At 36.4% G+C, this 72,089-nt stretch overlaps 5 protein-coding genes across 17 annotated transcripts in view; 2 read left to right on the forward strand and 3 right to left on the reverse strand.

Moving 5' to 3' along the window:
- Positions 1 to 2,923: 2,923 nt before the first annotated feature.
- LOC306864718 (armadillo repeat-containing protein 1-like) lies at positions 2,924 to 13,693 on the reverse strand. Its single transcript, XM_079408910.1, has 8 exons — positions 13,462 to 13,693; positions 12,543 to 12,751; positions 11,077 to 11,168; positions 7,672 to 7,861; positions 7,449 to 7,565; positions 7,002 to 7,076; positions 4,279 to 5,547; positions 2,924 to 4,232 (listed from the first exon to the last, which is right to left on the reverse strand). Exons 2-7 carry the CDS (start codon positions 12,702 to 12,704, stop codon positions 5,356 to 5,358), a joined length of 828 nt encoding a protein of 275 aa, XP_079265036.1. The 5' UTR covers positions 12,705 to 12,751; positions 13,462 to 13,693; the 3' UTR covers positions 2,924 to 4,232; positions 4,279 to 5,355.
- Positions 13,694 to 14,665: 972 nt separating this feature from the next.
- On the forward strand, positions 14,666 to 19,142 carry LOC306864716 (mitochondrial fission regulator 1-like). Its single transcript, XM_079408908.1, has 9 exons — positions 14,666 to 14,756; positions 15,216 to 15,307; positions 15,396 to 15,497; positions 15,969 to 16,006; positions 16,371 to 16,495; positions 16,568 to 16,795; positions 17,436 to 17,706; positions 17,784 to 17,952; positions 18,031 to 19,142. Exons 2-9 carry the CDS (start codon positions 15,272 to 15,274, stop codon positions 18,076 to 18,078), a joined length of 1,017 nt encoding a protein of 338 aa, XP_079265034.1. The 5' UTR covers positions 14,666 to 14,756; positions 15,216 to 15,271; the 3' UTR covers positions 18,079 to 19,142.
- Positions 19,014 to 48,918, reverse strand: LOC306864712 (high affinity 3',5'-cyclic-AMP phosphodiesterase 7A-like). 13 transcript variants are annotated; one of them, XM_079408890.1, is made up of 14 exons: positions 47,843 to 48,906; positions 29,433 to 29,493; positions 27,717 to 27,761; positions 26,580 to 26,669; positions 25,291 to 25,442; positions 25,092 to 25,155; positions 24,773 to 24,868; positions 24,276 to 24,376; positions 24,040 to 24,171; positions 23,818 to 23,909; positions 23,083 to 23,227; positions 22,693 to 22,789; positions 22,517 to 22,597; positions 19,014 to 20,928 (listed from the first exon to the last, which is right to left on the reverse strand). In XM_079408890.1, the coding sequence occupies exons 1-14, from the start codon at positions 47,978 to 47,980 to the stop codon at positions 20,705 to 20,707; spliced, it is 1,518 nt and encodes a 505-aa protein (XP_079265016.1). In that variant the 5' UTR covers positions 47,981 to 48,906; the 3' UTR covers positions 19,014 to 20,704. The 13 variants fall into 13 exon arrangements, with proteins under 13 accessions (XP_079265016.1, XP_079265021.1, XP_079265022.1 ...); XM_079408895.1 differs by having other exon boundaries at positions 26,580 to 26,666; positions 47,843 to 48,901; XM_079408896.1 differs by lacking the exon at positions 27,717 to 27,761 and adding an exon at positions 27,209 to 27,241 and having other exon boundaries at positions 47,843 to 48,090.
- Positions 48,919 to 52,821: 3,903 nt separating this feature from the next.
- On the forward strand, positions 52,822 to 59,668 carry LOC306864720 (dnaJ homolog subfamily C member 5-like; the record flags this gene model as incomplete). The annotated part of the gene is made up of 5 exons (XM_079408912.1): positions 52,822 to 52,951; positions 53,809 to 53,931; positions 56,681 to 56,894; positions 57,841 to 58,015; positions 59,583 to 59,668. The coding sequence occupies exons 2-5, from the start codon at positions 53,825 to 53,827 to the stop codon at positions 59,666 to 59,668; spliced, it is 582 nt and encodes a 193-aa protein (XP_079265038.1). The 5' UTR covers positions 52,822 to 52,951; positions 53,809 to 53,824.
- Positions 59,669 to 71,589: 11,921 nt separating this feature from the next.
- LOC306864721 (corticoliberin) overlaps positions 71,590 to 72,089 on the reverse strand; it is a 1,322-nt gene continuing 822 nt past the window's right edge. Inside the window, exon 2 of the mRNA XM_079408913.1 lies at positions 71,590 to 72,089. This exon is cut by the window's right edge and continues 418 nt beyond it. Coding sequence (XP_079265039.1) covers positions 71,997 to 72,089 — 93 coding nt within the window. The 3' untranslated portion in view covers positions 71,590 to 71,996.

Consider the following 72,089-nt stretch of genomic DNA (forward strand, 5'->3'; position numbering starts at 1 on the left):
TCGAAAGCGGAAGGCATGGGTTGAGGTCACCGCCACCGGAAGAAAAACAGCAGCAACTTCGCTTAAAGAAAAGTTAGGCTTTTATTTTTTAACATAAGTGTTTTTCACAGGCTTTTGGCTGCTATATTTTTTATTAACCACCACTGTTGCCATGACCGACAAGCAGTGTCAGCCCAGATCCGGCCCACATCTGGCCCGCATGGATTTCACACGGGCCAGATGTGGCCCGGATCTGGGCCAAAACTATGTTGCTGTCACGTTCGCAGTGAAAAAGTGAAAAATATCTCAGAGGAAACTGACCACACACCGACAGACAAGACAGAGCAGGTTACTGCTGATATGAAACAAGATCTCAAGACTCTCAGCTTTTAAATTGAGTCATTTTTTAAAGAAATTCAAACAATAAATACCTTTTTGTGGCTCTTCAATGTGTCGTGACAGCTAGATCACTGTATTGCCTCAGTTCAAACACTTGAACCGATGGTCTTTTCATATTTAAGTTACTTAATGCACGAAATGAACATGAATAAACATCAGAAAGTGTTTAATTTCAACCGCGGAACACACCATTTTAAGTCCGCCGAAGTTAATGTGCTCTTCTGTCTGATTTGTGATTAAGGCTAGAAGGGATACAGCTGCGGCTACTGGGCATACGCATTTACATATTTTCCGAGCAGACAATATACCGTGAAACCTATGAAAATTGTTTTAAAAAGTACATAGCGCCATAGTTTCATCACTTTAGAGTGTCGCAGTGACCGTCTTTTTGCAGTAAAGGACCCGTCACCGTTTAATAGACGACATGAAGCGACGCTTAACCTCCATTGAAAACAGTTGAGAGCACATGTGCATATAAAGCTCCCATTCGGGGGATTTTGTCCACAGAATGATAAGAGCACACGTTTTAACATTTTATTTTATTATTTCACACTCAGTATTTAACTTAAGCGCTACAGCGCCAGACATGACAGATTCTCTGGTATGCAAAACAAGTACTTTTAAATACCTTAGCTTATTGCCCGTGGCAGCCAACAACAGCAATCTTTTTCACCCCGTTTTAACATGTATTTCTATGAAGACTGGCTGTAGCTGTCGGGCAAGAGGGCAGATAGCAGCGGCGGCACATAATATATGTTCTGATTGGTCAGATCGCCTGTCAATCAAGCTCTTTACAAACAGTCAATTCTAGCAAGTTTTCATGACAAAACGTGGTTTAGGGACCGAATCAGTCTTTGGGTGACAGTTGTTGTCATCTTGTGTAGTGTGTAACCCCTGGCTGCGGATCATTTACATAGAGTCCTGTAGTGTGAACACCACAACAACTAAAAGACAGACAATAAAGTCGTGTAGTGTGAACAGCACAGCGATCAGCGATCACAGTAAAGTCATGTAGTCTGAACTTGGCTTTTTCACTAGAACACCAGTAAAATAAAATTACATTTTTTAATTACCTGAAAAAACACTTCTTAGCAAATTCTCTCTTTTTTGACCCCATTTAAATCCTTTAGGGTTGTTGGTTCCAAAGTATGACAGACAATTTATCACAAATCCTGCACATTCCTTGGGGTTTTTCGCCTTCTCACTGCTGTTCATAAGGTATGGGAAGAAGTCGACATGTAAAGCGGTTGGCAGAATGGGTCTTAAATCAGTCTTAGTCTTATTGAGTCTCAATAAACACTTGCACAGGGCCCTCACAAAGCTGTCATCAAACACTTAAGCACATGTCAAGGCAAAACATGCACTTTGTCCTTAAATGTGATCGTTTAGTTATAGGCAGCAGTACTTCGCTTCAATGAAAATGCATGTAAAGCACAGCCAACCAGCGCCCCCTAGTGTCAGGACTGACACAGTTACTATAATAAAAGCGTCAGACATTTCACCAGAGGCTTGAAGAGGTCTCCCTCGACAGCTCTGGCTTTTGAAAGCCAAAACCTATAGAGTCACATAATACTAACACAATTACCCCCGGCTAAACCTGCCATACGAGCACAGTATGGTCACAATATGCACGTCTTCCAGGCCTGTGGCCCAGTTGAAGTATCTGACCCACTTCACATTGTGATAGTGGCATTACGGTCTTTCAGACAGAGAGATGAAGGTGTGTATGTTGGATAAGATGTGCTCGGATGATTGATGAGGTTTCCTGCGGCTTTCTCTCTGCATGGCCTTCACAAGAGGAGCAAGCAGAATGACTTTGTCCTGATGTCTCAGGGAGCATGGACTACCCTACTAATGCTGCTACACTAATATTAAGGAATCTAGACTGGTAAAGTGTTGATTTACCAATTTAAGCTTGGTGATCTAATGCCATCGCCGGTATAGATCATAGTTGGCCATGCATGTCTCTGCTGTCTAAGCAGGACTGGAGGAAGTGGGCGTCCCTTACGGCTGTTTACACCCATCATTGAACATAACAGACTCTCTTTTTCTTCTTCTACTGCTGCAGGCCTCAGCATTTCATCTGTCATGGTCATGCTGGTAGTGCCCCCCAGATTGGAGGTTGGACCCTGGTTTTAAATAAGCAAAAACTGCATTTACAGCAATGCAATTACAATGGATGTCTATGGTGCAACTGTCCCAGGACAAACATTAAAATATTCATGTACATTATGCATATTAGAATCATTTCTGAAGGATCATGTGACACTGAAGACTGGAGTAATGATGCTGAAAATTCTGCTTTGCCATCAGAAGAATAAAAATATATTCAAATAGAAAATTATTTATTTTAAATTTTAATACTATTTCAGAATATTACTGTATCAAATAAATGCAGCCTTGGCAAGCATAAAAGAAAACCATTAAAATCTCAAATACCCCAAATTTATGAGCGTAATGCAACTGATATTGATAACTGTATTTAATAATTTACATTAATAGAACTCAGTTGACAGTTAATGAGGTACCATGCATAAAATAGGTCAAATGAAGTCTTATTTTACTCAACATTAGATTAAAATTCACAAAGCTGTCAGTATAATTTGGTACAGACAAGTTATGGAGATAAACACCACTGATAATCAGTCAAATGGACATATTAGAATCTTGAAATGGCTAAATAGCAGCCGATTAATAAGCTTGGTCAACATATATCAGTCCGTCACGTCATTTTTGTTTGGAAAAAAAATGAATACAAATACTATGTTAAATAAAAGCTCCACTTTGCTGGAATGCCTTGCTGCATAACTGTAAATAAAATCATTTTTTTCAAACTGAGGGATGAGCCAGAATTATTTGCTGTGGCAGATTTCAACATGTTTGAAATCCTTAAAGCCAAAGTAGAACCCATTTATTCGTAGTAAGAAGCTTTCACATGTTAACTGACATAATCATCAGATTCGTGGGCAACCTTGAGCATTCAGCTGAAAAATCATAAAAAATAAGAAGAATGTTACAGTAACAAATTGCTGCCACCGAGGCTAATAAAACACAATTTCCAGTAAAAACAAAACACAAGCCAAATTTATTTTATCTATTTAATAATCCTTGTCATCACTGTGAACAGCCAAGAATCGTGTGTCCTAAAACTCTTTGTATGTAACAGCGTATATGCACTGTACATGAGAAGCTACTAAAATCTACCATCTGCCATGGGCTCTGGTTCTGTGTTCTTGGAATAACAGTGAACAGCAGCTTAAAAAGCTTCAAGGAAAGATGGTATACAGTACGAGATGAGGGAAATAAAAATACAGAAAATGCAAACCTTGATTCAATTTGGATTTTGTTCATAAATATAACACTGATGGCCTCCATCTAATCTTAAACCCAACTAAAAGCATGCCACTGTGTGATACCATTCTATACAGTAATGCTGTCTTTGTAACAAATTCTCATCGTGACATGATGCGACTAAAAGAAAAAACAGTCTTAAAGCATTGCTGATTATGAGGAAAAATATAAAAGGGTGCAAACACTGATACTGAAGTTTTCCAGCATAACAAGGAGAAAAATAAAAGGACAGGGACATATACTGGTTTAACTCATTCTGATATCGATGTGTGCAGGTCTCCTTTCGAGAACGCACATACATGAGACCATCAGTTGCGGGAGAACGTACACACATCCCTGAGCGGACTGAACGTCCTGAATGCGATATGTGAGGTCAGTCGATTATCTAAACTGTTAAAAGACACCGTCGGTCAGGGAAAACTCAGAAAAAGAGGCAAGGGGTGATGGTCATGCAGAGGTGACGGGCACACAAGCGGTCAGAACTGACCAGATCATGCTTTTGACTAGCAAGTGAACCCCACATTAAAAATGACCATGTTTATGAAAGGCCCTGAACAAAACATTCAGATTTATGGTATTTAGGAACACACACACACACACAAGTCATTTTATAAATAGTCAGCATGGCATAAAGGAAATGGCATTGATGTTTAAAAAAGGTAAAAAAAAAAAAAAAAAAAAAAAAAAAAAAATTATAATCATCAATTCCTAAAGGGTCAGAGTTATTTTACAACATATTTTGCTAGTGCAAAGAAGGTTTTCTGGTGTTTGGCACATGCTGTAACAAAAGGTTAGCATTACAGCTATAGTAACAGCTATTTCCTTGTGGCTTGTCTTTATTGGATGTGTTAACTGTTAATTATTATTACCACACACCAAAAAGTGCTGATGTTTTAATTGTGTTTTATGTGAAATCAGCTCTGTGAGGAAGAGTGAACCATTGCTACACATTTCAAACCTAAGAATCACGTCTTCAGAAGGCTTTAGAAGTTCAGATGAAGCAAATAAAAAGGATTTAAAAACGAGAAAATTAATCAACAAGCTACATAGCAAAGGCACACACAGAAGGAACGGGTTAAAAAAAAAAAAAAAAAAAGGCATTAAAAATACGGCATGCTTTGAAAAGTGCTGATGAATAAAGTGGTATTAGGATAATCAAATAATTGAAAAACAAAACAAGTTGTTTAAAATGTACAAGAAAGCTGAGATGAAGGGTTAGAACACATCAGAAAGCACCCAAATTTGTAGAAATTTAGAAAACCTTAATGTACGACCCACCTGACGAAACCCCCAAGGTGTTGTTTAGTCTCAACAGAAACAAACCTGCAAGGAGATTCTGTGGCGAATCGTTTGAAAACCTTCCCCCGACCAAACAAAAAAGGTGAATAAGAGAGAGCAGGTACACACGAAATGCTTTCTGTGAACTTCTCCCAGTTGCTCTCAGGTTTTAGTGTCTCGTGTGGTGCGTATGCAGCGCTAATGTAGGTTTCAGGAGCAGGTACCATTTACAGCCGCCTGTTGTGGCCTTTTTTAAAGTTGGAACCAGGTTATAAGTTTCTTGCGGATGCGCTCGGCAGTCTGGTACATGGCGTTGTAAAGGTGTGGGGCATGCGGGGAGTCGTGGGGTCACCAGTAAAATGAGCGGGACAGGAAGTTAGCGGCCGTGCTCAGCCAGCTCACGCCATCCTGCATGGAGCCCAGTCGCGTCACAGCCTTGTGCTGCTCCTGAGATGGGCTCTCGTCCTCAGGCAGATAATCCGGCAAATTTATGTTCTGCTCGACCACCACATCTGAGTCCTCTTGGAATGGGATTACAATCTGGATGGGACGGAAAGAGCGCAATGGGAATGACCCATTTTGTTATCATTTTTACGCTTGCAAGCAGAATTCAATTATCTATATGTTATATATATTATTTAAAATAAAAACTATATAAATTTGCAGCCAAAACAACAACCTAACCATCTTTATGACACAACATGAAGGAACTATTACGGCTGAGCAATATATCAGATACATATAAATTACTTACTTATACTTACACACTTATTTATACTTGATATGCTGAATGATTTTTTTTAGGTAAAATAAGACATTCAAAAAGAGAAAAATATATTCTGCCCCAACTTCCCGTCTCAAAAAGGGGTTGCATCCACAGAAACAGAAAAAAAGTGATTAAATTGGGTCTTTAACCATTGTTAAAATGAGAGTCAGTTCTTTGAACTTTATCTAATTGGTATATAATTGGTTCATAAAAAGGATTTAATTACTTATTTTGCATCATGACTCGAAAATGGTTAAGGAAGCCCTCATGTGGCATTTAAGAATTATAATTTATTATTATTATTATTATTATATTATTAGAGTATGATTTACAAAACTTGTTTTTCATTTCAAAATTTTATGTGTACTTCAATGTGTTACTTGCCTCTCTTTGTAATTGTGAAATTTACTAGCAATTTCAGGGTGAAAATTGTTTCTACACTAATTTTTTAAAAACTATTATAAAGCAAATGCATGTCAAGGATCATCAAAATTTATAAAACATAATATTTTTACTTGTATTAGTCCAGCCCTACTAACTAAATTGCTGTTTTTCTTAAAACAGAACTCTTCATTTGTGACTGTTCAATGCAAAAAAAAAAAACAGTGGATAAGACCATTACTCAATCAATTGTGCCACCTGCTGGTTGAAGAAGAAAGTGCATAGTAAAGCGGCATCCAAGACCTCCGGGATGACGCCCACCGGAGGTTATGACTGTGCACCTGCAGGTAGACATTGCCCTTCCAGTTCAACCAGAGAGGACACATCTTTCTTTAATTACCACACAGTGCCTATTTGCACTGCATGCAAGAGTGTGTGTATATGTGTGTGTCTCCAGGGTCCTCTGACACAAGGTGTTAGGGCAGAGGGACATCCCGAGTGATCATGTGATGAGGGGAAAATGAGTAAGTCTTCTGATGGGGCGGGTGTAGCAGGGTTCAACATGTGGAACTGCATTGCTCAGCTTTGAGGAAAGACGCAGACATGACATCACTGGCAACAAAATTAAACGCAGCACCTGATTTGAAAGAATAGCTCACCTGCCCGAAAACGGTCATTTGATACTCATAAGATTTTACATTGAATGCAAAAAAAGATACATTTCCCAGCCAAAAAAAGGAAAGCGGTCTAGCTTCAAATAGTGACATGAAGAGGAGTAAAAGACCATTTTCATGCTAGGTTCAACTGTCCGTTTATTGTGTGCATTCTGGTCATTTGATTTACTAACCTCCGATCCATCTTCCCCCTTCACTACATGCTGTGCCTTCATGACTTTGGTTGAAGCTATAGCAGTTCCCAAGGCCTGAAGAATGAAGAAATAGTATAAGGATGCTGAAATAGACTCTCTAATATCTCTGATCTATTAGGTGTGATTCATTTCTAAAGAATCACTTCCTTCAAACTGATATGATACTTTAATAGTACTATAAATACTGCTTGTGTCCCTTTTGATCAACTGAATGCATCCTTGCTGAAAAAAGTATTATTTCAAAAAAGTCTATTACTTTAATAAAGTTTTTTTTAATTAAAAGTACAAAAAGCAAGACACTTTAAAAAATTTTTTATTAAAAATAACTATATATACACTATACATTCAATCAATGCAACATTAGCTAATGTTAACTCTGTTAAGTCTGTAGATGGTCATATGGATTGTGCTAGACTGTAAACTCACCTCAGCCTTCAAGTCTGAACGGATCCTCACCACACATCTCTTCACAGCCATCTGGAAAGTAAAGCTGATGACACCTTTGATCTTTAGCAGGGCTTCTTCACAAAGACTCCTCCGAGCCTGACATACACAGAGACAGAGTGTGAAATTGTGCAGAACCAAACATCTGAATCTCCATACGCTCTCATTAAATAGGTTCCATTACAAGCTGTTTGACTGCATTTACCGAATCATCAAGCCCGTCGATCTGAAGCACCACCGTTTTGGCCCGTTTGTTCGTGGCGCCCAGGAAAAACTGGGCTTTTCTTCTGCAAGAGGCGCCCGCTTCTGCCTGTTCGGCCTCCGTGCTGCTGGAGTTCTGCAGGATCTCGTAGATCTCAGACGCTAGCAGCTTGGTCTCGCCTGGCGACGTGCCCCTAGTGAAACACATCACAGATCAATGTAGGATTCACAACAGATGAACAATAACAGAAATAATTGAGCAAATATGCTCGTTTAGTCTGGTTAAAAGATTGTATATTGTACATTTAAGTACTTGTCGGTGCTGATATTTGAAAAGGTCATCACTCCAGCAGACAAGAGGTGACAACATAGATCTGCGCAGGGGGGAAAATCTGCTGGCATGAGAGCTGGAGAAAAGTCAGTGTGATGGAGCTTGAACCAACTAACCTTTAGCATGTACAATATTGTGATTCATCAAGTGTCATGCATTCCATACGGTCTAATATCACAAGCAACCATAAATGCATATTGAACTTAACTAAATTAAGTTTACAAATTAAGAGATTAATGCATCATAGTAAGAAGAGACAAAATATACTGATACTGTATTTTAACAATACTGTTTTGAAGACAAAATAAACTAAAATAAGATAAACTAAACTATAACTTTCTGGGGACGTTGCCCATTAGGAAGGAAGGAAGGAAGAACGGGAGGGAGGGAGGAAAGGAAGGAAGAACGGGAGGGAGGGAGGAAAGGAAGGAAGAACGGGAGGGAGGGAGGAAAGGAAAGAAGAACGGCAGGGAGGGAGGGAGGAAAGGAAAGAAGCACGGGAGGGAGGAAGAGAGGGAAAGAAAGAAAAATGTGTGAATAATTTTTTTTTTAAAACTATCATCTTCCTTCATATATATATATATATATATATATATATAAAATTTATATATATATATTTATTTACTTATCATATTAATCGCCTTATTGTGCTGCAAATTTTCTTAAAGACATCCATAAAAACCAGCCAGGAAATTGTTTAGTCTTCAGAATACATTATTTTCTCATGTACATTTCCCGATAACAGGCAGCTGTAGATGATGGGCCCTTGCTAAATATATGATCACATGCAAAAATTATGCACACAGGTTACCCACCAGCACATATCAACCCACTTTCCCCTTCTACTGCGGAAAAAATAAATTAAAATAACTAATCAAAAGTTAGTAAAAATGTATAATCAGTTATTTGGTCACTAACTATAGTGAAGTGACCTGCTCGTTTAACAGGGTTAAAAAAGACAGCAGTTCATTGACATCAGCATTTGAGGTCAGGCGTGACATTAGGATCTTGATATGCCCTACAGGCGCTAATGGGGGAGATGCAATGCTGCCATCACTCATGCAGAGTTACAGGAACGGACATCTGCTCGCTGGCATATCCGAGCTGCCAGACCTCCGAGCTTCCCATGTACACCTGAGGGAATGCTGATCTATCGGCATCTATATCCTCCATCAAAAGGAAGATGTATATCAACCTATGCAGTAAATAGCTAGTGTTAAAGACACAATGTGAGAAAACACTGACAATTCATCAAAACACAAATTCGAGCATTAGCAATGCGGTCTCATCAGGGGTGATGAAGGATTCCTTCACTTCCTCTAGCCATAACATTTTACAGACTGGGGCGATACACGACCTCTACCCAAAGTCGTCGTGCTGGAAATAGTGACGGGCAGCTTGTGGAACTGCAGGGCACTCCTTGATGGCGTCTGTGCTAACTGAAGTGACTGGTGAATCGAAGGGGGCAGGCAGGGAGTCGCCCTGAGAGAAGAATACGCAGCTCTCTGCCAACCATTGGCACTTCTGTCGGTGAGGCTCCATGTAAACAGAAGGCACTCGCTGTCTAAAAGCCTGCAGACTTTCGCACTCGAAATAAGCCTGAACTGCAGCGAATATACACACATACGTGGATCCTTGATTGCTGCGCCTCTATACTTAGCCATGGGGGTGTCAAAAGCGTGCAGTTGTATGAATATTTAAAGAATCAGTTGGCATCTATAGTGCTGTTTGACATATGAGGTAAAAGAAACCCTGAGTTTCATGTTTTCTAAAAGCACAAAAAGAGGGCTCAACGATTTTAGTTTTTTCCTGCAGTAAATCAGATGTGTTGGCACTATTTGCTCCATCACAAAAAAAATTGTCATAAAGAGTTAAATAACAATAAAAATGATTAGAATTATTATTGGTTTATTATATAATAACACTATTGTTTTATTAATATTGTTATATAACACTGTTGTTATTAAAATTATTATTATTATTATAGTATATTACATTTATTAACAAATAATTTGACAGGTTTTTAATGAAACAGCACTAATGTAGCTATATGACATCTATAAATGTATAAACAATTTTGCTAGAAAATGGTAGTTTCTACAAAATCTACATTAGAAAGCTAAAAAAACAACATATTTAGTGATATTTACAATATCATTCAAAAGTTTGTGGTCAGTAATTAAAAAAAAATAATTAATTAAAAAAATAAAACTATTTTTCTCACCATGTTTGCATTTTCATTGACCACAAATACTGTAAAAACACTAATATTGTATAAAAAAAAATATATATATATTTTTTAAAGATTCTTTTGCATATTACTACTTTTTTATTATTATTTAATCCTGTGATGGAAAGCTGAATTTTAATATTGTCACTAATATGCTGATTTGGTATACAAGAAACTATCATTATTATTGTTATTAATGTTGAAAACTGTTACTTTTGTGGAATATTTGATGAATAGAATGTTGAAACAAATCTTTTGTAACATTATAAATGTCTTTACTGTCACTTTTAAACATTTTAAAGGACTTTTGAATTAATTTCTTAAAAAAAGAAAGAAAAAGAAAATCGATCATATTGATTGAACAATATTGAATTGAATTTCTTTGTCATTGTATATGCGTACAACCTTCTTTGTACCAGAATTTCACATGCAACTTTCCCACCAAATGCAAATAGTTAATTAATAAAATAAATTACTTTAGTTTGCCAAAAAATTAAGAGAAATAAGATAATTCTGAAAAATTCTCCATGTCTGTAGTGGTATGATATTCTCTCTGGCGTCTTAGACTGACCTCTGCTGGACATTAACCCATGACGATCGTGCACTACATCAGGTTGCTTGACAGTTCACATTACGCTTCAACAGCAAGCTTGAATCATCACTCCCATTTAGCTTCAAAACAGACAAATCTGCTTATGACAGGACGACCTTTCTCTTGTGCGCTTAAAATCTGCCCACCACACACATTCACTTCAACTAAAGCAGCAGGATGAGGTTTTCTGCAGGAAAGTGCAAAGCGAGCTCGTGTTGCCTTCATGTATTGTGGCAGCGTGACGGGAGCGACTTACTTCTGCATGACGTTCTGCAGGCTCAGCATCATTCCCAGCTCGTCCTTCATCTTCTCCCTGTTGGCGCGGCATTCTGCCAGGTAGCGTACCGCCTGGAAGGACACAAAGCCATTAAGGGTCACGCAGGGCCATTACAGAGGCAAACCGCCAGGCACCGCTGTGATAACAAATCCGTTAACAGAACACCAAGAACTACTTGGGTCAGAGTTACTGTGTGTGAAAAAGTGTTATTCCAACATTGTCCAAATATCTCCACAGGTGTGATGTCCTTCTGAAAGAGGTTAAACATAAAACACAAAACTCTGAGGGCACATTAACATTTTGGGGCTCAAAATCTAACTTTAAACTGGGATTAGAGTTTTAGGATTTAAAAACATAGACATTATTATAGGTTGTGCACTATTTCTCACCAATAAAATAAGGACATTTGTGACATAAGCTCCTTTACACAGAATGTCAGATGTTCTTGCTTCCACCGAAGAACAAGATGCTCTGGAACATTCTCAAATCATACGTCTCAGTCCATTTTACAGAGGAAGAGAAACCACTTTCTGGACATTCCTGAAGTTAGGCTAAGCATTGTAACGATACTGGACAGCAGGTGGCAGTCATACGATGTGTCTATGGACAGCTGGGTGGGCAATGAATGATCTGATTGGTTGATACAAATGCCTCAATATCCAACAAACTATTTTACAAATAAAAATAAAACAACAATACTTAAATATTAATAACAACAATAACAATCAGTTACAAATTACAATTTGTAGATACAAACACAGCAGGAGGCAGTAATGTGTCATGTCAATGGACACCTGGGTGGGCTTTGCATAATCTGATTGTTTAATATGAATGCCTTGGTATCAAACTACGAGAATAAATCTTATTTTCTTATGATCATTTATTATTATCACTATTGTATTATTTTAATATATTATCATTGAAATCTAATCTATTTGAGTGATAAATAAATAAAAAATAATAATTATTATTATTTATTACAAATATAGCAGCTGGGTAGGCTTTGAGTGATCTGGTTGGTTTGTACTCGAATACTTTGATATAAAACTATTTGGAAATTTAAAAAATGTCTGGGGGTATAATGCTGTCTATTATGCTTTATGTTGGGATATCTGAATTGAAGTTAAAGCTAAAATCGCTTACAGTAAACTATAAGTAAACCACTTATAAGATTTCCCAGAAAAATGATCAAATTAATTGTAGCTATCAAAAGATTACTGTTTGTTTGAGAATATCAACATACACCAAAAATATGCATGATTATTACAGCATAAATGTTCTTACTGGAAACCTATCATCATCTTCTATTTTTGAGTTCATAAAGGTTCCTAATTTGAACCCTTAACTACCACTATGCTAACATGGTAATAAACATCTTGCAGGTCACTACAGAAAAACCGTCTGCACAAGTCTTGACTGCAGATGTCTCACAAAGAGAATCTCACCAATAGCGCAGAGTAGACTACTTGTGGATTGGGATGGTCGAAGAAGAGAATGAGGCCTGACAAGCATCCTTGATCTTCAACAATAGCTCGCCTGTTGAGGGGGTCAGCAGCTAAGTCCCTCAGCTGATTCACCACAGCCAAGGCATCAGGCTCCCCGCTCATGGTGCTCCCACACCAAGGGCCATGCACATGAAATACACAGATCTTAGCTGAGGGGGAATACAGATAGGAACTGGATTACTTCTGATATCATGGACAGAAAACACACTAAGGTTTATCATAAAAACAACAAAAACTGGTTTAAGCTTAATTACATTAATCTGATATATATACATTAAGTTTTTTTTGTAAATATATTAAACCATAAAAAACAAACAAATCTGAGGTTTATTAACAGACGTCACTCAGTTAATATTCATTGCTGTCGCGCGTGCGTCGTTTCGCATTGATTTACAGATTATCTCTATACACGTGACTTATTATTGGCTTTCATAGTGAACAGAATGACCCATGATGGTCATGTCTGATTCACATAGCACAACATAGCATTACGAGGCCTTTAAATGGGGCCTGTGCTAACCGGCTAGCATTAACACGGCATCAGAAGGCAATGGCAATCTGAATTTTCATATGAATCATAAAACGGCATGTAAAGGCAAATATTTGGAGCTTATTTCTCATTCATATTTAGTCTACAGACATCAATACGTGTGGATCTGAATGTCTTTCTATGAACAAAACAATGCCAGCACACAAAAAGAGAAAGGCAGAATCTATTTCTATAAGGACGCATATAAATATACACCTGTATGAAGCCGAATAATAAATGTGTAATCAGAGTTTTTGATTCTTATCTGCGTGGTATCTGTCTTGTTAACCTTGTGTGTGTTGTGGCACTGTTGTCCACGCATAACCTTACAGCAAACACGCCCAGGACGACTCCTCGCTTCCGATGGTCCTGTCCAGTCAAAGACTCAAACCCGCCGACAGATGAACTGCTGATGGATACACAACTGGATGTAGCTCGTGTAATAACGACGACAGTGAATATGGTTAAAAGTCTCTATGACAGCTGTTCTGGTCAGGAATATTTGGCCATAATCTGCGGAGTTTTTAGCACCCTTTACAACACTTCCTGGATTTAGACAGACTGATTGGAAGATGTGGACTATGACGCCATGCGTTCTTGACCAATCAGAAAGAGTTTTACTAAGCGACAACAATAATTTCTCATAACAGACGTAATATATAAATATTAAAGCCTTATTATTTAAATCTGAACAAAAATGTATTTGTTTATTTGGCTATTGTTATTGTTTTTTATTGTATTGCGAAAATACATACAAAGCATCAGCCAAGGAAGCAAGTAAAAATGCTATTAATATATTTTATTTGTTGGGTGAGGTCCCTACTAAAATACATGACAATACATGTATTGTCGATACATCAAAAAGCAATACGTGACAAAAAAAAAAAATACATGGCAAAACAAATGTAATTGATACAGGCAGAAAAGAAACATAAAAACAACTGTATTTCCTCTAATGTGGACTAACAGATAAAACTAGTCTAGTTCAGGAGAAACGTGAATTACAGTTTCTCATAAAACAATAGACGCACAACAATAATAATAATACTAGTAATAATAGTAATAATTATAAAGTACAGGTTTGATACGATTTTATTTAGATAAATATTTTAGAAGGTTTCCAAATAACCGATGTTATTTTTTCTCTTTTGCTTTAAGAGCAATAATTAAGTAGGAGTATTCAGTATTGTTCAGCATTGTCCTTTATAAAACCTATATAAACAGATGTTTTTTTTTTTTAATTTCTGAATATGAAACTAAACTAAACAAAATTAATTTAATAACATAAAATTGTCTTCTTTTTAAACGGGTCACCACTCGCTTCCGAAATCCATACTAATTCAGAAAATCCATTCCATGGATGCATTCCTGCCTTCCTCGTGTATGTGAGTCATAACTCACTTATGACTGGACAGTTGTGTTGTCAATCAACTACTCTAAACCAGTGGTTGACTCCCTACTCATAGAACCCACCCATTGTTAGAATATTCTCAAACCCCATTGGCCAATATTGTTAAGTCCCGCTCATCTTCCCGCCCTGTGGAAAAACACAGGTAACCGCTGGATAGCATTCTCGTAGCACAGCCAGGATCATACTAGAAGTCGACTACACTGCATTTTACACGGTAAAACATCGATATTTTCTTGTTTTATCCTATTAGAAATCGCGACGACTTTTGTGAACTACTAACAGCGCGTTTAATACAGCACTGAAACAATAACGCTTGGGTTTTAGCGCCTTTGTGATAAAGTTTGTAGACAGTTCACTAGCCCTCTGTTCGCGGTATCTATTGGTGACAAACATTCAGGTGGCTTACGAAGAAACGATTAGAAAATGTCTAGTACCTCAGTGTTTTCTGGTAAATGTCAAGGTGAACATCACGTTGCCATGTAGTAACTGTTTAGAAAAGAAGGAGGAGACACGTTTGTACAAGATGCTCTTCTGATATGCGAGGACTGACAGTTTACAGATATCATAACGTTTTTCATGTGGAAAACCAGGATACTCTAATGTAATGTTAAAAGTATATATGAGTGTAAAAGCAATTCTAACAAGTTTTTATTTTTTTGGTTTTGATCTGAAGATGACCAAGCCCAGATCCTTGATGATGATGAGACAGATCTTAAGTGAAGTTACAAGATGAGTGGAAATCATAGGCGGATAGAAATGGACCTGGCAAGTTCATACACTGAATTATATGTACGGTTCTTGCTATTTACACATCCTGTGATTAGAAGAATGATTATATTTATATCTCTATTAGGCTGTAGGATCATCATCAAAGCCTTATGGGTCCTCCAGGAGTATTGTCAGAAGAATTGCCACAAATCTTCCCTTAGCACCCTGCCCTCGTGTCCATTTTCAGGTAATATGTCAGTCTTTGTTCATTCAAATGCGTCAAAAACCTGAAACAGTATCTCAAACATTTTGTAATTATTTCAGCAGACAATTCAAATTATCTTTACAATTGAATTTGAGTGCTTGTTGTGCTTTTAAATATTTTAAGTCTTTTTCTATTTTCAGGTAGTCTCCATTCATTTTCATTCCATTATTATTGTAGTGTTTTCCACTTTTATTGCATTTTTAACATTCTCCATCCCTGGCCTGCCATTATTCAGTTCTCCCTTATCATCATATTTCTGTCCTGTTCTGGTTTGATTCCATCAGTGTGCTGACAATAAACAATCATGAATCACGAGGACAGGTTTCAGCTCACAATATCTAATCTAGGCCTTTCCTACTGTCTAACCTTTAAAACAAAAGTACGATGACATTAAATTCACCTTGAAACTTTTATTACTGTCTCTCTTTCTCTCTTCTCTGCCCTTCCTTCCAGCTGTCCTGTATGTCAGGAATGCAGCATGTATACTTTAGGTCAGTTCTTTGGTTCATTGTTGAAAAATCTAGACCAAGAGACCAAAAAAAAAAGTTTTGCTTAAGTGCTTATTTTTTAATAAAATACTGGCATTATTATTGATCTCCTCTTGATAAAGGAGCTGAATGCCGTTGTAATTGTTTTATTAATCACTAGGCGATGTTTAAACTGGTTTCCCTGGTGCTGTTTTCTTTGCCGTGGCTGTGAAAACATTTGGTGCTTGCTCTGCTGTTGTAGTTCTGACATTGTTTGAGAGCTTGAGTGTCTGTGAGGGTTTGTTTTCGTTGTTGTGAGACTTGTAAAGTGCCCTGAGCAGGTGTTGTAATTATTAACTGTCCTTTAAACTGTCTTTGGGTCATGTAGCTTCATCCGTTCGCTGCAGGAGCGAGTTTCCTCAACAATTCAAATGGGCCAAATGGACTTGTGGCCACACTCGCTGATGTGGGCTGGATGGACAGAGAAGAGAGCGATGGCACTGACAGAAATAGGTAAAAATATTACTAAATTGATTTAGAAAACAGAAATTTGAGTATCGTAATTTTCACATGTGTGTTGTGCAGGTTTAAGGCGGATTCTGGGTTGTTTTTTCCGCACCCAGCAGTGCAGACCCCTGAGACGTCGGCGGTCGTTACCCAGCTTGCACCAGGCCGAACCTGCGCCACAGAGTCAGACAATCATCAACGATGAAGCCATTCAGAAAATCAGTGCTCTGGAGACTGAGCTGGCCAAACTTAGAGTGCAAATTGCACAGATTGTTCAGGCACAGGAGCAAAGTGCTCAATCCACAGGTTAGTTGTAGTGCTACTTTAGTATTATGCGTATTTACCATTTTAGTATTTTGGAGTAGCTTTTGTTTTGATATTTGTAGTTTATATTTTATTTTCTAGTTTTCAAAATTCGGAAATCAAGGCTGAAAGTATGATATTAAATGTTGCATGCATTGCAAATACTCAGTATTTTTGTTTCGTTTTCCAAAATGAAAATCTCAACTTCCTTGAATCAAGATGCATTTACTTGAGATGCAAAATGAAGAGAAAGTCTTGTTTTCTGAGAAATTTAATTAAAAAAAGACTTTTTCTATTTTAATGAATGGAAAAAATTGTTTTAATATTTTTAGGACCATTTAACAGCAAAAATGAATGAATCCCACACACTTTTAGTACATGCAAACGTATCAAAAAATTTAATTATTCGCAATATTGATTGATTAATTGTTGATTAATTAGTTCTATTTAACAACAGCACTGGTTAGTTGTTCTTTATGCCACAAATATATGCCACAGTGATGTTAGCATTAGGCATGTGCAACACTTTTGCTTGCAAAGTGTTGGCGTTCTTGCAAAAGACATAAAATCTCACTCTGCTAGTAAATACTTTGGTATTGGTCATTTTTACCCATTTAAAGTTGCAATTTTTGCGTTGTTTCAGCTCTAGTGCCAGGTGGTCCCCCTGTACCCCAAGCTCCACCAATGGCTCTAGTTCCACCTCCGCCGCCTCCGCCGCCTCCACCACCACCTCCTCCGTGTCCCGCCCCTGGCATGCAGAGAAGCTATTCTGCCATTGACCTCATTCGAGAGCGGCGTGGGAAAAAGGCAGAGCAGAAGACAGAACTGGATTCGGCACCTAAAAAGCCAGAGCTTCCCAACATGCTAGATGTACTGAAAGACATGGGGAAAGTGAAGCTGCGCTCAGTTAAGAGGTAAATGTTATAGTAATGACATACAAACCTCATCACAAACACTTACCAGTAATATTCGATCATCCTTTCGTTCCCAGTCTTCAAGAGGACACGAAACCAAAACCCGTTGAGCCCACAGATGCTGCAGCTTTAATCGCAGAGGCCCTGAAACGCAAGTTCGCTCACCGTTACCGGAGCGACAGCGAATGTGATGGCAACTTCAACTTGCCAGCTCCTGAGAATGAGACCCACGTAGAAACACCACTGGTAAGAGAAATCACTCGAAAAAATGATCTCTGACTTGTGTTTTAGTGCCATCATCATTATGTGCCATTTCTTTTGCAGTTTGGACAGCATATGTTAAAGTCAACTGGAAGGAGGAAACTGTGCTAGGATGGAGCTACTCATCTGAGCAGGTTAATGTAGTTAACCTGATGACACTTAATTTTCAATAACCGGCTAACTTTTCTTGTTAGCCCTCAAAATATTAAGTGCTCTTTTAGGTGAGCATGGAAATGCCAAACACTATGCAGTCAATCTGGTTTTCCAGTTGAATGTCTATGTAATTTGCACTTTGAACAGTTCATCTCTATCAGTACATCTTGTACCACAGCCAGTTCCATCATTAATGCCAGTTACCTGAGAAATTTGTTCTTTTTGTTGGGTTTTATGTATGATTTTATATGTGCATTTATTTGGATCTGTTGAAAGTCAACAGTGCAAATATTCAACCTTGTTGGATTCCTCTCATTCGAAGGGATAATGTTGAACAAAAACACCAAAGTGTATGGATTGTTCTTTATCAGTGGTTTTATGTGTATTTTTAAGACCTGTTTGCACAGAAGTTGTGTCTGCTTCAGAGATACAATTCATAGTTGCTAGTAAGTTTAGTAATTTCAGGTTTTTCCGTCATGTGACCACTAGCAATTATGAAACACTTTTGTGATCATCATAAATGGGGCTTAGATGGTGCCATCAGTAGTATTTGCTCACCAATTTAAAAACCTTTTTAGGTTCTAATTTATGATTTTGGAACATTTTCATGATATTGGTCTGGAAGTCATTTAGTTATTTAACCAGTTTAATAAATCACTTGAATAATGTTGTTTTTTGACATCAAGCTTATATCTAGTCCAGTGCTGACTTCAGACTATCAGCTGAATTCTTTGACAGTGTTTGTACCTTTAAAAGGTTTGTATTTTTTGCACATGTAACTGAAATGTCTGCTGAGCATTTGCATTATATTACAGTACAGGATTTCTCATTTCAAAGATTTCTAACTGGATTTAATGGCCAGCACATAGGAAGTGAACCTCAGAATTGAAGGGAATCTCCTAGCGGAGATGTATTTCTGGTTTTATTATGGATTATATTTGATCTAATTCGGTTGATTTTATTACACAATACACAACCATTCTGAGTGGACTTTAATTACTTGAATAAACCCAAAACTGTCAATCTGTCTCTTTTCATTTCTGTAATGAGGTTTCTACGTGGTTGCATTTGGACATATAGAACAGCATGAGCTCATGCCATCCGGTAGAGAAACATTTTGTGAAGTTTTATTCATCAAAAATGCAACTGCAACATGTATGTATCAAAAGGTTATACGGCAAAGCCTTTACAAAATGGCTTGACACATAGGTCGTCTCCCCAAAATGGCTGTTACAACAAACTGTAAACAGTTTTTTTTTCTTAAATCAACAGTCTTACAGCACTTACAACAAATATACAAATCACCTAAAATAAAGCACCTCTTCTCTTTACAAATATCAAGAGAAGCACAAAAAACAACTGTCCGTTCTGTACAGAATTCAAAACAATACACAATGGAATGGTCAATGTTAAATCAAATCAATAAACCAAATCTCCTCATATATATATATATAAAAAAAAAAAGGCAAAGGGTCAGCCAGTGCACTAAATGGACAATGTGATGAGTTTAAAATGAAAACGAAAGCTGGTTTGGTCACTTAGCTTTGTGCATAGTTTTAAGGCATTGTGTAGCAGTCTTCCGAAGAGACGAGTGGCTTTGAGACATTCTGAGAAGGACTTATCTTTCTTTACAAAATACAGAGGAGAGAGAGAAAGAGAGGCACCTTTACTTACACCTACAAAAGGCACCTTTACTTCCTTGTTTCTCCAAAATAAGCAGGTTGGTGAAACCCTGAGCAAAATCCCGTGACAAGATCCTTCTTCCATGGTTGAAAGGGTTCATCTCTGCCACCTTTCACGGAGTGATGTTCCTTCAACACATTGTCTGAAATACAGGGGAGAGAAAGATGCAATGGAGCACAAATGGCATTCGTATGGCATCTGATGCGTCACACCGACAGGGTTGCAGTCCGACAGATCTTGTTGATCATCAGCAGTAGGTTTCGAAAAAAAAAAAAAAGTTTACAAGTGGTTCTTCACATCTGTGCTTAAAAGGCAATAATCACAGAACTAACATGATTCAGTTAGAAACAACATGTGTAAACAGTCTTCAGAGGCAGCAAAAGGACTGGGCTCTTCACATTTGTATTTTTGTACACAAGGAGGAAGATTGATTTGCAGAAGCACTGGCGCACACACACGCGCTCGCATGCATTCGGTTTCACACACATTGTCTTGGTGCGTTTGTAAAAACCTCTCCTTTAAATACTCAAGGTGTTTCAAATGACTTTCAGAGCAATTCAATGTCTCAAAATGGCACTTTAAAGCCATAGGAGGGGGTTCCACATTCCCTTACAGTCTTTCATCAAAGCATCGGAGTTGAATTAGTAACGCCCAAAAGAAAAAAAACAAAGGTTAAATAAATATATCACAATAATTAAAAGAAACCAAAATTGCAGCAGTAGCCAAATGAGGTATCTATGCATTGCTCTATGTTGAAGGGTAAATGATCGCTTAAAATTAAATAAATTAAATTCGACGAACGAATGAAAAAGAAGAAAACAAATCATCAGTGGTTGGTTGGAGATGGGTGGCGAGCAACTCAAATGTGACGTAAGATGTTTGGCTGAGGGCAGTAGAGGTGTCATGACTCTTGGCTTCCCTGAGATAAGGCTCTGGAACTGGGCTCTTCTGTGGCTCGGCCCGGTTCGGAGTCCCCTTCCTCGGAGCTCCCCGATGCCACGGGCTCCATGGCACTCCAACTGGCCTTGTTCAGGCCCAAATGACCGAGCATGGTCTGAGAGAGCCGTGTGTCTGAAAAGCGCACCCACTCAGCAAACAGAGGCTCCACCACGTAAGTCATGAAACCTGATGGCAGAGAAAGAGAATCAGAGGCAGAGATCACTACATCAGCCAGACCGTACAAAAAAACGATTAATTTTAATGATAATTATGAAATCATTATTATAAATTACATATATACACATATATAACAAAAATAATAAATACAAAAAGTATAGATATAGAAATACACTATTTACAGTGCTATGCATAAGTTTAGGCACCCATGCTAAAGTTGACTAAAAAGAGGAATAAAAAATCATCTTTTGGAAATTGAACTTAATGCCTTAATTAAAAAAATTGGGAAAAATCCTACCTTTAAGGACACCAATTTTCTTTGTGAATGAATAATGTATCGTAAATAATTAAATGTTCTTCCGTAAAATACAGGGTGCATAAGTTTGGGCACCCCTATGTTAAATTCCCATAGAGGCAGGCAGATTTTTATTTTTAAAGGCCAGTTACTTCATGGATCCAGGATACTATGCATCTTGATAAAGTTCCCTTGGCTTTTGGAATTAAAATAGCCCCACATCATCACATAGCCTTCACCATACCTAGAGATTGGCATGGTTTTATTTCAGTTAGCCTAATAGCTGGTTTGATTTGCATTGAGAGGTGATCTTATGGAAAGTACTCCATGCCAATCTCTAGGTATGGTGAAGGCTATGTGATGATGTGGGGCTATTTTAATTCCAAAAGCCAAGGGAACTTTATCAGGATGCATAGTATCCTGGATATATTACTGTATTATATACACTATTTATATAATTATATATTTTTATTATTTTATAAAAAAGGCAAGACACTACATTTAATCACAGTACAGTACTACAAGTGACTGAAATTTTGCTTGTATTATTACCTAATTAAATATGCACTCATTTATATGAATTTCCAGACCAGAAATCTGAACAACTGGATAAAGCCAGGTTCAAAGTTCATTTGGTTTTACAGAAGGGATTTTAAAGAATTTAAGAGGTGAATCAAAATAAAATGTACTTTAATGATAGTTATTACATTATTATATTTTATACACGCACATATAAACAACAAAAAATATGTATATACATATATAGTGGACTGTTTTGTATTACAAAATTTCTGAAATGTTGTGCAATGTTGTGTGCTTTATTATATAATGAAATATGCACTCATTTGAATACCTTTTGTTGACATTAAAGTTGAAGATTTTTACAGAAGGAATTTAATTTACTGAATTTAATACTGAATTCCAAATTTTAGATCTCTTTTTTTTTAACTCTATAAATTAGAAAATACTGTCAACAGCCAGAAAATTCACCATGTTTTTAGGAATGAAATGTTATATAAAACCAATCAATCGATATACGAACAAACCCTTCAGAATATAGAACTAAGAAATATATAAAACACTTAAATGTGTATTTTGGATATTTTCTTTCTACTAGTCTGAAAGAACATAAGATTATTGAAACAAAATATCTCAGAATCTGAACACTGACCAGTGCCTGAAAACACCTGTAGTGTCTTGCCTTAAATCAATATACATATAATACGTAATATTATTTTTACTATTATTCTTTTTCTCCCATATTCAGGGTGAGCTCATAAATGAGAAAGTTCTGGTTCTTACCGATTTGAACACTGGCTATGGTGTTGGCGTCGCTATCATACAGTGGACTGATTTCAAGTTTATGCTTCTTTTCAATGTCACCTGAATAAGACGACAACAAAGCACAAAGATTAGCTTCTGAACACAGTGAACTAACAGCACACGGTGAGAGCATGATCATCGTGAGGACTGCCTACCTTGGTGGAAGAACTCCTCTGTGACCTTCTCACTCCACTGTTTGCTGAGCTCCCACGGTCTACACGGGTTACAGATATCTGCACACTTCAGGGCCATCTGGAACACACGCCAATTTGGTTTTAAGAGCCCAAAAGTGTCTGTCTTTATTTGAAAATATGGTATGCAGCCCTTCCACTTAAAAACGGGACATCACAAACTTCAAGTACATTAAAGTCAGCATTATAGTGACCAAAACAAAATTAAATAAAAAATACATTTAATTATCTGTAATTGTCTTCCCTTTTTTTAAAGCAAACATCTCAAATGCATTATTTTATTTCACAAAGCCAAAACTGGCATATAATCTGTATATAAAACTGCATGATGTTTGCTTTTAGTGAAATTCCCACCTGCAGAACGAAATGTCGATGAGAAGCGTGTCCTAAACACAAGTTGTTCTCATCCAGATGTGTCCTGAACCGGGACAGGTACTCATTCTGTCGGCTGATATCTGTGGCCAGAATGAGCGACCCCAGCTGCCTCTCTATACTCAGACTGTTAAGAGACACCAGTTTAAGTCAGTCAATCATAACAGAGGTCATTTACATTGAGAAGTCTTAAAGAGACCGTAGGAAAAAAGCACCTTTATTTTACTTGTTATAAATTGATTATAACATTTATAATTCTTGTAAGTGTAATAAATTCTTGTAAATAAGTATTAGCATTTTGCAAAAAAGTTCACAGCAAAAGTGAGTCAAAAAACATTATAATACTTGTTATAGATTATAATTAATAATTGTAATAAAATTTAATAAAATGTCAAATTATTTTCCATTTGGTCCATCAAGTCCATCCTTAAAAGCGAGTCAATAAACAATAATAACAATAATACATTAAAAAATTGCTTTATTGCATTATCATTTTATTATTTATATTATTATAATTATTATTTTATTTATTGCATTGCATTATATGTCGCTTTGGATAAAAGCATCTGCTAAATGTAAATGTAAAAAATAATAATTAAAATGATTAATAATAAAAAATAAACAAATAAATAATTTTTAAAAATGACTTGCTTATAGAGTAATAAGCCGTAACTAATATTAAAGAACTTTAGGCTAAAAAGAAGTGGAGAGACTGACCTGTCTTCTGCAGGAAGATGAGAAAAGAGTTCGGTCTCTCTGAGCAGACCCACTGCAGACCTCCAGTGATGGTTCTCCAGAACTGAGGTATTCTACACAGTGACACAAACACACGTCAGTGCCAACTGACTTTGACATGCTTACAAATACAGTAATTTACTCAGAACACAGAGGCTTGTGGAGCTAATGATGTGCTTAAATCCCATTGGATGGTGCTCTAACCCGGTACAAAGCTGCAAGGTAATGGTTGGTTTTGATGAGGAAAGGTTGGTTGACTCCAGGGTGGTCCAGATCGTGTGTGGCCGCAGCCAGCAACCCTAAGAGGATGTCAAATGATGTGAGGGACTGGGCGAGCTGTGGATACACACACACACACACACACACACACAAAAGGATGACTAAGTCTACATGTAATCATTAAAAGTCAATTACAGTACATTTAATACAAGGAGAATCACCTTGGGTTCTCTCAGGTAACAGTGCATGGCCTGGGTGACATCAGCAGCATGGACTGCATTATGGTAAGGGTTCTGATTGTGGTAGTCTTCTTGAACCAGAACTGAAACCAAAAGTACAACATTTAAAGTAATTCAGCAAGATTAGTACAGCCAGTTATATTAGGGCTGCAGATAATCATTTAAATATATGATGACAATCAACTAATTTCATTAGCAGTTAGTTGGATCATTGCACTGTGACATTCAGAACCTCCATCAGTGATGTTTACGGAATTGAAAAATAACATTTTTAATTACAATAAATATATTTTAATAACAATAAAAATAAATCAGATGAGTTGATCAGGTGTTTCAACTCATAGTTAATAGTTTCATGAGGACATTGAGTCATTTCATACGTTGCATTGTTTTAATCAAATAAAACTATGCTTTTAAAATAATATTAATAAAAGAAAAATTCATTGTTAGTTTCAGCCATAAACATGAAAAACACTTACCTAGAAATCGACGCACTTTAACCATGTCTAACTGGAAGAGCTCGATGAGGCCATACTGGTTCAGCAAATGAAATGTCAAGAAGACAAGACTGTTTCCTTTAAAACAACAAAGAATATAAGAGGAATGATGAATTTGGCAAGTCAAAGCTTCATCCTCAATATTGGACACCCACTATTCAACCAGCAGATGGCAGAGTTGACACAACTGAATGTGAAGTGTACATATACAATGTGGCTTGATACAGTGAAGGTAAAGTGCAACAAATCTCACACATTCACACACAGAAACAACAGGTTTCGTCAAAATTAAAATATTTACCATTTGTAAGTCTGTCAAAGAGGAATATATCAAAATTCCAGCTTCCAACCTTTTCAAGCATACACTGAGAAAATGACAGTGAGAACAGGTGAAAAATCAATAACTGCATATGTTATGTATTCATACTGTAAATGTTGAATATTCAATACAAACTAAAGTCACCAAAGTTTTATCACAATGTGTGTTTGTGGTGCCATACCTTGGCCTGACCGCAGTAGTCTTCGTCCAGGATGTGGAGGGGGTTGAGGTGTGGCGCTCCTCGCAGCAGACGGGACGAAAGCAGGTGTCGCTGGAAACTAAAGAGCCTCCGGATCCTCCGAGCTGGAATCGACCCTGCTGACTCAGCACGGGCTGAACAAAAACACACACATGAGAAAGAGAAAATTTCATGGAAATTCCATGATGCAAAATGCCATTTAAAGTTAGTATCCTCAATTCCGCTGAAATTGCTTTCAAATTTGAAGCTTTGTGTCTTTGGCTTTCGTTCTTGTCCAAATCCACCCCCAGCCCAACTGACTGGAACCCCTGCTGTTTAAAACTTCGGTTGCTATCGTTGCGATTGTGGTGCTCAGGCAGCCTACGAGAGGTCATGCCTGACTGAAGCACAAAAGACAAAACCAGTCCAGAGAGTCTCTAAAACAGTTTCATTTCACCACAACAAAAGAGCAATAAATCTTTTAATGTGCTAAATGTACGTTCTCCTGTATTCAGCTCGCCCACATTGGTAGATCAACACAGACAGAGAATTGGGGAAAACGTCTTTAATATAAACAGGTTAGAATATATTAACGGGATAACAAACATAAAGGTTCATTAGAAACGCCACTTAAAAATAAACTTATATATATATATAAAAGCTTCTTATATTCATCTTAAAGGGGTCATATGATGCGATTTCAAGTTTTCCTTTCTCTTTGGAGTGTTACAAGCTGTTCGTGCATTGATAAGATCCCTGAAGTTGCAAAGACTGAAGTCTCAAAACCAAAGAGACATTCTTTATAAAAGTTAAGAGTCTTTGGTCACGAGTCTGAGTCGAGTCTCAAATCATTTAATGGCTCGCTAAAAACTCCCATTCAGAATCCTCATGTATTGAAATCTTCCTATTTAAGATGCTGTTTTATAGGCTATAGACAAAATATATAATCTATGATCTGCTTTGTAAAAAAAAAGAGGTGTTAAGATGTAAGGTTAATATACATCCAGCCTGTTACTTATGTCAAATCGCTCTGAAATCAATTTAATTTCAATAGGAAATCAGCAGGATTGGGAGTTTTGAGTAACTTTTCTTGTAGAATTTTTGTAGAATTGTAGAATTTTTGATTTTCAAAAGTTTAATCAAATATTCTAAGAATTAATTTCAGAGTCGATCGGTTTGGTTCAAAGCTTTTAACATAATCAATGCCTATGACAAAATACCTCCGGATCAATGCTTCCCTGTTGCGCTACACAAAGGTAGGAATGTGCAAGAGTGCTAATTTGGGTACTTACAGTGCAAAGTGCGGAAATCGACGCCCAGGTACGGGTGTGAGCCTCTTCGTTCAGGTTCAAAGCCTACCTGACTTCTCACTCTCACATCTCCTAGAAGGCATCAACACACAAGTCCTCAAGAGATTTGTTAGCAAACACAACATACAGCAGGTTACAGGCCTGGATACAGGGGGACAGTGAGACAGACAGACACACACCGCCGATGGATGGGGGAAAGGTGAGGACAGGGAACAGACCATGCATCGCCATGCCAGAGGGACTTCTGTATTAGTATTCAGATGGCTAGGAGCAAAGGAGGACGCATGGGAAGAAAGACAAGCTTGTGCTTCAGCCCAGGACAGAATGGAGAGGAAATCAGAGGGACTTCAACGAGGCTGGCCAAAGCTCTAAAGTCACATCTGTTAAAAAGTCATTCAATAGGCCTTTTCATCAAACTCTGGCTGTGTGCGCGCGTGTATTTGCATGGAGAGGGAGAAGGAGGGGGACGCATAAACTTTTACTGAGTAATGGCAGCCTCCAACATGTCAGTCACTACTGATTGGAGTTCATGTGCAGTAAAAAAGTAGTCAACGTGTAAATAAGTCATTAAACAAATAATAAAACAGCCTCCCACCAGTATATTTACTTACTTGAAAACAGCTGTTTGAATATTACACAAGCTCCTATCAAAATACCAAAACTGTGAATTACAATTACATAAAAAACATGATTCAAATTAATCAAAAAAGACAGACATGAGTTTCAAACGAAACACAACAACAAAAACGACCGTACAAGAGTGTAGCACAAAGTCACACATGCAACAAGCGAATCAGAAAAAAAAAAAGTAATAACAAAAAACAGACGGAAGCTATTCGGACATGCAGAAGAAAAGCCGCAGAGGTTGAGGAAGCAAGACCACATTATGGAAACCAAAAGTGCGCTCTCGTCTTCTGTTTTCGTGCCAAACCTCTCGTACACATCTCCTGACCATAAATATCATTAGAAGACATTTTAACGTGAGAAATGCCACTCATTAGACTGTGCCCACTGACGCAGGTCTTTAAGGAGGAATGGTGTGGAAAAGTTATTAAAGGGAAAGGTCGTGAAAGCGAGTGAGCGGGTTTGTCTCTCCTGGTGAGATGTGTTGGTTCATACCTGGTGTAAACACGAATGAGGGTTTGATTGTTTTGTTTGTCACAGCTTAAAAACAAAACAAAAAAAGAAATTATGATCAAATATTAGGTCAGGGTTAGCTTTACTAGGTTTTTGGCTACATGCTTGAGGAGGTGATGTTACTGAACGTATAGAGAGTCCAGGTTGTTATGATGTTCTAGCGTTTTGCTAATTCATGGTACAGTGACAGAAAGCAAAGCAGTCAGTGTGATTCGGGAGCGATTAATTGTGGTAAATGTCAGTCAAACCGATTTAATGTGCAACCACCATGTTCTTAGTACACTGTGTAAAATCTCTGACAGCACAGATCACAGGCCTCATTTATAAAATGTATGTAGGTTTCATGCACAGATACTGAAATTCTGCCCAATATGATATACTGATAACTATTTTCACATAATGGCTGAAGTACGGCTGACATTCGAAATCAATACAACATTGTTAAAAACAAGAAAAAATGAACATTGCATGCACATGGCATCTCTTTGTCATGCGCTCTTAAAGACAAAGTGCTCTCAAAGGATTACATTTTTGCCATAAACAATATAAACTGTAGTGCAATAGAGTCTGCCAACTTTTGTAGCCACACTGGTTCTGAAAGTATTTTTCCCATAAGGATTTATTTAAAAGTCTTTGCTAAAGCCTCATAAGCCATGAACCAAGCCAACCAGCTGAAACATTAAAAACTTTTATCTGTAGCAAAAAAAAAGTATTTGAAAATCAGACAAAAAGACAAAGATACAGGATTAATGGCTTAAGTGAGGGAAACAGCTACAATACCATGAAGCATTACGAATGACAAAAACTATGGTGAAATATATAATATCTCATTTTAATTTTTTAATTACATCTATAGAAACAATATGCATTTATACACAAATATTTAAGATTTTTTTTAAATAACTTTTGCGCTCTATTACTATTCTTTTAAATTAGAAAAATTAAAAATATCTAACAACAGGTGATAAATATCCAATAATGACCAATATCTATAAATAAATAGTAATAAAACACTGGTTGTATTGCATTTTGCCAGCTATACACGTGACACTATTGCCTTTCACGATACTAGAAATAAAAAACTGATACAGGTTGTAAATTTCACCTGTGCTGATAAACTGCAATAAAACTACACTTAATCACTCGCTCTAGTTTCCCGTAAAATGTCTAAATATACTTCACCTGAAATCAAAATTTCCTAACACAAAACAATGACTAAGCATAAACCTAAACTGATTCCTAGGTTAATCCAACATGGGCTTGAATAAACGCTTTTCGATGTGCATTTTGTTCATACGCAACATTTAAACATCAGGCCCAGTCAGATCTTTCAGTGCTGTCCTATGAAGTCAAAAGGGGCACAGATAAAACTCTTGGAGGTCCATGTGGTCAGCAATCAGGCCGAGTCGAGGCTTGATAAGTATTAAATCAAAGGAAAATTCACAGAAACGTCAAGCAATTCCCAGTTGAGGAATGACTTAAGCTGTGGATGTAATGAAGAGATTATCAGAGGCTTTTTGACTGATGGTTGAGGCTCTCCATCCTCTCTGTTACACAATCTGTTGTATAATATGCTGCGCTTGGTAACTTCCAGTGCAGAGCGGTACATCTACCGTGTGTCTGAATTTGTTTACAGGTTGAGTGTGTGTGTTTGTGTGTGCGTGCGTGCGTGCATTAGGCAGGGAAGATGATGCTTACCTAGCATGCGAATATACAGAGCGGTTTGATCAGAGCTGTCATAGGAGATTGCTCCACGTCTCTGCGGGGGAAGAGATGCAGACAAACGTCAGTATTTGCATTTACACAAACACGTGCGAAAAACTCATATACAAGCCAAATGCTCAGCAGTGTATATTCAAATAAGGCTAAAAAATCACCACCACAAATTCAAGAAAGCAAATCAGCTCATAATAGTTCTCTATTGTGCATCTTTTGTCTTTTATAAATGTTTTTCATATTTTGCTCTATTCTTTGGAACCTTCTGATGAAAACCAATAATTGTAAATTGCTTTTATACTAAATATTATTTAACTGAGTCAATGAGATTTTAAGAGGGAAAAATGTGCTTTTAAAAGGGCCTTGACAGATAGAAGTGTCTTTCAAGTACAAAGATAAACAATCCAAAGACGAATGTACAGTCCTGAAGACAACTTGTGAGAAGAGAAAGCATTCATTGAAGTAGCTTGGCGTACAATACAAATATCATAGTAAATGTAATCATTTATTAGCATTTTGTAACATTTGGTACAACACCAGCATACAATGATTAAAAATATATAAATATGCCTTTGAACACTCTTAGGTATGAAGAGATATCATGTCTGTCCGATATTAATTATTTTGTATTTATATTATTTTATAAAAACCTGATTACTGAAATTACTGATATTGAAATACTGCATTATTTTGTCAAAAAAATAAAATAAAAACAGTATAAATTAAATTAATTCACATAAAATAAGGAATACACAGAATATTAAAAAGTACAGTATGAAAAAACACCAACATTAATACATATCTATATATATGCTAATAAACATATTTAGGGATGCACAGATATTAAAAGTCAGACCGTTACGAATAATCCCATAATTATTTGACTTATACTATTTGATAAAAACTGACTAATGGCAGATATCAAAATATTAGTATTATTTTCTCTAAATAAATTAAAAAAGTAAACAGTATAAATTTAATTGAATCATTTAAATATAAACAAGAATCACAACATTAAAACATGCAGTATTAAAACGATATTCATTTTGATATTTGCTAATATTTTATTTGCTCATATTTACATTTAACATGGTTAGTATTGTTATTTTTAAAGATGAACTTTTAAGAAATGTTAGGTGACAGCAAAGATAATCTCATTGTATAAATAGGGTAAATGATCACGCACAACTAATTATCTAATACATAACGCATCTCTAAACACACTCCTTTATTTAAAAAAAAATAATAATAAAAAAAAAAAAAATAATATATATATATATATATATATATATATATATATATATATATATTTTTTTTTTTTTTTTTTTTTTTTAAATTGATACAAATATCAGATCATTAGGCCTCCTTTTCAAGTTTATGTAACTATTCAAGTAGTCATGCAAAGAAAAGAGTGTGCAAGTTGTCCTATATCTCTAAATGCCTTTTATTTGAGTGACTGGTCAATTCGTGACTTAAAAACTCAATCTCACATGCTGAAGGGTTGAACGTGAGCTCAACTCCGTTAACAGCCCAGCCCCAGTGCATACATTCACACTGCAATTTCACAGCAGCGGGAGGAAGCTGGAGCAAAGAAGCCTGCTTCACTGAATTTAAGCTGCATCATCTGTCCAGTGTAATCTGCTCTCCTTTCCATTACACTTCCACACCATTCAGGCCATTCAGAGATTAATTCAAGAACAGACACTCGCACCGCTGCTCATTATGCAGATGCAAGTGTGATTTGCTGTCCCAGAACGGTGGGCGGAGCTTTCTATGGCTGCAGCACTCGAAAGAGGCCTTTGTGTGCCGAACACGTAGTTTCCATACTCGTTGTTTCTTAAAGGTAGCAGGCTTATTTTTTAAAATGTTACAGACACTGCTAGCACAAAACAACTAGACGATAGCATAAGGGCTGCTTTGTAATAGGACATGATGAACATCCACCTTTCGCTGTTGTATTTATTTGTTTCTGGCAAGTACTCATCCATGTGAACTTAAAATCACAAGGGGATCCTTTGGAGAAGATGATGCGGAGAAAGGTACGGTGTGAAAACACAAGACCTGGCACGTCTTGTGCCGTCATATATCCAAAAAGAACCTGTGTATACGCAGACAAAGAGAAGCACTTGAGCGCAGCTTTTAGATGGCTGGTCAGGGTGTCCCCAGATGGCATACAATTCAGTCTCTGACGTCAATGGACTGAATCAATTTGCATACTTGATTTTTATCCATTAACAGCCCTCTCGAGCCTCTGCCCAATAAAACTGCAAATGCACAAAACTAGGGCGGTCACTAAAGATGGGTGATAATAGCCAAAGAACATCTCAGCCTTGTGACGATATCTCTGTATTTATGTTCTGGTTTTAGGGCCAATTTTTTCATACAGCAACTGTTGCCATATTTAATGCAAGTATTATATAAATACTGTTTTTTGGGGGTTTTTTAAAATATATTTTATATTTTGTGTGCATATATATATACACATACATACATACTGGTGCATCTAAAAAAAAAATTATATATATTACATATATCCTAAAGATTCATTACATGTAAAGCAAAACATTTCAAAAGTTTTAATTTTGATGATTAGAGCTTATATCATATATATATATACACACACACATACATACCTACATGTATATATACATTCATACACACAAAAAAAAAAAATCAATATATCTCTATATAATATTTATTTAATTTATATCTGTATATGTATGAAATATTTATATATGCTCCACACAGAGATCTGATCTCATTACCGTCCAGTCCGTCTGAAATGACATGAAGAAACAGAACAAACTGAGACAAACTAAATCCAAAAGAACTGTGGCAATGTCTTCCAGATGCTTCAAGAAACCCACCTGCAAAGCTACCTGAAAAACTATGCGCAAGTGCACCTAGGGAAAAAGCTGCTTTAAACGCAAAGGATGGTCACACCAAATGTTGATTTAATTTAGTTAATAGAAGTTGATTAATAAAGAAAATCTATTTGATAGCATCCATATTTTACAGCATTTTTACACAAGTGCCTAAAATGGATTTAGTCAGTCTCAGTTTGTTCTGTTTCTTCATGTCATTTCAGACAGACTATCTATCTATCTATCTATCTATCTATCTATCTATCTATCTATCTCTATATATTTAATACCACAGCAAAAATGTTAAGCTAATGGACATTCAGTTGTATTTCAAAAGATGTAACCAAATCACACCAATTTCATCTAGCCATCACTATTAAAATCCCTAAACACGACTGTGAGAAGCAACTACAAAGATGATTTTAGTACAATACGCTCGTCGCTCATGTGATCCTGTGGCAAGTGCATTTATTAAAAATGAAAGACAGAGGGTTTAGTAATCTGCAGGCAGGCATTATTCGGTCAGGGTATTAATGTTGCTGGAGGCCAGTCTGCAGTTTGAGAACAGGCCTTGCAAACAGGCTTTAACTGATGGCAGTGCTTTGTGTTAAGTTATTAACCAGTGGAACAGATAAACTGTAAAACTGCTAAGTGAATATACAGGCTACAAAAACAACTGCACCTTGCAGTAACCCTCATATGACATTTTGACATCCGCTATCTGTAATAACTACCATCAAGCCAGTGAAAAATGAGACTCGAGTCATCCGCTATTGCTGCGACAGTATTTTAGTATCAACAAACTCAGTGTTTACACACATTACTTGGCGTTTTTGCGTTTCAGTAATTTCCAGGGAGCTGAGCGGGGCATGACAAACCACCCAGCCGTGCGCATATGGGCTCAGCACACGAGCGGCATCAGCGCAGCCGGACACGAGCAGGAACTGAGGAGTTGAATTTCTTGGAGAGACCAACTCCGCTTTGCGCCAGCAAAAAGGTCTGTGCTGTTTTGCTGACTTTCAGAGAGGTGGCTAGAGGCCCAAACAAAAAATAATAATAATAATAAATTGGGAGTTCAGCAGAAATTATCAAAAAATAAAGTAAGCTGATTTTAAATTTATAGCAAAACAGTTCGCTGAATTCAGCTCACAACAGACAAAAACAAACGTCAGTTTTTACTCAGCCTTTCATGGAAACTTTTATCCACAACAAACTGCAAATAATTTTTGGGGAACAGTTTAATGACTAACTCAATTAAAAAAAAACAAAAAAAACACCACCACATTTAAAATGAGTAACATCAGAATACCAGAATAATTGTAAAGTATACCAACATTAATAAATAATTTATAACTACTTAGCAAAAATGAGTGCATTAAGGAGTTTAAAATACTAATAATATTCAGGTGTACATATTGCAGCTTACAGTGTACCTTTTTTGGGCAAAAATATATACTCGAAAACAAGTATTTGTGACAATTAACTGCGAAGATGCATAACAATACCATAGGTCTACATTTTATTCCTCTGTAAAGGATTAAAAAGGTACAAGCTCTAGCAGTACAAGTAGTAAGACCAGACCAACATGGGTGGATGTGTATTATTCAAGACTTACTTTAACTACATGAGACTTAACAAAATATGGAGGTTCGACTCCTTATTTAGCCTAGTCACCTAGCCAAAGCCAAACCCAGACTAACTTTCACTTCGAAACACAGTGGAAAATTAGTAAAATGGCGTTAAATGGAGAAGAAAATGCTAGACTTAGTTTAAAGTATAAATTTAAAGAATGTGTTAAAAAATGTATTAGTCAAAATATTGAATAATCCAATGCACTACAGACAGATGAAGTAGCAGTACTACTACAGTTACTGTTTATTTTTACAGTTTCTCTAAAATATGTATTTAAGAGCACGTTTTAGCCACAAAAATCTAACCGGATTATGTTCGGTCTCATTTATAATTGGTCAAAAGTTTCTTAGTAGTCTAAACACTGTTGCGTCTGTCTGACACAAGACTCTCCATAGCCTCAGGTGAACCTGAAACTCAAACCCATCCAGCTAGTTTGTTCAACAATTCATTCTTTTATGTGACGTTCACTGAGGTTTCTTAAATACCTCATTGGGACATCACGTTCAGCTAAACTATTTAGACGATCAACATCTCGCGTCTCAAAAATGCATGTATCACACCTACTTCACCATGATACCAGGCATTTACAATGCAAATGAATGGCTTCATCTAATCATAATAAAACACAGCACATGCTCATGACTGAACAAGCAGTCAAAAAATAAAATGTCAGAACATCTATCTACAATGACAAAAGCAAAACATTTCATATTTTATCTCTAGAATGAATCCTGGGTGTGTTAACTCTGTTTACAAGATGGACCATTGTGATACGTTAGGTTTCACAATGAGGACAAACAACTGCTGTCACCATTTACGTAGTTTTAATATGTAGCTGTCAAATGTTTGACATATGCCATTTTTAGGGAGCTCCATCTACACTTTCAGCATTGTTTGAATCACTGTCACTGTAAAGATTTGTAATGGAGCGTGTCAGTTATCAGACTTTTTTTTTTTTTACTTATTGGTATTAGCTGATAATAGATATGTAATTTAATAGATATCAATATAATTAGATAATCATAAATAAATATAATGAATTAAACATTTATATTATAAATTAACTTTATAATACTTTTTGAATTTCTGGTGAAACATCAGACTTCTTTCTAATGATTTATGGCATATTTCTCCAATCATTTAAGGCTGTTTAAACCCCACCCCTTTTTTATATCAACTGCAACCTCTCATTCAATTTGGAGTGCACCAACACCTTAAAATCCAATCAACAACCAATGGATACAATTTCTCAATAACCCAAAATAGAGAAGAAAGGATCTGTTGCAACTTCCATTTAATCGTGACTTTAATCAAATTATTCAAGGAGAATCTGAAATCCTCAAGATTCAATCCCAAAGACTACCTGCAGTACACCAACTTCAGGAACAGCACCACTGGGAAAACCTGATGTAAAGTGCCTTACTCAGAGGAACTATGATAACCAAGACAAGTTTAGTGATTCCTATTCCTTGGAAGTTTTCATACAACCTTTATGCCACTTACTCCACCTGATTACCACTGTTTATCAACTCAATATGTCCAAATGCTGATTAAATGTATGTATTTCTTGCTACAGCAAACCTAAGGACTGCTTTGATGGTAGTAAAAGGCACGATTGCCACCTTTTATGAAGCTCTTGAGGAATTTGAGCAATGCTTTTGAACAAGTTAGCAGGCCTACAAGCCAATTATTGACACAGCGTTTGGATGCGAAACAAGTTAAGGGCTTGTGTGAAGAGGGATGGAGCCCAATCAATTCACCAAGAGACTTCACAGTAACACGTCACAACCACAGCGGACTCCATTCCACACTGCACTGCCGTCTCCCGCTGGAGGTTCGACTGAGGCCTTCAAACAGAAGAAAACACCACCACCACTTCCTTTAAACTAATCCAGGAAAAGGCCGTGGGAAAATTATTCAGCACTTTGTTCCTCTTCGTTTACCGCATGGACTGCCTGACAAAAACAACATTTCAAGATGAACTTTTAATTTATTTGAATAATCACTGGGACGAGAACAACATTGGTGAATGTCTATAAATTGAGATGTAACTACATGAGACTTGACTGCAAAAACTGAGAGGTTCAAATTCATACTTCGGCTAGTCAACCTGCCATAGCCAAAGCCAGCCAAGATTTTCAACAGAATATAAAATGGAAAATCATTTCAAATATGTTAACGTGAAACAGAGCAGAGAGAATTAGACTTTTCATTGAAAAGTATCCATCAAATCAATCCAATGCACAATGGGTAGGAGATATGCTGCTATTTTCTATTTGCATGTTATTAGCTTCATTTCCTTCCAAAGTTGTGAATTTAACTTGTGTGCAAAATTAGAATATTGCATAAAACATCTGCAAATAAAGCACTGTTTCTAACCCATATGTTCAAGGATAAAATCGTCACTTCCTGGAAAACTGGCCCAAAGTATCAATACTACAATAGAAGTTGCTGCAATCAGTTAGTTTTTTTCCTACATAACAAATTACTTGTACCTCACAGCGGGCAGATCAATAACAAACGATGTAATATTATCTAGCTTTCGGACGATTCGAGGTTTGGGTACACAAACGTGCAAAACATGGAAGGAGATTTTACCAAATCTTTTTGATAACAGACTTTGGTTCAGGCATTTCAAAATAACATTTGAGGTTGGCGCCAAAAGTCTCTTGGGCAGCGTGGCGACATATAGTGCCGTTGCGCTTTGGGTGTCCCAAGTTCGAGTCCCGGCTTGTGGACATTTCCCGATCCCGCCCCCCTCTCTCTCTCCCTCCCACTTTGCTTCCTGCCTACATACTGTCCTATCCTAATAAAGGCAAAAAACACCCAAAAAGAAATCTTAAAAATTAAATTAAATAAAAATAACCTTTGAGATGGTGTGTGATCGGTTCGCTGGTCAATTCCATTATCCAATCTCATGATCTGTTGAGGCAAAGTCTCAAAAGACTTTTTTGGTGTAAATCAAGGAATTTATCTGGTAAATTTATTTAGGGGGGTTGGATGGCTATTGATCTTATTTTAAATGATTAATGCGTTTAATTTTTAACAAAATAAATCGATCAGCAATCAATGGATAACTGAGCCCCCATCCTACAGTTTTTTTCAATAATCTGTTCAATTTGGACCACAATACAGTAAAAAAGACCTGTCGCAACTTCCGTTTAATGGCATTAAGGTCTGCCTCCATCCACTCAAAAACCGACATAGAAAACCACATTTTTTTCTCTTTTCCGATAATCCGTTTCATTAAGATATCATAATACAGAAGAAAAGATCACAACGTTAAAGTTTATAATTTTAATAAATATATTTCACAAAATGTATATTGTCTCTTCTGTGTTTATCTCTGAAACAAAAGAATGCATTTTACCATATCAGAATTAAACCATAAACCGTTTGATTAGTCCACACCAGATGTTCACAAAGACGAAAGCAAGTGTAAGACGTTTTACAACTCAAATATTGAACATAACCGAATGGAAAATTCATTCACTCTTCCAAGGTGACTGCTATGGTTTGAGCCATGTCAAGCGGGTCTGTATGCGGTTCGGTGGGGTTTCCTCGCTTACTCATAATCTCTACTTGATCAGCAAGCCCCACGTGAGCAACTTTCCAAGTCAAGTTATCTGTAAGTCACTATCTGTATCTGATCTTGATCCACAAGACAAAGTGTTCAGCCTATTAACAGAGTTAGTTTTCTCTCCAAAACATATGGAGAACAGTTGTTAAGGGTTATCGCGTAATAAACGCAGAGCCAACTAGGAAATCCACCGAAACCTACCTTAGAAAAAATCCATCTGACAAGAATTGTGATTATAGACCAAATCAGAGCTATTCCCATTGGACCTTGCGAAAACTGTGGATCATAGTCTCGGTGTCAGTTTGTGTGCAGGTGTTACAGTGTATGTCAGTATGTGGGTGTATGGATTTGCGTATGTGTGTTTGCGTGTGTGCGCGACTGTAGATGGCCGGAGACCAGCTCAAGGCCCAGACAGAATGCGTGCTGTGCTTAGTGCAGCTGTCTTAGTTGTACACACAAACGCACACACACTTAAACGAGCTGCCCGTGTTAGACCTAAATGTCTCTCTCTCTTTCTCTCTCTCTCATACACACACTCACACACAGCCACCTAGCAACAGCCAACCAGACCAGCAGTGCCATTGACGCACATGGTGGAAGGGGCTGGCAGGAGGAGAGAGTATGTTAAGAGTCTCCTTATCAGCAGTGCAGAGAGCAGACTGTGTGCTTTATTTTCTAAATAAAACACTGTCAGCTTCTCTGCCGCCTTGTAATCAAAGATGTGTGCTTGCTATCATGAAGCATATTTATTTTTAATTTGCGGTTTTGTGACCTCAAGGACTCACTTCTCATAAGAATCTGGTTCAAGGATCTATTTGGAGCAAGATTATTTTTTTACTTGTTTTTTTTAACATTCAGTCAATATAACTCCATATACAGTATATAAATGTGTTAAAATATTTAGAATGTTTTTACATTGTATAAGCTATTATGATGAATATCTTTATATATATTATAAATATTTTGAATATTTTAAAATACTTGATCATATTCACCACTATGATAATGCAAACTTGCAATTTTACACAATATTAAGTCACAGTCCATCAAATAACAGGCTGCATTGTTCTGCAAACAATTATATTTGCATTAATTTAATTAACTGTAATGATTAAAATTAGCATTAAATCATAACTTTAACAAATTCTCATGGTTTAATAAGAATAATCAGTGCACATTATTCTAAAGAAAACGTAGGTTCCCAAAATTTTTCATCAAAATAAACTAACATGCTCCAACTCTAAAATGATTTTTCGGGTCTATTTTTCAACCCCTTGCCTCCAAAAAAAACATATATATATACACAAATAAATAAATAAATAAAAGCAAAACCAACTTTTTTAGCACAATATTCACATTACACAAATAAAATTTGTTGCAAACACCATTTCATTTGGACTTTAATAAAGAATAGCGCAATTTTCACAAGCCAAAAGCATAATGATTTATATTTTCAGGTTTTAAGCGGGGCTTGGACTCATTTTAGGAACAGGTGTAGCACAAGCTCCCTCTCTCAGACCAAAGTTGGCCTCTCTTTGCAGTGACATCACCGCATCTATCTGCGGAGAAGCATTTCCATAAATAGAAGATCGGCAAGTTGGATGAGCCGAACCCCCGCAAACCACAGTCACAGAAAACAGACTATTCTCACAACTCAAAAACACTAACAGCCCCATTTCGCAGAAGCGAGCCATATTCGAACCTGCCAATATCATGTGTGGAATCAGCACCACAATCACATAGCATTCCTATTTAAACATCTTCGCTTACAGTCTGGGAAAACCCCACCGCTGTGCCCAAAACACACCATCCTCTCTGCTTTGAATGTTTCTCCCAGTACAGACTTACTGGCACTCATGTAAATGTGAGATCAATGACACGCTGGGAGTTGGGAGTTGCACGCTGGGTCACATGTCTAATAAACAGCACAGCTGACGATCTGCGTATTTGCATTCGAGAGATTAACGTCTGAGAGAGGGGCCATCGCAGCTGTGGATTCCTGAGTCAAACACAGGAAGTGTAATGATGGAGAGCATGACGTGGTCCTCATGAGGCTCCTGTTCCTGACCCCATGCTCTCGGCTCTCAGGCCGGGTCCAAACAAAAATCCTTGACAGCACGTCATGAGGGGAGTCAGGGGCTTCAACTAAGCCTCATTTTGTCAATGTAATACAGCCTGTTCGGACAGAAAAATAACTTTCAACATTTCTGAGTGATCTGTTTGATACTCGTCCAAGGTCTGCCAGCATGAAGTCTGCTTACAGTTGCTACAGATCAGGGTTTGGACCAAATACCAGAATCAGCTCTTATCAGCACCACATTTACAACTTTGCAGTCTGAGATGCTTTTTGGGTGGCCAACTTGTGAAATTGCATAGAGTGAATCTCAAAGTATTGCCTGAGTCACTTTTTTTATATAAAAAGAAAAAAAGAAATTATATTTTACATTTAAAAACCTGTCATTATTTTATCTTTGTTATTAAAAAATAAGAACAAGTATACACATTACAACTACATATGTGACCATGGACCACAAAACCAGTCTTAAGGGTAAATTTTTTCGAAACTGAGATTTATACGTCATCTGAAAGCTGAATAAAGCTTTCCATTGATGTATGGTTTGTTAGGATAGGACAATATTTGGCTGAGATACAACTATTTGAAAATCTGGAATCTGAGGGTGCAAAAAAATCTAAATATTGAGAATATTACCAATCAAAAATGAAGTTTTGATATATTTACGGTAGGAAATTTAGAAAATATCTTCATGGACATGATCTTTACTTAATATCGTAATGATTTTTGGCATAAAAGAAAAATCTATAATTTTGAACCATACAATGTATTTTTGGCTATTGCTACAAATATACCCATGCGACTTAAGACTGGTTTTGAGGTCCAGGCTCACATATACAAATAAAACAAACAGTGCTTTATTTAAAAGGTACAATATGTGTATTTAGCAGGAGCATTCAAGAACAAATAGAAAAATAAAACACTATATAGACTGATTCCTAAAGCAACTGCATTAAAGTTCTTCAGTCAAGAATAGTGATTTTTCTCTTTGCGTTTTGTTGTTTTATTATCGTTAAAGGAATAGTTCACCCAAAAATATTATGTTATACATGTGTGTCTTCTGTAAAAGATTTTATGACTCAAACTGAATGAAATCCTCCTCATGTTTTGGCCATAAAGCCTTTCCAAGTTCCCTAAAAGGAGTCCCTAAAAGTCTTATTATGGAATCCTTTTTTTCTTGCTGATATATGTTCAAAAATAAAAAAACAGGCGTTTTATTTCATATTGATCCAACTTGACTTAGTATGAAATGCAACAAAGGCCAGCTCAATAAGGTGATCTCAGGTCGGGTGTGCTGCAGGGTTGCAGCATTCATTCCTCTAAGCACATATCTGCGTTTTTTTTTTTTTTTTTTGAAAGCGATAACGGTCAGCTTATAGTCAAGCTCCAACTTATTTCTTCCTTTTGTCTAATTGCAGGCAAGAAAAAAAAGGGAGTGAGTTCATGACAGAACAAGCAAACAAAAAAGGAAGCCAGACAGATTCCCATTAAACCTTATCCGACGCTGTGCTTCTAAACTCACTCAGATTAAAGGAACAGGCCTCGGAGAGGGCTCATAAATTCAAATCGTCCTCATGAGTTATAGCACCATGCTGTGAGATGCTCGATAACGGTAGTGCACATTCCTGTAAGTGCCAAGCCATAAACGCTGTTTTTACTGCACAGGTTATAGAGTCGGTCAGGTCGCAATATAAACGAACTTATTACTTAAGTACACCTGCGCTTTCTTTTCTTTCTTCATGTGGTTCCAAACCTGTATGACTTTCTTACTAATTTATTTTTGAATGTCTATGGGATCCAAAGTTGTTTTGGGCCCAATGACATTCATTGTGTAGACAAAAACAGCTAAAACATTGTTTTCACAATATCTTCTTGTGTGCAACGTATTAGTTAAGTGCACTGCACTATATTCAGTTTCTTCAGATTGTTCCAAACCTGTATGACTCAAGTCATAGAGGTTTGGAAAAACATGAAGGTGAGTCAATGCTGACATTTTTGCATGAACTATTAAGCAATACCAGTAAACTGTGTCAAAGCTGTGGTTTCTCCTACAGTTAAACTTCTCAACAGGTTGTGCAACAGAACTCATCGTTCTCAATGGCAAATGTGGTGGCCTTACTGCGAGATGGCAGCACAATTTGCTGATGGCCGTTTTGTAGTGCAACAAGGATTACTGTGACAGGAAGTGAATCGGTGTTATATTGTGACACGACATTCAACGGTCACTTCATTGAGCCAACAATGAAGTCGACAAACCAAACAGACCTCAATGCAAGGGATCATTTTTGCAGAAATGCCACCTGAAAATCCATCCAAATCAAATAATATTTTTTTTATAAATTAATCAAATAATATCAACCTTATTGTATGTAATCTATATATTTTTCATGTAATTTAAATATTTTATACAGATATATAAAAAAAATTGAAATAAAATAAATCTAATTATATCTAGACAAAAAAAATAATCACTACATTTTTTGAGTAGCATCATGAATAAGAATTACACAAAAAAGTAGGTTACAACGTGCTTAAAGTGCAAAAATGCCACCCAAACAAAACATCTCAGAAGCCCATATGTAAGGGAAATGACATCAGGATGGTGCAAGAAAATCTTTCAAGCGAGATACTGAATGCCTGTCAACAAGGGTGGAGATTTGCGTCATTTCCAAATGAACGCAATACTTTAATGCACAAGATCAACCATCCTGATGTGCCTCCATTCAAACTCCGTCTTTAAAACCTACTGACCTGAACGGCAAAAACAACAATAAACGCAGCAAACAGAACTGAAAGTTAATGCTGAACGTGAAAGCAGTCTTGGCAGTGCAAGGGTTACTCACACATTTACACACACCAGCAGCAAGTTGTGAAATACTGAAAACCGAACAGCTCCCTCGACATTCTTACCACATCCTGAAACTACGTCAGTCTCAACAACACACCACAAAAAAAACCTTTAAATCGAATGAGTGAGATAAACAAACTCCAAAAAAAAAAAAAAAACTCCTCCTCGCCCTGTCTGCACCACCAAACACGGCTGATATGACCTCCAACAAATGCAATTCAAGCATGCATGTCGGCCTTCCATCCACACACACACACAATGATGTGATGTACCTTTGGCTCTCCACTCGCAAACTAGCTGCCAACGGTGTCAGCGAGAGCCCACAGATATGGCGGACACACCGGAGGACCGCAATGCTTCACATGCCGCTCGGGAACGGGCTGCTCTGCCTAAATGGCAAAAACATGCTGTCGAGCTGCTGATAAGTCATTGACGCAGTTAAGTAATGCAGCACATGAATAAGTGTGTGAATCACGAGCACAGGCACATCAGAGACACGGCAACTGCCTTAACCTGCTAGAAAGTACGGCATAATCTGACATGTTATTGGGATCCTTGAAAACACATTGCAATTACTAAACACAATGCGAGTGGCGTTTTTCCAATCCCTGGTCTTTGTTTTTTCAAGTGTGTTTGGGCCGCATGTACGTGTAACCCTGCTAAAATCAACACCCTTGTTTTTGGGAAGCCATTCGTTGGTTTACAAAAAGCATGTTTGAGAAAAACAAGTGTGGGAGAAGTTGAGAGGGGAAAAAGAGTGAAGAGAAGAATGACGATAGAGAGCGAGAGATCCTGGCCATCTGTGGTGTTGGCTGCAGCCCAAACCACTGCCCCCAGAGTCCAGGCACATGCTTAACTACCTCCCTCTGCAATGGTAGCCTAACAAACACAGCGAGGGGCACCTACACACACACACACACAAACGTTGCAACAGTCACTTATGTTTTATGACTGTACGAACACAAAAATTCAGTGTTTACAAAAAGATAATTGCCCTGCCTCTATGAGCCTGCAAAGTGTGTGTATAACCGTCTAAAACGCTACTGCTCCAACTCTGAGGCGCTGTTTGTGACATACAGCAATCTGTTGAACGGTGTGCTATATAGCTGATGCATGGAGATGTTAAAACACTTTCTCTTATCAACAACTGTGCAGAAACCATTCTTAATTTTAGCAAAAACTGTGGTTCAACGATATTCTATTTGAATGGCACATCATAGCAAACCGCTTTAAAACCATGAAAAACAAAATTGGAGCTGTCTAGCTTTTAGTCTATGTCTGTTGGCTCTGAAGACATTTATATGCTGGCATTCTTCTAAAAAAAAAAAAACTTTAGCAGACATACATATTTTTAATATATATATATATATATATTTTTTTTTTTTATTATATTATATATAACCATATATATATATATACACACACATACATACATACACATTCACACACACATATACACAAATATGGACACTAAAAATATTTACAATTATAATATTAAAATGTATTACTGTTGTTTGCATAAAATATTAATAGTAATACACTAAATATATATTGTGTATATAAATACATTTACAATGTTAATATTAATATTCTATTATTATTTGCATAAAACAAAACAAAAACAAATCATATTTCTAATAGGAATAATAATTACACCTTTAAAATACAATAATAATACATTAAATATATACATAAATATGTACATATTGCCATTTACAATGACAATATTAACATTATAGCTGTATATATAAATATATATTTATACATTATACACACACACATACATTTTTATTTATTTAAATGTGTATGCAAATATTCCAGTAATATAATATTAATATTGATTCTACTATAATTATTTTTAATTGCATAAAATGTATGCTTCTACTACTACTACTGATAATAAATATTTATTATACATATAAAATATTATTATAACACTTTCAGTCTTTCAGATGAGCAGAGCAAAAATATTGATGACTCATCTTGCACTATACATTTACATTTATGCATTTAGCAGACGCTTTTATCCAAAGCGACTTACATTGCATTCAAGTTACAGTTTTTACATTTTATCAGCTCTACTATACATTACTATCCTATCAAATAAACCAAACTGTCAACGGCTAGGAATAGCAACTTGCATGGTTTATGAATGTGACGGTACTAAAGCCTACATCAACGCAGGAAAGAACACTTGAGATTTTCAAGTAATTTAACAAGATATAGAATCATTTAATCTGAATATATATGACATGACTAGATGGTGACCTTAACTTGGTGAAAAGCTGGGCTACACATACAAATCCAAGACCTGGCTGATCTCATCTTTACATAGATAGTGGCTGCACTGCAAGTTGGGTTGGGAACAGGCTGGCGAATGAGACCAGTGTATTCGTAACTACAGAAATCCCGAATACGCTGCCCTTCCATACGGAGGGAGCACAAAGGCCTGGACTTGTCAAGACTGAGGGCCAAGAAGAGCCACTCCGGGTCTATCCCACATACCACCCACAGATGAAATTCCAGCAAAAATCCAGGCAGAGCTTTGGTGGGTTTCAGAGCAAGCTCTCTGGGAGGCACTTAGTCAGGCATTGTGTTTTTAGAGAAGACGGTTGTAGCTGCTGGGCTTTCATGCATGCAACATAACAGACAGAGATAAGGGACAAATGCTTTTTGCACAAAGCTTACCAAAGCAATGCCATTAATAGAGGCAAATAGGTCTCAATGCATTCTGGGTCAAACTCCCAATGGACCTCAAAATTTTATTAAAAACCAAGGGAAACAATTATTCCGCTGGCAGAACACCTGTTAGGATGGAGAGCGAGTCAGAAAACCTATGATGCAATGCGAATGCGGTTATTGTTGTTCTTTATAACAATTCCAACCAATCAGCAATCACTAGTTTGACTAGAAAAGCAGTAGCCAAATACATTTGCATATGATTGACTTAAGAGATGCTGATAGCATGGTAGACTCAAACAACCAGGGGCAGTTTAATCACTGGACAGAAGGGTTATCTAATCTAACTCTCAATACAAGCGGTTTCTTGGTGACATGACCCTTATTATTGACAGACTACATCTTAAATTCTGGGCCTCGAAGCCCAGCAGGGCTTCTTTCACTAGCTAAGCATGTTATCTCTCACTGTGTGAGCTTGCTGCAAGACTAGTAAATTTATCATGCACTTTATCAAGTACAGTGAGTGACAATTCTTTGACCTGGAGATATGCGTTCTCTCATTAAAGATTCAGTCCGTGCCAACGACAGATTACAGTTCATCTTAAAAGTGTATGCACCGCCTTTATACTCGATAGCACATGAAAGCATTATATTACTCAGTGCAAGCAACTGTTTTACTGCTTCATCACTTTATATTTATTTTAAAAAGCATTCAACACTTTGTATCCATTTCAACATGGTTGAAAGAGATGCAATGCTACTTAACCCTTACTGTATCATATATGAATTACTAAAGCCTATCAATTATGAACATGATCAAAACAGCTGAAAAACCTGTTGCACACACACATCTACATTTTCTGAATTAATTTCTTAGCAAGTAAAATACATTTTAGTATAATTTAAAAAATATCCCCCTTTATGTTGCGAAATCTTTAATGATTTTTAAAGTAAACATACAGCTTTTGTAATATTGTTAGTACTATTTAAAGATGTACAATTCTTACATATCACTTAGTAGATTTACCTGACCATCTATATTGTTTTTTAGACAAATCATGTTAAAATGTGTTTATGAAACATGATACAACAGGCTTTTCAGGAACGTTCATTTGCACAATGCACATCTTTATTGCATCATCATTGTATTGCACTGCATTATGTGTTATGACCCCACAATAAAAACTAATGAGTTTCAATCATAAAACTAGTGACAACTGATATTTATAAGCATTGTGTAAGCAGTCTGCTATACTGTCATAAAAATTCACTTATTTACATTACAAGCCACCAAAATTCTATCTTTTTGTCCATATAAATAACATCTGCACCAAATTGCATCATTTTGTTCAGTTTGGATCTCTGAGGTATTTTTCTTTCACAAATGTGAGCTCCATATTCTCACTATATATATGCATGCATGCATGCATGCGTCATATATATATATATATATATATATATATATATATATATATATATATATACACACACACACATACAAAGCCTGATGCATCAAATGTTATACAAAACATATAAAGTTGTTAAAAAAGGGTTCAATAAACGTATATTCTTTTCTGAGTATTCATTCACATGTCAGGCTTACAGGGTTAAAAGCACCAGATGAATCATTCAGCTTGTTAGAGTAGCAGAGAAACACCTAAAATCTCCCCAAAGGACACTGAGTAACAAGTTGCAAGAGGGCTGTCCAAGAGAAACCCCAACAAATTCAAACATCGAATGTGTGTGTGTGTGTGTGTGAGAGGGGGAGAGTGACACACTTTCAGCCTGAAAAGACTGTCAGCATGTGGCCCAAAGGGACAACAAAACATATTTTGTGTTGCCAACACCGCAGTATGACAGCGACAACAGACAATTAGGGAAAATAACGCTCTCTCGTCAAGCCCTGACACTTGGGGACTTCTGAGTAAATAAATCAAGACCCTGAACAAGCACAAGAATAATTGAGCATGGACAGAAATTGGGCCTCGTCTCAAAGCCTTGTGTGCTGCCTACCTAGTAGGGCTGAGAACCAAGAATCGGTTTCATTAATAAAAAATACCGGTACTAGAAGATTTTAAGAGGTTCGGTTTCGTTAATGCACGAATGTGTATACTTTGCTAAAACAGTCTGAATCTACATCACGAAGCATACAGTAACCCGATTCCCCAAAAAAATTACTCTTACGATCCCGTTCGTTTTAGTGAACCAAAAGCACTAATCAGTCTGAATGGCTGCTGAATTAAACAGACTCGCTTATCACTTTCGCAGTAATGCTGTAGGTCCTACTTATGATACCCAAGACTTGTGGTTACTGAATAGTTCATATGGCAACTAATAGTTAAACATACACATTAAGAATTTTGTTGCGGTGTTCTTTAAAATAAATAAACAAATGAATGAAATATGTTATTCAATAAAAAGTAATTTGATAACAGAGCAGTAAAAGCAACTTGAATTAGGCTACATTTCCTTTATCCATCCATTTCTTCAAATGTACTAAATCTATAGAGCAGTCTAGATTGATAAATCATCCTACTAAATCGGAATCAAACCTTTCTACAGCAGGCAAAATTGAGCAACATTCGAGCGTTCCGAACATTCGAATAGTTCAGATGCTCCGAAATGATTCGAACCAACGTTCGGAACGCGCGTCTGATTCTCTAGGTAGGCAGCTCGAGAGGTTTTGACACACAGCCAGAATGTTTTGTTCTTTACCTGTGACAGCTGCCTCGGGTCGGGGGCTCCGAATAAAGAGGAACTGGAGCTGAAACTAATGGCTCCCCTCCGGCTGAGAACATGTTTGGGAACCGGCCTGTCTAGAGGCAAAACCGGTAACTGATAACATAATTCCATTGAATAATATCAACGCTATGGATCTGGATCAAAAATAATTCAAATCCGCCGAAAAAAAAGTAGTAAAATAATCTAAAGAAGGCGGAGAAGAGAACTTGCATGGAACTTGAGCGCTGTTTGCAACTCTCAAAAAGCACGGGAATCCCCTTTTTTAAATTGCAAATAAAAAAATATCAGTTTAAATGCTCAAGAGGCGAAGTGCTTCATTTTGTTCGGATCGATCTGGTTCTCGCGCACACCGCCGTCGTTACTGATATGGTCCATATTTCCCCACGCGCGTGTCTCGTGCTCCATTTCACTCGATTTTTATTCATCAGGCTCGTTTTTTCTTCCTTTCTTCTCCCTATTTCCATGCAAAGACCACGGCCTGCGGGACGACGAGGCCTCTCCTCTATCTTTTTAGTATCTTTAGAAAAAAATGCTTCCTCATTTTTTAAACTCCCTCCAGTCGTGAATCATCATCATCATCGTCGTGCAAATGGCTCCGCAGTCTCGTCTCCCAAATTAAAACAAAAGGCATGACCACTTCAAACCCCGATGCCGATGCTTGGAGGAGAAAACGGAGAGATCCGGCGAATATATAAAGATATTGTAACGTTACGTGAACTTGTATCCGTTTAGCGACGGATTTCATTCAAGCTCTGCGCTGCATGAACATTTATTCTCCCTCTCTCATTTTTTCTCAATGCAGACACACAGATAGCACCCGTAATTCAACACACACTCAATGCAGCACTGTATATTAACCAGAATAAAGTGGCCTTGGTGAACTAAAAACACGCCCCGCGACCACGCCGTGCGTGTGTTGGCACATGCTGTTCGGTCAGTGTCAAAAAGAAAACGCAAAACGGGAAATAAATTACGCTTATTACGTACGACAGTCTCAGTTAGTCCTGAACATTGCAAGCTGTTTCTGTACATGCACCACCTGCGAAAGAGATGGGGTCGTACAAGAAAGCGTTCACAAAACGTCCTCGTCTCTCTGAGCCAATAGGCGCGCAGCAGTTCATGTAACGCCCGTTCCCATTGGATAACATCGTACAGTGGTTTAGAAACGGCGAATCTCATTGGCGCTGCTTTCAAGACTGATTTATGCACTCGTTCACTGACTGTACGGACCTCAGCAAGGGTATTCCACTATAACGGGGTTTGCCCTACAGCCGGTCTACATCATTGCCAGTGATTACCTTTTTTTGGTATGAGTCATCCAGTTATTCGTGAGCAATGAGCCATTGTTAACTTCTCTCAATAATAAAACCTATGAGTAAAGGTGTTTTTTTTTCTTTTTGAAAAAGAACATTTCACTCTTCATAGTTTCTTCCTTTCTCATTTTTTAAGGACCCTGCAGAAATACCTTCAGCTCGCTTAAATTGTTCAGCTGGTTTGCTGTTTGACCAGACCAACGACTTAGGTTTCCTAAACCCTTCTAAAACCATGCTGAGTGACCACCTAAAGACCACCAAACCATCATATGCTGGTTTAAGGTGATTTTTTTTTAGCAGGGTAAAGAGACCTGGCAATCAATAAAATCCAGTGAAATGTAATGTTCATGTTATCGTCGCTGTAGGCCAGATCCATGTGATTTACACATTTAGCAGACACTCTTATACAAAGAGGCTTACAAAGAGGAACAAAAGCAATTTGTCAAAAAGCCAACAATGTTCGTAATATAAAATGCCAGGGTTAAGAGGAGAAATATTTTTTCTTTTGTGTGTGTGATTACACTTAGTATATTACACATACACATGAGCTCGTTTCTTTCTTCCAGTTTTGCCTTTAGAGTGTTTGTTTGCTTAAGACATAAGCGTATCACAGATATCTTTGTAAGTTTAAACAATAAGCATGTTGTCAGGCATTACCAGATAATTGCATGACAACACAGTCAACAGCAGTCTCTAAGTATCACATTGTGTGCTGAGGTACAATTTGCATGAAAACGCAAGTCATAATCATGAACTAAGGCTTATGGTCTGTTACAGTTTCAACAAAAATGTTAATGTGAAAAAAAATATACACTTAGGTTTACTAACTGAAATTCATACTCAAGGTAATTGTGTGAGCTAATAGTACACACTGTTAAAAATAAAAGTTCTTTATGGCTCCATAAATAACCTTTCATATCAAGAACCATTTTTGGGTTCACCAAAGAACCTTTCAATGAACAGCTCTTAAAAGAACCCTTTTTTATAGTTTGAAGAGCATTTGAATAATTTAAAGAACTTTTTTCCACTATACAGAACCTTTTGTGCAATGGAAAGGTTCCATGGATGTTAAAGATTCTTCATGGATCCATCAATCCCAATAAAGAACCTTTATTTTTAAGAGTGTACAACCTTTTTATTGCACGAAAGGTTCTTTATAGTGGAAAATGTTATTCAGATTATTATATGTTCTTCACATTGAGAAAAAGAAAGTTCTTTAACTTTTCACTGAAATGTTCTTTGAGGGACCAGAATGATTCATCTTATGGCATTGCTTTTGGAACCTTTATTTTTAAAAGCGTAGAGCCATTTTCTTACCATTATACTTTCTTTTGCAATCACTCAAGCAGACATTTACCTAGAAGCAAAATAATCAAGTTCGACCCACCCTGTGCAAGTTCAACCCACTCTTTGGGTCATTTCAGTTCGTCAATTTAAGTCGTAAAGCTTTGCAATGTTAGCAAATGTTTTAACTTGAGTTGCTGGAGACCGAGGAACAATAGTGAACTGTGCCATGGCAACAGAGGCCATATGCCAGTGGTGAGTATAATTGCTCCATCCCACCCCCTCCCCACTGCTCACACTACTGCACAACCAAACCCCAGACCATGCAGTCCTAATCCGTTTCTAGGCATCCTGAATATACACTGCCAAATCACACAGATTACTAGAGTGCTTTACCCCAGTGCACACCAGAACCTCTTGGAAATATTATACAAAAGCTTTGAGATAATTTTTTGCATGCATTGTTGATCTATGTTGATATATTACTAGTTTTAGTGTGACTTAAACACTGGGACTAAACAGAGAAAGCAAACACAACACACTTAAAAAGATAAGATGTCTGGCTTCATGCCTATATCTGCCGTTGTAGTTATTAACGGATCTGTTCATTCATTTACTTTTAGAATACCGTTTAATCAGTGTCAAGGACCGCTTTTACTACCATTGGCCCCCACATGCTGCTCATTTGGGAGTGTCACATTTCCTGACTGAGGGGCAATCATTTCATTAATGGTTTGTTTCTGAGGCTTAGTTTACCACAAATGCCATTCCCCAGGCAGACGTGCTTTGCAGGAACAGCCTCCTGAGGAGACAATGATGAGGGGTGGCGAGCAGCACACCTGCTAATTCCCCTCGAGGCTCCATGTATCCACTTGCAATGCGACCCTGTGCTATGCAGCAGTCATCAGGAGACCATAAACAAGGGGAGCACCGGCATAATTGATACTGCTGCTTGACGTCAACCGGCCCACTGGTGACTTCCCAGTTGTTTTGACTGCTGCATGTGGTTTTGAAAAAAAAAAGAAGAAGAAGAAAATATGTGAATGTGACAGTTCTGTCTTTTTTTCCATACAATTTCTATGTATAATTTAAATAGATGTAGAAATGTGACTTTCTTTGCACTTGACTGACATTTTAAAAATGGTGAGTGAAAAGAGTGGTGTACATTAAAACACTACCTATACAACAAATTGCCATCTTGTGGTGATACAAGGTAAGTGTTAGGTTTTTTTTTTTTTTTTTTTTTTTTACCCTGCTTTAGATCAAGGGTTTTTAAACTGAGCTCTGGGGAAAATTTTACTAAAAAAAAAAAAAAATACAAAAAGAAGAATATTTTTTCAAATTAAAATAAAGTACATTTGCCTTAAAAATGAATAAATACTACACATAAAGGTACTACTGTGAGTAAAAAATATTTTCCAAATTTATAATATAATTTTTTTACAGTATAAATTGGATATTTAAACAAGTAAATATATAGCTGCATTATAAATTGTAGGATGGGGGTCACTTGCACAAGCATGATAATATTTGGTGGTCTGTGGCATCTAACAAATAGATTGAAAACCTATGATTTAGATTGGAACATATTTGTGAGAAAACAAACAAAAACATGTGTGGATAACATTATGTAGCTAATTGAATTAATTATGTTTGACAGCATCTCTGGTCTGGTCACTTTTTCATCATACAATTTACATTGCTATTGTACCCCTTTAGAGTTACAAATTAATTCATGTTAAAAACATAACTTTAGTACAAATTTTGTACTAGAATTCTAACTTTATGCATTTTCTTATTTAAAATGTAATAAGGCATCAAAAATCATTCTCGTTTGTTCACAAATATCTTGAAAAATAAATCAGTTTTTAGTTTATTGCAATATACGGTAGCAAAATATGAATAACATTGTTCATATTAGCATATTTAAATATATTTCTGACAACATTCTCTGACGTGAGTTAATGTGGAGGTCACGCGGTTCATTTTGAACATTTATTTTTATTATTTTAGACCCGACTCATTATAAGACATATTATTATCACGCAATGTACTGAAAACAGCAATTGCAGAAAAACACCACAAGATGGCAATCTTGCATCAGAAATAAATCCATCAAATGCACGCACACAATGCAAGACTCTACCTAAAAAGTTGTATAGACATACAAGCTAAACTTTTATCCTCTCCAGTCCTCATCGTGCAGGTTTAAAAGTCAAGTTTTAGCAGATAACATGGGTTCATCCTTCATCCACCAAACATCTTCCATCAAAAGCTTCCACTCTCTGCTCAAGCACCAGGCACTGAAACCTAATGAACCTTGTTGGTAACCATGTTAAACTGGCCTGAAGTTACCTGAGCTCATGACTAGTTCCATGCATAATTCATCTCCTCAGTAATCTACTCACCTTCAGAGAAGGAATCTGACTCCATTAGCCTGTCTACCTGCCCTGGAGAAGGACTTAAGTTTGGAGTCTGTTAACAGGTAAGAAAGCGAGTTATCTTCTGTGGGATTTGGAGCAGTATTGCACTAGTGAAGCAATTTTTTGCTTCCTACTTCTGCAGTCAGCCATTGTAAAGCTCAATAGATATGAAGGCTGTATAATTTTTAGAACTAGTTAATATTCTATGAAGGCTCATTACAAAAAATGGAATTATTCAGGGGTGGGGGTTGGAGGTTATCAGAGAATCCATGTCAAACTATTGTTTGGACAGGTATTTATATATATTCTCTGCAATAACCTTCCAATGGATGTCCTTTCTTATAAACAGAGAGACTGCTTGTAACTTATGTAAACAAAAAGTCAACCAGGTCTGGGTTGATGTGGAAAGAGTGACGTTGTAAGTCTCAAACCAAACGTCATTTCCCTGCAAACAGAACGTTCCCCGTTAGTTTTCCTTTTGGTAACAAAATAAGAATGTTCTGTGAATGTTTTGTTGTTTCTTCTTAATCAAAAGCTAACCTTCCCAGAACATTGTAGGGAGTTTTTTACACCTTTTGTGACAACCTAAAGGGAACCTACACAGAACATTCCCTAATGGTTACTTGTAGGTATTAGATTTACAACCAAAAGCTAACCTTTCCAGAATGTTGCAGGGAGTTTTTTGTTTTTGTGACAACCTTGAGAACCTACACAGAACATCACAAAGGGTTTTATTTCTTTAAAAAATAATAATAATATTTTTTATATCATTTTTATTTTGTTAAAGCATTCCCAAAACATCCTGGGAACCAAAAACTGCTAGCTATTGGTTGTATCTTCTTCACCACCCAGGAGAACTATGCCTAACCTACTGTCTTATCCAATATATTAACGGTCTCTTTGTTCTTTTGATGTTAAGGTAATGGTTTAAGATCATGGCTGAACAAAGGCAACGGGCCCTGTCCACATCAGGAGAGGCTCTGTACCAGGTTCTTGGCCTTGACAAGAACTGCACTCATGATGACATCAAGAGGTCCTACAGGTAAGACGTGATCCACAACCTATTTGTCCCAAGGTGCATTTACTGTATGAAGTTTGGGTTCTACTGGGGGTGAACGAGGGAGCAAAGGATAGAGAAAGTGCCAAACTGCGACTCATTCCTCTATAATCTCAGCCTTCAGTTGCAGTGGAGCAGCATGAATATAATATGACTTCCACAAAACTAAAATATTCATTACGCTGAACAGATGGCATCCCTTATTTTACTGGGATCAGGAATGATGAAGGAATCTTAGATACAAGAGCATGTTCAGAGGTGCATGAATGATTCTGCACTATAATTTACATAGCTCCATGGAAACGTGCCAACCTTGCCTTTGGTGGTAATATCTTGATGCTTATACCATAACGTGTTTTCACTTGTCAGTTGGTTTAACAAAACGTTATGCTGCAGCAGAGCTGGGCAACCTGGGAAAACATGGAGAAAAAATATTAATAGCATCATTCTTTGTCATACATATAGGAGAATGTATTTGTAAGACAGTAAATAGCAGCTAAAAATGTATAGCATAAGTATTGGAACAGTTGCCTCGCAGGTCTTTCTAAGTGATCAGCTGTGTCCTGTTGTATTAATTCTTCAGATATTAAAAACAGGGAATGCATCGTATCAGTTATATCCATTACTTCTGCATTCTGAATCTTGCATTCGATGATGACACACAAACCAGGATGAAGATGAGGGAGCTGACTTTGAGAGAAAAGCAAGCAAATTGTATGCTAAAAGAAAAGAGGAAGTCAGTTAGAGCTATAGCAAAAATAAAGGGCATGGAAAAATCAAGAGTTTGGAAACCACCAGCGACACCAGCAACCAACAACCACCTGATCGGCTGAGAAAACAACAGTAGTTGATGACAGACAAATCATAAAAGCTGTGAAAATTAACCCTAAAAGACATGTCTGTAAAATCACCAACAACTTCCAGAAAGCTGGGGTGATGCTCTGACAATCTACTGTCCTCAGGAGACTTTGGCACAGAATTACAGATGCTACACAGCAAGATGCAAACCTCTGACCAGCACCAAAAATAGAAAGGCAAGATTAGAGTTTGCAAAAAAGCACAAAGGTGAGCTAGAAGAGTTTTGGAACTGTGTTTATGGACCGAAGAGACAAAGATGAACCTTTATCTAAGTGATGGGAAAGCAAAAATGTGGAGAAAAAAAGGGAACTGCAAATGATCCCAAGCATACAGCCTCATCTGTGATGGTACAAAACCCTCTTGCCTACCAATATTCAAGGAAATGCCACCAGATTCATTGGGAAGTGCTTCATATTGCATCAGGACAATGACCCAAAACACCCTACCAGTTCAGTCAAGGAATTTATAAGGGCAAAGAAATGGAAAGTCTTAGATTGCCCAAGTCAATCTCCAGATTTAAATCTTATTGAACATGAATTTCAGCAGCTGAAGAGGAGAGTAAAGGCAGAAACTCCCCAAAACAAGCAACAATTGGAATTGGCTGCATTAAAGGCTGGGAAAAGTATTTCAAAGGAATGGACCAAGAGTCTGGTGATGTCTATGGGTCACAGACTCACTGCTGTGATTGTTCGCAAGGGATCTGCAACTAAACAATAGCTTTTAATCTTTTAAATCTGCCTTATGTTCAACTGTCCCAATTTGCAATTTATGCAAAACCTGTGCTGTTTCTGTGCCTTGTATGCTAAAACACGAAGATGTCAGAGAGCTTCATTAGACAACTTCATTTCTAACACCATATTGATGTTCCAACAATTATAGTGTCTAATTGTTCTAATTTACACATTGTTCAAGCAGGCATTTATATGGTTAGCATTTTAACAGCACTTGTTTGCTGTTAATGAATATATAATCATCACAACTCTTGCAGACGCCATTGGCTTAATCAAAAATTAACAAGCAAGCATGCTCGGAGCATAATAAATTATAGATAATTGTTTTGTTTTTGGTTCAGCTAAAAAAAAAAAAGCTTATTTTCATGTAATGATTTTAAGATTAAAATTCTTAGCTTTTTTTTTTGTATTAATAGGTTTATACTACTTTAAAAATATTTATAGTTTGCTATCTGATCATCCACAACCATTTTGAGCTTAAGGATATTCCATTTCACAGCATTATAAAATGTCAAACTCTTCCTGACTTTTGAAGAGTGTTTGCGCAGAGTTTGGACATGCTGGCATTCATTCAGAGCAGACCTGAACTGAGTCAGTGACAGAGACATTTGCAATGCACTGCTGGTTCTAATGGGAAAAATGTCAGACTTGGTGACTTTCCTCTCTTCAGCACCCCTCATGTGCCGAGGAGCTTTTGGAGGCACTAATGGGGTCTGCGGTCTTTCCGACAAATAGACAGGTCAAGCAGTATGCGCACAAGACAGCTAGCAGCAAAAGATCACACCCTGCTGAGATCATCAAACAGACAGACAGCATTTTAAACTGGCACATGTTAATGAGTGTCCTCTTACTGTGCGCGAGTCCAGAAGTATTTGTGTTTCCTTTTTTAAGCTAATGGTTGTTTTATGTCACTCTCATTAGGGGAATACAAAGAAATACAGCGAGAATGTGCACTTTGACTTTTTTCTAAGTTCATTTAAATATACTTCCTGACATTTACATTGATCTTAGGGTCTTTCAACAACTTCTGTTCTTTACATTTGCATTCCTAAGACTTCCATATGATTCTCAGCTCTTAGCAGTCAGTTTTTCGGAAAAAAAAATCATTTTTAAATATCCTCGCCTGTTTTTTTGTTTTGTTTTAGGAAGCTCGCTTTGAAATATCATCCTGACAAGAACCCAGAGAACCCCGATGCCACTGACAAATTTAAAGAGCTCAACAATGCTCATGCGGTGCTGTCTGACGTCACTAAGAGGAACATTTATGACAAGTACGGCTCCCTGGGTCTGTATGTGTCGCAGCAGTTTGGGGAGGAGAATGTGAACACTTACTTTATGCTCTCCAGCTGGTGGGCAAAGGTGCGGTATCATCCTTTTTTGTTTGCTTACATTAAAAATGAGCACTTTAGGGAACACTTTTTGCCTGACCTGACCCTTGAAATCTACTCCTGTTGGTGTAACCTACACATTAAATAATATTAATGACATTATATATTAGTCTACCATTTAAAAACTAATTTTATTGGTCATTTTAAATAATATTTTTGCAGCTAATTAAGTGAATTTTTTCCCCATGTACTTGATTTTGTATGTACTTGAAACAATGTTTAAATATTTAAATATTATTTTATAACCAAAATGTGTTTATATTAGCTTCATGGACTACCAAAAATACTTCTAAAGCCTTTATTAAGCTTTGTTAAAAAAAAATTCAACATTTACTTATACATTATTAATTTAAAAAATTGTATCTGTTCATAATTTTTAATGGACCTTAGCTAACAGTGAACAAAGAATGTTAAACACTATAATAAATGTATTGCTCATTATCAGATAATGCATTAACTAATGGAACCTAATTGTAAAGTGTTATCCAAAAATGTGTATAAAAAGACAGAATGAGAATGAATATTGTAATATTAACTCTGAAAGATAAATCATAGAATATTATTGCAAAATGAACAAGTCAATAAAGCTTTATCCTAATTTATATAAATGCATCTACTCACTAGTCATATTTTATATTTACATTATAGTATTTGTTACAGTGTATTTATGTGAGTAATACTACTAAACCACATTTATTTAATTAGCTATTTCTTTTGCTAATATTGTTTTGCTGTTATAATAAATTACATGTTATATTATTATGTATGAACTTAATATATCCTAAGTAAATTATTTAACTTCCTAATGCAATAGTATATAATACAGATTCTGTAATGTCGATATTTTGAATGCATTTTTATCTAAACTAAACCCTGACACTGTGTGCCCGTCTGATTTTGAACATTCTCATTTATAGGGTCTGTTTGCCATCTGTGGCTTGCTGACAGGTTGCTATTTCTGTTGTTGTCTGTGCTGCTGTTTCAACTGCTGTTGTGGGAAGTGCAAACCGCACACACCTGGAGAAGAGGACCCGGAGTTCTATGTGTCTCCCGAAGACCTGGAGGAGCAGATCCGTACGGACAACGAGAGAGGTAAAAGGACATACTGACGTGTTCTATAGGTGGTCACACTCAGTTTTGAAATGGCATACGAGCACAGAACACACCTCAGTCACCCTACAGCCAGAAAAAAATGGATGAAAATGGTTAAAAGAAGCACATCCCAAAATTACTGCATCACATTTTGTTCTCAATAACAGCATCTTCTAAATGTCTTAAATGTTAATCTTCAAAACAGAATGTTCTATGGAAAGCGGAAAGACTTTATAAAGACTTAAATATTACATATTGTGCTAAAATTGATTTCGAAATGGCTTTATATGATAATTTTCTAATTAAAAACATGTATTAAATACTTAACAAGAACAACAAGCTTTGATGTAGCAGATCATGGCTTATCAGTTGAGGGAAGTGCTTTTAAGAAGGTTCAACTAACGTAATAACTCATCCTACTTACAAAAATAAATAGTTGATACTTCTGAGCCAGATGTTTGGATATAATACGCTGTTGTTCTGTCAGTGAGCTGTAGGAGGTTTATTACATCTTGTGCTGCAGTCCCTCACAAAAGTGATAATTACAGTCTGAGTCATTTATCAAAGTGTGTTTGCATACTAGTTTTTTATAGAATTCTCACAATAAAAATAAACAATGTTTTCTTTCCCTGCATTTGAAAGGCAGCACGCAAGATGGCACAGACAAAAAGCCTTGTTTTGTCTTATATTAGATTCAAGCTACGTCTATGTAAAAATACTCTGTGGACAAATCAAGTTGACTTGCGCTTCCATTTTAGTTGACTTCTATTCACCTAGACAAGCTGAGAACACAAAGCACACAAGATCCCGCTTTTTATACTAATGAAGTATAGACGGCACCTGTTTTATAGCATTTATATTTGTGTAGCATGAGAAAAAAACGCAACTGGAATGTTTAAGGCACAGAAACGTAAAATAGTCCATGTGATATCAGTGGTTCAACCGTAACTTTACTTTTTGTGCACAAAGAAAACAAAAATAACAAACATTCCAGTTGCATTGCTGTGTATGTAGGGTCAGAAGCTCTCAGATTTCATCAAAAATATCTTACAAAGGTCTTACAGGTTTGGAACGACATTAGGGTGAGTAACTACCCCTTTAGATAATATATATTAGTGTACCATGTAAAAACTATTTTATTATAATATTTCGGCAGCTGACTATTTAGGCTACCTGAAAACTTATTTTTGTCTCTTTCATAGCATTCATATTAATGTTTCCTAGAATAATGTTTCCTAGACTTCATATCCTGCTGATGTCGTCTCTAAAAATCCACCCCTGTGGTCTTAGTATCAGAAAACTCTCAGCATTAGGTAAGCCAATGGACAGTGGGCTGCCCTTCAAATCAGTGATACTGAGCCAGCTCAATGAGGTCAGAAAAGCGCAGCCAGCAGGGGCAGGCTAACAGCAGATTGCTGGGACGTCCTTGGAGCGTACAAAACACTTTTCATTTCAGCAGGAAGTTCAATTAGGAGTGTGAAATGGCATGGCATTAGATGCTGTAACCTCTTGTATATCCCATATTGAACATATGTGACCTCTTTTACCTGTGATTTTGGTTTTCCAGATGGCGACACTCCGATTGTGATGCAGCCAACCAATGCTAGTGAGAAGACCCAGCTGATCGGTGATGGACACAGAACATATACCTAAATGAAAAAATATGACGATAGATATTAATTTTAAAATTCTTTTTGAATATATTGGTGTCTTTTACAATATACTGTTTATGTTAGGACTGAGAAAGCTAAAAATACTCAACTTCTTAACCTTTGTTTAGCCGTGCTGTCTGTAAATAACAGATATTATATTATTCTTATGCTTCATGTGGAATTAAAACTGATAATGTGATAAAAACTGATGAATGATTCTCCTTTAAATAATATTATGTACACTCAAAAAAAATGTAAGATTCTTGTATTTAAATTTTCCATATAAAATTTTTATCCATTTGGACATTTTTAACATAAACTAATAAACGGAATGTGACACACATTTGTCAGTCATTCATTCAGTTATTTATTGTGAAAACAATTACATTTATTCAGTTAAAAAGTATGAACATTGTTCAAATATAGCTGTGGAATTTTCAGTTAACTGCAATTAGTTAAAATGTATGAGATGGAAAGAAATGTGATTTATTGATTATAAATGTGTATTCTGTCTATTAGTATTTAACACTAAAATAGTTAAAAGTCTACTAGTATTAACATTTATTAGTACTATTACAGAAATCTTACCTGTTCCATTTATGTATGACTGACAAATATGTAACACAATAGGTTTATTAGTTTGTCTATGTTAAAAGTGTGTCATGTGAAATGTCATATGCCAATCAAATTCATAAATTCTAAATTTAGACCAATTTTTGGAGTGCATATCTTACAGGTTTTCAAAATATAAATTCAGATATTTCTGTACATTTAACAGTGATTAAACAACCAGGGGCGACAACTGGTGGGAACAAAAGAGGCCACAATTAATACAGAGGGGTCAATCTTATGTGTATTTAACTGTAGGTATCTAAATCATCATTTGCTTTGTGACAGTACTCTACATGAATATACATAGGATATTCATTGTTTCACAAAAGCTTAATCCAAAATAATGTGCACAGAGCCAGCCATTTGGTCTGTTTCCAGACTTTTGCTTGCAATTGAATAAACATTTCATGCTTGAACTCCACTGAATGTTAGTATAAAACAACAAAAACAATAGACTGCTACTTTAGAGAAACAAAAAAACAAGTTTCCTTCGAGCCGGATTCGAACCAGCGACCTAAGGATTACAGTGAGCCCTCTACAGTCCTCCGCTCTACCAACTGAGCTATCGAAGGAAGCCACGCTTTCGAACTTGAACTTGAACTTTTTAAAATAGGTAAAATGCGTGAATAATAACAAAATAGAGCAACACTGAATAAATACACATATATTGCACATATAAAAATGTAATTAGTAACTTACATGTAGATTTCTGTAAAATAAGACCAGATTTTTGACGTTAATTTGACAACGTGTCATTTCTAAACTAAATGTGATATATATATATATATATATATAATTTTTCTCTATTTAATTTTCCTCCAATTTGATTCGAAAGCAAAGACCCGTAACTTACGCTAGTAATCGACACATCGTTTCATAATAACAAAACTGAAAAGCGAAAATAATGTAACCAAATGTTCAACATTTGCCTACAAATAGGCGAACAAAGTGAAAAATGTCGGATGCATTGATACATGGTATTAATAAAACAAATAAGAACAAATTTGCATATGAAAAACCCCTGCTATGTTGTATTGCTAACGCAGAGCTCTAGGCTAACTGTTAACTGTTAACCGAGGCTTGTCCTAGCTCCTGCGTTTTGCTCTTTTGTTGATTCTGATGCTTCCATTGTCCTCATTTTTAAGTCTAAATTATTTTTTTAGTCATTATTGCTAAATGACTAAACGTAAAAGAAATATAACCTAATATAATATAACCTAAATAAGGTTAGCAACATGGGGAATTAGCTCAGATGGTAGAGCGCTCGCTTAGCATGCGAGAGGTAGCGGGATCGATGCCCGCATTCTCCAAACCTTTTTTGGGGGTAACTATGCATAGATATAACAAAAACATAAATAGTGCATGGCTATGTAACTTTGCAGACAAAAACCCGGAACTGTCTTCTTAGCACTTCCGGTTCTATCCACAGTCATGGCCTGCGTCCCAGTATGCATACTATCCATCCTAAATTCTATGTGATGTTAGTAATTTTCAATACTATTTAGGGTAGATAGGTTGGATAGTATGCACATTTGTTGACGCAGGGATGAGGTTTTTGAATGGGATTTGGGTTAAATCGTAAACACAAGCTCAAGACACTTTCACGTGTTATTCTACAACATAAAACACGTTACATCACACTCGTGAGTCTTTTTAAACTGTTACGTTTCTTGAAAAAGTTGCTAAATGGTATTTGGTTATTAATCAGTGGTGGATAAAGTACCTGAAAGTCACACTTGTGTAAAAATAGATATCTTACCAGAAAATGACTGTGGTAGAAGTTGAATTCACTGTTTAGAATAATAATTGAGTAAAAGTTTTAAAGTATGTGATATTTATTGTACATAAGCATGAAAAGTTTTTTTTTGTTAAATATTAAAAATACAGGTAAATGCAAAATGAAAAAGGAACAAATAAATATATTTAAAACGTTTTACACAGTTTGAGTATCAAGATTGTGTTCATTTTGTATTTTTCGGTATGCATTCAGAGCCACTTAGTCTCTTTCATTCCAACATAAGAAAACATCTGAAGTGATATTTCGATGTATTTACACAGGTTAATGTATCTCATAGGAGACATGGATGCATTTAACCTGAAGTTGCAAATGCATAAATAATGTTTTGTTTTAATCACAGAGCGCTGAATACTGATATTTGAAAAATAGTCGAAAAAAATGTTAAATTAAAGCCGCCAGTAGATGGCAGCAAATGACTGTTAATGAGTGAGTCATTGAGATTGAGTGATCAGTGATTCATTCAACTGATTAGTTCAAAAAGCACTGAACACCATCCATTGCTCAGAGACGCAAAACAGTCCTGTGATCTTTGTCTGGAAGTATTTTCGTTGGCAAAATTGAGCGAAAACAGGCAATATTGTGTCTAAAATTTAAGTCACTCAATGCTTACTTTATTAAACTTGTATAAAAGTATTATTACAACTGTTATCATGCTGATATATGGAGAAAAAATTCCGCTCTTTAAGTGATATAGATTAACTATATTAAGTTATATAAATATAAAAAACACAGATCGAGGCACTTTTTCCATCTGTAATTTAAAATACCTTGAATTTTGAGTTTTAATAGACTAATAAATCACGTGCGTGCACTCTCTGTGTGTGATAATGTCAGATGGCACATCATTACAACAACACTTACCATATTATAGCAGATGATATACTGTATATCGCACACACCAGCCTCAAACTAAATCAACCGCGGTTATTGTGCGAGCACTTCTTTGCAAATAAGCAAAGCTTGCAATCACCAGACCACTGATTCGTCAAACCTGCTTAAATTTCCAGATGGACCTCACTGCAGAACACAAGATTCAGGGGACGTGGTTGGATCCAGATCCATCTCCTCTCACCTTACATATACACCTACCAATCTCCACCCCCTAGATGTGGATCCAACTACGCCCATGCATCTTGTGTTCTGCAGTGAGGGGCTACTGTACATTTCTTGTAGTCTGTGTTCTTCTAACTTTAGTTTTGTATTATGTAACCAATCTGCTTCGGGGAAATGTATAGGAGTCAAAATATACATTTAAATTAGGAAATGTAGTGGAGTAAATTGAAAGTTGACAGAAATATAAAAAGTCAAGTAAAGTACAGATAGGCTACTCCCAAAAAATACTTATGTACTGTAAAGAAGTATTATTAATTCGTTACATTACACCACTGAGTAGAATTTGTAGTACAATTAATTGTAGAATAACCAGTTAAGTTCTCCCGCATTTTATATTGTTGTTCGACAATGGTTTTTTTGTTTAGTTTTTTTTAGTGGTGCTTTATTTTTCATGTTGAGTCCGCGTCTGTCTTTTCCTAACAGCACAAATACTAAAATTTAAATTATATTTAAATCGTATTTTTATGTACAATATGTAATTATGTGTTTATTATCATGTATTTAAAAAAAAATTTTTTTTACTTTTCTGTGTTTATTGCATTTAAGAGATGCACGTTGAGTAAACGTATCATTAAAGTAAAGTATCTTTTTCATATATGGGCAAGTAAACATGCCAACCTCTGAAGTGCAGCTTTCTAAAAGTGTTGCTTCACCTCAGTCGCCTATTTTATTTAAACACAGGCTATTTGGGTTCTACCTATACTCAGAAAGCTAAAATATATAAATATTTGTAAATAAAAAATCAATAATCTCTAAAAAATAAGGTATTTTGTTCATTTGCGGTCCCACCTATACAGTCCTCAAATCCATACCTTCCCACCAGAGGAGGCACAGTGTCGTCAGGTGGCCGTTTCAGGTGTCCATCCTGCAGGCATGAAGTTGTGCTGGACCGCCATGGGGTGTACGGTCTGCAGAGAAACCTTCTGCTGGAAAACATCATTGACATGTACAGTCAGGAGTACATCAGGTTAGAGCTGAGAAACAAACACCTCGGGAGGCTCTAATAGGATGTCCGTATGGTTTAACAAGATCCCTTGTGTGATGACAATGTTGAAGAGAAATATAGGCTAGTCCAGGGCTCCAGACTGCGAGTAAAATGTTACCAGTTGTGACCCAAGTCCGATTACTCTTATATATCGGTTCTTTTTAATGAGTCAGTCATAACAACTTTAGCGGGCTGATTCGTTACAAAGTACACAAATGACTCATGAACTGCGAGTCATTTTTCAGTTATGCCCGATTTATAAACCAGGAACTGTTACTGTGATGTGTACCTATGGGTTACTGAGATTCATTTAAGTGGCTAGTTACATAATCTCCACAGCGTTTTGGAATTATTGTATTGTATTCTAATACAATGAAATAACAATACATATATATTGGTTATAAACGCTTCTGTTTAGGGGCCATTTTTGTTTAGTCTGTAGACTAAAACATTGAATCAATTAATGTCTAAACTAATATGTGACCCTGGAGCACAAAACCAGTCTTAAGTAGCATGGGTCAAAATTATCTATTTTTTTATGCCAAAAATCATTAGGATATTAATTAAAGATCATGTCCATGAAGATATTTTGTAAATTTCCTACCATAAATATATCAAAACTTCATTTTTGATTAGTAATATGCATAGCTAAGGACTTCATTTGGACAACTTTAAAGGCGATTTTAGATTTTTTGTACTCTCAGATTCCAGATTTTCAAATAGCTGTATCTTGGCCAAATATTGTCCTATTCCCTATCCTATCTTATCCTATCCTCAATTTCCAAATATTGACCATTATGACTGGTTTTGTGGTCCTGGGTTACATATGATTTCTATTATTAGGCTATAATTTACAGACAGAAGCCCATTTCCACCACATAAGAAAAGAAAATCATCCTTTGGTAAATCTACTACAATATGAAACTATATGGTAAATCATAATTATGATTTTGGTCATTCATAATTATAAGATATAAAGCTAAAATTTGACATAAATAACTGACATTTCTTTTTAACTTTTCATATAATAATTCCGATTTATTAAAGCATGATTCATTGTCCTATGTGGCCTAAAATGGGCTTCTAAAATTGACATAAAAGTCAAAATTAACATAAAAGTTGAAATTATGGCATACTATTGGATAAAAAGTAGAAATTATGACATGCCAAGTCAAAATTATGAGATGAAATTTTATAATTATGACAAGTCAAAATTGAGATAAAGTGTCAAAATTATGACTTTTTTTATAATTACATATAATTATATTATAATTATGATTACCAAAGCATGATTTTCTTTCTTATGTGTTGGAAATGGGCTTCAATAGTTACCCCTTTTGTAGAGGTAAAAATCCTTTGGACTTTTGCATGAAGAAACCTTTTTTTCTTAAAAAAAAAAAAAAAAAGAGCAGACATGCTTTTAAGAATGAAATTCCCCAAGGCTGAACGATTAAGTTCTCCACCGCCCTGTCACTTTGCATCCCACTTAAGCGTTTCACTTTATGAACTAAAAAAAAATGCTTTTAAATGACAGGTTCATGTTTTAAAGCTCTATCAATCAGTTTGTGTTTTGCACTGCAATAGACAGATTCCCTATCGTCTATGTGGCTCCCAAGACCTGTGACTCAGACAGGTCAGAAGGCTAAGGATGACGGTCAGCTGGCAGCAAATTTATTTTTAGTTCCACCAGTCAGTGTTGAGTCTCCTAGGTGTCCTGACACACATAACAAACCCTCAATATGGCCTCGTGAACTCTATAGTTATTTCATTAAGCATTCATTTGAAGTCCTGTCCACATCTGAGGCAAAAGTCGAAAGGTTTCGAACCTTAGAATCTGTTTTATTATATACAGTTTAACCTCAGATGTCAGACTTTGATACTCATGGATCTGTTATTCTCCAAAGCAGCAGACCTTCTCCTGAACAGAAGGTTGACCAGCCGATGTGTGAAGTCCATGAGGATGAGAAAATTAACATTTACTGCCTGACCTGCGGCGTTCACACTTGTTCTAAGTGTTCGGCGCCCATAAGGACTGTGAAGTGGCCCCTCTGAACAGTATTTACCAGACGCAAAAGGTAAAAACTCTTGCGCTTTCCAGGCATATTAATATTTATGTTTGTCTGTATAAGTACGCCAGAGTTTGCGTCAGTGTATATGTGCTTGTGTGTGCAGCATATATTTTTACAGTTGTGTGTTAATATGCTTACGCACGTCCTCATCTCCAGACAGAGCTCTCGGATAGAATAGCAATGATGGTGGGCAATAATGACAGAATCCAAGGCATCATCAGTCAGTTGGAGGAGACCTGCAGAAGCATAGAGGTTAGTCACCCTGTGTGGGGGCTTCTCCCTCCCCAAAGCCTGGCATAAGAGCAGGATTATTGATGAGGAACGTAAGAACGCTTCCTCTGACAAAAGATACACACGCTCTGGCATCGACGAGCCGGGCAGGCAGGAAGCTGGATTCTCTCCAGACCTCACAGTTGCATTCACAGAGGCTCCATGATTGACAAGCAGGCAGAAATGAACCGTCTCTGTTGAGCATATGGCTTCTCTGACGGGAAAGTCATTGTGAGCAAGGTTGAGGGTTAGGTACGTTCGAAGGAAAGAAGCAGGTATTCAAACTATTGGTTTAGAGAGTACATTTACACTTAAACCTTAATCGTAAACTGCGGTGGTCCATAGTTAGCGATTTACATCAAACATTATGTCCCAATCGCCCAATAGTAGCCTATAAAGTGGCATTCTTTAGTAAAATTATATGATCATATACTATATACTGCTTAAATAAAGTTTGGAGTATTTAAGATTTTAATAAAAAAGTCTCTTATAGGTTGCATTTATTTGACGAAAAAAACTGTAATATTGTGAAATATTATTACAATTTAAAGTAACTATTTTCATATATTTTAAAATGTAATTTATTCATGTGATGGCTAAGCTGAATTTTTAGCAGTCATTACTCCAGTATTCAGTGTCACACGATCCTTCAGAAATCATGCTAATTTGCAGTTTAAGATACAGTCCTTATTATTATTAATGTTGAAAACGGTTGAATCTTTGATACATTTTCTTCAGGATTCTTTGATTAGAATAGAAAAAAGAACAGATTTATTTGAAATTGTGTAACATTATAAAATTGTGTAACATCCTTATTGTCACTTCAGATCAATTTGATTTATTTATTACCTGATTAAACATATTAATTTCTTTAAAAAAAAAACAATTCTAATTGACCCCCCAAAACATTTGAACAGTCGTGTATATTTATTTAGTCATTATTTAGTTTTTATCCAAAGCGACTTACAAATGAGGATATAATATAATATATAATATACATATATATATATATATAATAGTATATAATATAAATATATTTTTAGAATATAAAAATAATCTAATTTATTTTTATTTAATTTATTTTTATGTATTTACAGGAAAATGGCAGGCGACAAAAATCCAAGGTGTGTGAAAAGTTTGACCATTTATACGCCATCATGGAGGACAGGAAGAGAGAGATGAATGTGAAAGTGAACGCTGAACAGGAAGAGAAACAGAATTACATGCGTTGCCTCACAAGGACGTATGGACATCATCTGGACTCATTGACCAAAATCATGGAGACAGGAATCCAGACACTGGAAGAACCTGAGATGGCTGTTTTCTTACAGGTCCTTTATGCCTACAATAGATTATAGAAACAGGGTTAACACAATAATGGAAAACTTTTTTTGTATTTGTTTAAAAAAGCACATTTTATTTTATTATAAAAAAAAAAGTTAGAAATCATGGTAATTCCTTTTGTAAATATACTATTTTATAGTTTGCTCTGCTCTAAAATATTTAATCATCTAGAGTAGACATTTCTTTTTATAAATGCTGTAAAAGAAAAACATGCCTGCAAACCAAAGTGGAAATATGGGTCTATCTGTTGAGGGTCTTATTGGAGGCATTCATACACTATTCATTATAATTGTTTAAATCCATTCAGTTCAAAAGACTGGCACGGAAATCCATGTCAGCGATGAATGAGATTTTTAAAAAAAAGATTGATGAAATTTGTGGGAACCCTGTAGAAATCCAGTATATTTTATACATAATTTGTGTTATCTTGTGAAATAAATAATCTTTTTCTTTCACACATGCCATACAGAATACCAAACCCCTCTTGCAAAAGTAAGTGTTGATCGTTTCTGCAACATTAATGTGTATTTTGAACAAGCACACAAATTGATTTCTTGTTTGCTAGAATTGCAGAGGCATCGAATACCTCGTACCTGGAGAGAGTGGAGCGCGGCTATGAGAACATGGATCATTACACTGTGAGCTTCAAAAGAGAGGGCAGGGCCCTACGCAATATCGACTTTGCCAGAGGTACATCTCACCTGAAATGCTCATTAACCTGATTCAACTTTGACTATCAACATGTGTGGGTTTAAATCAAGTTAGCTTGTTGAATTGATTATGCAAATAACGTTTTCATGTGCTATTTAGAAGCCTCTTAAGCATGTTTTCGGATTGTGACTCAATGAGCAGCCAGTTCAAAAGCCAGCCTTGCTTTTAATCAGATTAATCAGATTTGTCAGTCAATTTACTAAACCCCATCAGAAACGTGGTGTAACTGTCAGTATTGTATATAATCAGCATGAGGTTGATGGTATCTTCATGTTCAGATTAAGTCTAGAAAATGCACCTTTCCATGTCATATGTTAAAGGAATAGTTCACTTAAAAATCTAAATTTGTTAAAAGTTTACTCACCTTCATGCCTCCAGTATGTAAAATGAGTTTGTTTCTTCATCATAACAGATTTGGGGAAATTTAGCATTACATGTCTTGCTCACCAATAGATCCTCTGCACTGAATGGGTGCCGTCAGAATGAGAGTCCAAACAGCTGATAAATACATCACAATAAATAATCCACACAACTCCAGTTCATCAATCAATGTCTTGTAAAGTTAAAAACTGCATGTTTGTGAGAAACAAATGAATCAAGACATTTTTATCTTAAAATCTTTGCTTCTGGCTAAAACGGGAATTCTCTATTCATAATACTGCTCTCCAGTGAAAAAGTCTGAAACAGGAGAGAAATATGCAGAGATCAAGCATTGTTTACAAAGCGAAAACAGTTCTAAACAAATTAGGGCTGTCAAACGATTAATCGCATCCAAAATAAAACTTTTTGTTTACATATATGTGTGTGTACTGTGTATATTTATTATGTATATATAAATACACACACATGCACGTATATATTTAAGATTTTTTTTTATTTATATATAATGTAAACTATATGAATATAAATTAATACAAGTAAACACATGTAAATATTTTCAAAATATATACTGTATGTGTGTGTATTTATATAGACATAATTATACACAGTACACATACATATATTATATAGACAAAGACGTTTATTTTTTTATGTGAGATGACAACATCTCAACAACAAAGTTAAAACAACTTAATGATTATTTCTTACAAACACACTTCTTTTCACTTTACAAGATGTTAAACCAATATGCTTGTGGATTACTTATAATAATGTTTTAATCAGCTGTTTGAATTCTCATGCTGACGGCACCCAATCACTGTTATGCAAAATTTCTCCAAATCTGTTACGATGAAGAAACAAACTCATTTAAGTCTTAGATGGCCTGAGGGTGAATACATTTTCTTTTGATTTTTGGGTGAACTCTTCCTTTAAACTCTTGTTGTTTGCAGATGATGATGAAGAGGAGGAGGACGAGGATGAGGTGGCTGTTGATGCGGACGGCCGGGCAGGGCAAACAGCCTCGGGAGAAGTGGACTCACTAAATGAAGCCCTTCCGCCCCTTCTTCCCCCACAACCTCTGAGCACACGCAGACCCGCCACATCATCCTAACTTCACAAAGTGCACATGCCAACACAAATATTGATCCAGCGTTCAAATAAGGACACCTACATTTTTAAACCAGACAAACGTACCGGTGCTGGTACTGTTTCTGTTAAGAAAAGTCACTAGATGACTAAATGTAATTGGAGATGACTTAAGAAACCCTTTCAAGATTTGTGGTGTTGTTTACTGCGTAGGGAGTGTTCGCGTGGTATTTCATTGCAGTTGGCACAGCAGTGGTATTTGAGTTACGAATGACATGATTCGCTTTAAATGTTCTCTGGATTTCATATTTATAAACGGCAACATCAAATAAAATGTTACCCTCATGTAGTGTAATCATTTGTAACAGATTTAATTCAAATCAACATCCAGTTCAGTTCCAAAAGCATTGGTGTATCACATATACAGCAGATGCCTAATCTACATGAAGAAACATCCGTGGAAGTAATCGCCACGTCTCTTTGCTCACAGGATTGTCTTCCCCTGGTCTTGTAGGCGAAGAGTAAGCAAGTGTTGTTCGCACATCTCGGTGGTCGAGCTGAAATAACGATGCCAGGACATTGCGTAATCCATATATTCTGGCCCAGTGGAGGGTGATCAGTGACAGGATGTGCTTCTGTTTCTGGCTTCACACAGAGAATGCTACAACCAACTTAATGAGGTCCAGGGAGCACAACCCCAAAACAACACTCAGCTCAACATGTGTGGCTTCCACCTTTTGCAATGAATGAATCCTAGTGAAAGTGATGTGCATTATGTGGTGCTGCGTAAAAACACATAAGGTTGAAATGTTCTGAGTGCCTTGTTAGTTCACATTTGAGTTATTGATCGGATTTGGATGTGCTTCAGCGTTCACTTTAGGACATGGTTCAGTGAAACTACACCCAAGATCGCCAGTTGCTGTAGAATGAGTCACCACTCATCAGTTATTTGGTTTGGTGTAAAATGTTTCAGTCAGCACCAGTGTTTATACTGCATTTGATAATCAGTTGCCTTTGTCATAATGGTCATGTCAAGTTTTTTTGTTTTTTTCCCCCCACTAACATTTTGTTCAAAGAATGTGAATTACCTTTTCAAAGACATGCTGCCAAGTCCAGGAAAATTTAATTTTTGATGTCTTTTTTTGAAAAAGTACATTAGTGTCATTGAACTTCAGCAAGTATATGGATTTAATGATTCATGTGCAATATACTCTGAGGTGCCTTGTGTTTATGACTTGTTTTTGAGCTGTTTTTAGGTTCCATTTTTTGAAGGTAGGTGGTAAAAATTACCTTCTTGTAATATAAGATCATGTTTACCCTTTTAATTGTAATTAATAAATTATATAAAATATTGTTCTACCCCTGGTTAAACCACTCAGGAACAAGATGCCTTATCTGTCCCTCATTTATTGACCCTTAAGGTTATAAGTTTGCATTCATATTGAAAACATGTTAATGTATTGATAAATACAATTTTTTACACAATGACTGTGAAATAAGTAGAGGTATTTTTAATTACTTATGTCAATAATCTAGACAAGAGGTGTCAAACTGGCTTTCAAAGTTTTATTGAAAAATATAAATATAAGACATTCTCTTGCACAACAAAAATTAATGGTTGCTCATTAGTTTATTAACAAACTTAAACAATGTATGTTACAATGAAACTCAAGTCTGTCAGATAAAATAATACAGTACTGGAAAATATTGTCTTTTTTAAAGAAACTCAAACGTTTTCTTCATCTACAGTTCTGAATGATCACAATAACATTGATGGAGAGTGATGACAGTTTTGCGTTTCATATACACCTACTGTACTCTATTCGCCTTCATTGAAATATCTACAAATAAATAAGTCACCGGTAGAAATAGACCATGATGGAAAAGCAGCACTATGGTACAGAATATTCATGTTTGTGCTAAATGTAAAAATATCTTTGGCTGATGGGTTTGCTCGTGGTTACTTCCCGAATATTTCCATCATTTTGCGGTTGCTGTGAGCTTGCTGGGCCATTTGTTCGGCTCTGGCCATCTCCAGTACTTCTCGTAGCAG

This window comes from Barbus barbus (genome assembly GCF_936440315.1).
Source record: "Barbus barbus genome assembly, chromosome: 46".
Classification (NCBI taxonomy): Eukaryota; Metazoa; Chordata; class Actinopteri; order Cypriniformes; family Cyprinidae; genus Barbus; species Barbus barbus.

Coding starts and splice junctions, on each gene's coding strand:
- LOC306864718 (XM_079408910.1), bottom strand. CDS start 12,704: ATGAGCGGGGAGCCTGATGCCTTGGCTGTGGTGAATCAGCTGAGGGAC. Junction 11,169..12,542: donor TAGTCTACTCTGCGCTATTG/GTGAGATTCTCT, acceptor GTGTCCTTCCAG/GCGGTACGCTACCTGGCAGA. Junction 7,566..7,671: donor TCGACGGGCTTGATGATTCG/GTAAATGCAGTC, acceptor TGTGTATGTCAG/GCTCGGAGGAGTCTTTGTGA.
- LOC306864716 (XM_079408908.1), top strand. CDS start 15,272: ATGAGTGGAAATCATAGGCGGATAGAAATGGACCTG. Junction 15,308..15,395: donor GGCGGATAGAAATGGACCTG/GCAAGTTCATAC, acceptor TATCTCTATTAG/GCTGTAGGATCATCATCAAA. Junction 17,953..18,030: donor CCCACGTAGAAACACCACTG/GTAAGAGAAATC, acceptor TTTCTTTTGCAG/TTTGGACAGCATATGTTAAA.
- LOC306864712 (XM_079408890.1), bottom strand. CDS start 47,980: ATGGAATTATGTTATCAGTTACCGGTTTTGCCTCTAGACAGGCCGGTT. Junction 23,910..24,039: donor ACCTTGCAGCTTTGTACCGG/GTTAGAGCACCA, acceptor GTCACTGTGTAG/AATACCTCAGTTCTGGAGAA. Junction 22,598..22,692: donor AGAGGAGTTCTTCCACCAAG/GTAGGCAGTCCT, acceptor CGTCTTATTCAG/GTGACATTGAAAAGAAGCAT.